The sequence below is a fragment of the Quercus robur genome, chromosome 2, assembly GCF_932294415.1.
Source record: "Quercus robur chromosome 2, dhQueRobu3.1, whole genome shotgun sequence".
In the NCBI taxonomy this organism is placed as follows: domain Eukaryota; kingdom Viridiplantae; phylum Streptophyta; class Magnoliopsida; order Fagales; family Fagaceae; genus Quercus; species Quercus robur.
Genome location: NC_065535.1, coordinates 7,824,006 through 7,896,094, shown reverse-complemented (window position 1 = coordinate 7,896,094; position 72,089 = coordinate 7,824,006). Strand labels below are relative to the sequence as shown.

The following is a 72,089-nucleotide window of genomic DNA, read 5'->3' as shown; positions in this document are numbered from 1 at the left end:
AGTCCCTTAAACCATATTTTCTCTTCAATTTCAACACTTTTTTTTTTTTTGTGTTGTTGTTGTTGTTGTTTTTTGTTTTTTGTCCTTCTTCATCTTCCTAAATGTTGGGATTTGCAATGCGAGATATTAAAGAAGGAGGCCCCGATGGAGGAGGCGCTCCAATGTTGTACGCCAACACAGCCAGAACGACAAGCATGTCGAGGTCGAAGTTCGGAGCCGTCTTGCATTCTGATCCTAATATCTCATCTTCGACAAACAATGTCGACGATGATTTCCCAATGCGTAACAGCAGTGCCTCCCTAAACCTATCTGCTTGTTATGACCCGAGTCGAATGAGCGGTGAGGGTTCTCCTATGACAATGTCACCATGGAACCAAACTTCACCTTTCCCCAAATCAGCTTGGGCTGATTTCGACGAAAACGTTTCTCAAAACGCTCTCATCGGCTCGCTGGTTCGCGAAGAAGGCCATATTTATTCCTTAGCCGCGTCCGGTGATCTCTTATACACTGGCTCAGACAGTAAGAACATTCGGGTCTGGAAAAACCTCAAAGAATTCTCGGGGTTCAAAGGGAATAGCGGTTTGGTTAAAGCTATTATACTTTCCGGGGAAAAGATTTTCACGGGTCACCAAGACGGGAAAATTCGTGTTTGGAAAGTTTCTCCTAAGAACCCGAGCGTTCATAAACGAGCTGGGACTTTACCGAGTTTGATGGATATCTTCAAAAGCTCGATCAAACCTAGTAATTATGTCGAAGTGAGACGACGTCGTACTGCTCTATGGATCAAACACACGGACGCGGTGTCGTGTTTGAGTTTGAGCGAAGACAAACAGTTTCTGTATTCGGCTTCGTGGGATAGGACTATTAAGGTTTGGAAAATCGACAACTCGAAGTGCATCGAATCGATTAACGCTCACGATGACGCCGTTAATTCTGTTGTGGCCAGTGCCGAAGGGTTGGTTTACACAGGCTCAGCTGACGGAACCGTTAAGGTTTGGAAAAGAGAAGTTAATGGCAAGGTTACGAAGCATTCTCTGACTCAGAAACTGTTGGAGCAAGAGTGTGCTGTAACGGCGTTAGCCGTTAACGCCTCCGGTTCGGTCATGTACTGTGGGTCCTCTGACGGAATCGTTAACTTTTGGGAACGGTTTGAGAAGAAACTATCACATGGGGGTGTCCTCAGGGGACACAAATTGGCTGTACTGTGTCTCGCGGCTGCAGGGAGCTTGGTGCTGAGTGGTTCGGCTGATAAGACCATCTGTGTGTGGAGGAAAGACGGCGTTATTCACACGTGTCTTTCCGTTTTGACGGGACATAACGGGCCCGTTAAGTGCTTGGCTATTGAGGAGGATCGTGAGCCGTCCAATAATGGTGATCAACGGTGGATTGTTTATAGTGGGAGTCTTGATAAGTCTGTGAAGGTTTGGTGTATTTCTAGTTTGGCTCCTGATTTGAATCTGATGGTTATGAGGCAACAACAGCAGCAACAACAACAACAGTATCAGTTTCAGTTTCAGCAACAGCAGAGTCTGAATCAGAACCATAATCATAATCAGAATCATAATCATGATCATGATCATAATCATAATCAAGATGCGGATTCAGTGCCATCTGATGGGAGTTTCTCCTCTACTGGCAGAGTTAGCATGACCAAGAAGCACTGATGATCCCAACAACAACAACAACCTTTGTGGGCCCTTGAGATCCCCGGTAAATCATATCCACGTGTCAAGGATATATTTCGTGAAATTTTTATTTTGCGTAAACGATACATATAATATTCTTCTTATATAAAGTGAATCCCAAATAGTATGAGATTCACTTTCATGTGAGAAAGATGTTATATACTTGTTTAGTTAAATTTGTAACCCAAAAAATAAAAAAACAAAAAACCAAAAAAAACTAAAAATTGCAACTTGGTGATACGTGGATTTAAGGCAAGTGGATGTTGGGGTTTGAGGTAGTTATGTTGAGGGTTTGCCTACATGGAAGGGAAGAAAGATTACGAGGGATTGATGTTATTTATAAATGGACTTGGAAGATTGGTGTGGGTGTGGATTGAGATGGATGATATGTATATTTTATGAGTGGGTATGAATTAAAATTAATATATATATATATATATATATATTTTTTTTTTTGCTTTCTATGTGGTTATTGGGATTCCTTATTATTATTTTACTATTTTTTTGATGAATTGATTCCTTATTGTTATTTGCTAGAAGTATTAATTATTTAGGAGGATTTGGTCTTTGAGATAGCTCAAAGCTGTCTTAGGTGCCTCTAAATTAGTTCTTGTTTGATTAATGTCATTATTCTCCTCACTCATTCTCCCCTTTCTTTTGATTTTGTCATGGTAGTGAAAAAAGAAATAATAATAAATTTGAACTTGAACTTTTTACCAACTTTAAGATTGCTTTGCGTGATTGTAACGTTGAGAGGATAAATTTGTTGGAGTGAATCTACATAATCTTTATCCTGAAATCATTCTAACCTGGGTGGTTGGGAAGACTGTGAAATGCTTATGTTCAGATTCTTCAGAACAAGATTGACTGGTTGAACACTTGAACAGGCACTTTACAACAACTTTTTCTGTTTTTAGACTTCAATTACTTCATTGATATATATCCCCTATCCATGTTGTTTGTTCAATCCTATAATTATCAGCTTATTGATTGATTCAAATAAGGTAAGGTCTTGAAGTACATTTGACGCAAAGCACTATTGTGGAACATGGATGACCCTTCTCTTCTAGGTATACCACCGACCCAACACAACTATAAAACTTAAAGCCTTGGCAAAGCGCATTCGACAATGTTGGTCTCATACTTGGCAGAGATTTAAAAGAAAGATCAAACAGTTCTAGAACTGGTAATCAAATTACATTGAGTATTCATTTAATTGAAGTTCAACGCTCAATTCTATTGCCACGGATTTGATCATATTTGCTTTTGGATGTCTTAGTCTAATGCATGAGTTTACTCTGAGGTGCTTAGAGTCTGCAACTATTTAGCAATATCAGTTGCAGATAGAGGCAAAGATCCATAGGCATTCTTCGGTTCGGATAATATAACATTTCCCACAACATTTGCAAGATGAAGATAGCAATTGACAAGGCTATTTATAGACAGCACAAACTCTCTAACTCTAAACTGCAATCTATCACCTCTCTGTGTAAGTTTGTCACACTGCAATAAATCAACTACTATGAGAAACCACACATAGTCTGTTGCATAAGACATCTTGATTGTAAGTTACAATTAAAAGTTTGATGGGCATGCAACATGCTTGTATCAGTGTGTGGAAGATTATTTGAGGCTGAGCAGTCAACATGTGAGTTTCAATCTAGTATGAATATTTGTGCAAGCGAGACATGTTATTAAGGCACTGTGTGGCTCACTGTGAGTGATTAATCTCGTTGGAGTCCTAGCCGCTTATCCAGTAACAAGAATGCTGGCACATTCTTGTGATATTGTTTTTGGTGTATCTGAAAAAAAGTGTTTGATATTAAACAAGTTCACGTTTTAAATGTTCTTTAGTAGAAATGAAGTTGTTTGGGGCTACAAATATATTTGTTCAATGGAGGCAAAGTACAATCGTCAACCCAAGCTGTTGATTGTTGCTCTTTTTGCAAAGGCACATAGCAGATTCAATGCTCTGAACCTAAGGCAAAGGTAACCCTCCTCTCAAGTTACAATTGAATTTATTTAGCCTGCTTATTTAGGTGAACTGATTGAGAAAAATATCTGACATATATGAGGACTTAAATTATAATTCCTATAAAACAGTGAAGATGATACAAAAATGATATGACAGCCGTAACAAAATGTAATCTATATATTTAAGTGGATAATTGCCATATGCTGCCTACTCACCAGTTAAAAAACAATCCATTTCAACTATACATGTAATTAGAAGTCCTCTCATCCAAAAGCCAACCAATTGTTCAATGTGAGAGCCTACGTGAATGCTTTCTCTTCAGTTCAGGTTGTCTAAATGAGCTGATACCACCCAAATGGCCACTTCTACACCCGACTGTGTTCAAGTCTAAACCCAGAGGAACTAAATCTCCTCCTTCTAGCACTCTGAGAACCTATAATAAAGAGAATGGTTTTCAACTTAAACAACTTGTCTATCCAGAAAATGGGGTACAACATTTAATCATGAAAATAAGCACTAAACATTAAGGAATAAGAATTGGAATCAAGAGGGAGAGACAAGAAACCTTTGACATTGGGGGTCTGGATTCAGGATCTCGACGTAGGCACAAGGAAGCAGCTCGACACATTGCCTCTAGTTGATGAGGGAAGTCAAAGGATGGTTCACAGGTCAAGCATGGATCCAGTAAATGATAGTTATTTGCTATAACATGTCCTGGTTCTAATGCGGCTAGTGGGTGGAACCATTCAGACAGGAACTGCTGTCTCTCGATATATTGCAGCTCATCCATTCTTTTACCTGTCATTAGCTCTAATAAAATAACGCCAAATGCATACACATCAACTTTATTTGTAATTTGTCCACCTTCCAAGTATTCTGGTGCCAGGTACCTGGTTCAGACATATTTGGCACCATTAATTTTTTTTGAGGGTAAGTAATTCAGCTTCATAAAAAATCTGATTAATTAAGCATGCTAATAGTTTCTTTACATATCTTGGAATGCATCTAATTTGATTATGTCAATTTTAAGTAACATTTTGGATGCCTAGCAGAAGAATATGTACCCCGAAGTTCCAATAACTTGATCCTCAGTGCTGATATCCCATTCAGAGTGCCACCTAGCAAGCCCAAAACCAGCAATCTAACAATCACAAAAAAAAAAAAAAAAAAAAATTGATCAGAGAAATAACTGCTTATTCTATAATCATTAAGAGTCAATATTGATATAGTACCAGAGGCTCAAATTCGTGGGTTAGGAGGATATTGTTGGGTCGCAGATCTCTGTGCGCTATAGAACCCACTCTGCAGTCCTCGTGAATATATCGTAAGCCCCGTGCCGTCCCTATTGCTATCTTTAACCTTGACTGCCAATCTAAAAGGGTTGTGTTGTTTCCTGTCAGCCACAGACGAATACTAATCTATCATGACCTGAACTTTTATTGAAAGCCATATAACATCAATAAAGAATGTTCAACAAGTCCATGGAAGTGAAAGGAGCCATTTCCTATGTTTTATAAGCCAATGCTCTTTGGAAAAAAAAAAAAAAAAAGAACATAGAAAAGAGAAAATAGATTGTACCATTCAAATGGAAGTCCAAGGATCCATTGCATATGTACTCATAGACCAACACTCTCTCCCTTTCCTCAATGCAAAACCCAATCAACAACACAACATTTCTGTGTTGCGCACAGCTCAATATCCGCACTTCCCTGCAGAAATCAGAATGTGATTGAGAGCCACCAAACTTTAATCGCTTAATTACAACGGCCTGGCCATCTCTCAGCATGCCCCGGTGAACTGTACTGAAACCACCTTCTGCTAAGAAATTTATATCTGAGAACCCGTCTGTAGCTTCCTCTAGCTCTTTGTAAGAGAAATGTCTTGGAGGTTTTCCAAAAACAGGTGCTTTGTGTTGACATTGTGAGCATAAAGGAGGAGGTATTGAGCAATTTCTACCAATTGAAACGGCATCCCTGATGCTTGAGTTTGTAGTATGGTCTCCCTGACTCATTTGATCGATGCTGGCTCTATTACTCCCCTTATCTTGATCAGAGTCAACAAACTTATCAAGTAGACTTTTGGAAGTTGGAGATCTAATTTCTTTAGTTTTTCCATAGTTTTGAGTTGTAGGGGACTTTTCATCAACAAGGTGGTTTTGGGGAATCCAAAGAACTCTCTTTTGATTTCTAGCTAAAGATGGTGTTGGGGGTTTAGACAGAGAGGTAAACCTTTGCCCGTTCAATTCAGGGGTTGACAGTGGGACATTCAGGTCTCTTCGCTTAGCAATCGGCTTGTGAATTCCATTGTGTTGTCCTTCAAAGAGAGGATTTTGTCCATAGACAAGGTGAAGAGAACTCGCTGTGTCATAACTCCATCGTGAACTTTCCCATGTATTTCTTGTGTGGGAAGTACTTGATTCTTCAGGGCTGCTCTGTGGGGTAGAAACCATAGACTGCTTCATTTGATGGCCTTGCAACTTTTCACCATCTATTCCTGGTGTAGAAGTGGCAGAAAAGAAGGGTGTTTGGAGCTCATTTGAGCATCCTAAATTAAGCCTAAGGACTTTTGGTTGACCACCCTTCATTACTACAATGTTGCACTGCAATTCCTCCATGCAACGCTTCCGCTCTTGTTTCAATTTCCTGTTTTCACAAGTCATGTGGTGAACTACTTTTTCAAACCTTTTTCAACCATTTGAGAGAGACATGCCTTCATGGTAAATAGTTAGATGGCATACAACAGTACAAGTCTATGAAATTATATGGTTTGTTTATTCACAAAACAAGTAGTTAGCAGAAGTTGTAAAGACCGCAGTCCAAAACCAAGTAGAACTAGATGTGGAGTGTCTCAATTAGTAACAGTGTATGCATGAAGTTGTTTTAGCTGATTCTCAGTCATTGTGAAATACAGCATAAGATAACACATTTTTATTGGGTTTTTCATTTAGTTGAGTTCACTTAATCTACACCAACTAGTAAAGAGGTCAGAGGCAGTCCCAACTTATGCAGGAATTCACAACAATCATAAATGCTTGAAACTGGAGCTATAAGAGTAAGGTGAGCTCCAGTGATGTCCATTACAGTTTAAACCTACCAACCTTATTGATCACATTGGAATAGTGACGCAGGGAGTGTTGATGTAGGACAAATTAGAACGATTCAACAATAAAATTGATGAACAAGAAAATAAAAGATAGATCCTAGGAGTCAGCATCTAGGTTTGCTTGGTGTCAGCATCAAGTAATTCTAATTCTAATTCTAATTGGCTTGGGAGCTTTACGGTGGGTTTAGAAAATTGAGGCTCCTAGTGGACATGCTTGATTTTTCTTTGATACCAAAACTAACACACAAATCATAATGACTCAACAATAAAAATTAACAAAATAGAAAACAAAAGATAGAATCTAGAAGTCAGCACCTAGAAATGTGAGAGAGACATCATGTTGAGAATACCAAATAATTTTTCACTTGGTGTTTGTTCATTCTCAGAAAAAATAAATAACACTTTTTTTAAATATATATGTTTAATTACTTATCAAGTACGACCCAGTTGACACCATTGCTCTTTGCTTCAGCAGCCACAGCACCACCGGGTGAACTTGACACCACCTTAATCCTCACTTTAACCTGAAATTAAAGTGTCGTACTTAGTTAATTTTTGAGTCATTATTAATTCAATTATTGTATAAGACAGAAAAGCCCGCCGGGGCCTTCCAATTTTGATGTAGGACCCAGATGGCCATATCTATATGCAGGTCAAACAAAGTTTACATTGCACTTTTCTTTAAAGGCATGTACAGACTACAGAGTACTTAACGTTTTTTCTTTTCATTTTATTTGTTTACTTTTTGTCCCCTAATTCAAATAATGGATTTCTACTTTATGTACCACAGATAAATATTATACATTTAAAATAAATAAATAAAAACACAAATAAAGTTTGGGTTTAATGTACTAAACTTATTGCAATGATAACATATGATCAAAATTAAATACATTTTAAAATGTGAAATAGGGTTGTACACAACATAAATAAAATGTAACCGATCAACTTCCCACATTTTTTGTAATGGAATGTACCAAGTATATAAAAATTTCGAATATTTTTTTGTGGGAAGTCAAAATTAGTAATTAATCAATGATAATAAAATCAATAAACTTAATTGTTCATAACGTAAAGCTAAAGATTCTTCTTTTTTTTATGAAAAGCTATAGATTCCTGGGGTCCGCAAATTTTTTTTGACTATCTTTTTTATTTGAACTTGTCCATTATGGATCTTGATTCTTGAGTAACATTGTCAAGGCACATGGGTTCCTCTCTACTCTAGCCTAGCTGGCCCTCAAATCATTAACGTATAATGTTCATGCACTAGAAACAGATGATCCAAAATCTTCTAAAACTCTACTTCTGATTCTAGAATGATCATTTGCCAGAGACACAATATATATGAAAAAATATTAACAAATGCTTTAGTGAACCATTTTAGAAAAATATCTTTTAAAAAAAAACTAATTAATATTTTGCTTTTCAATTTCTTATAAAAACGGTATAAATTTTTTTTAAAAATAATTTATTAACAATTATCTAAAAGATACTGCCATAAATAAAGCAATCATTCTTTTTCTTAAATGCTTAAATAAATAAATAAAGCAAAAAAAAAAAAAAAAATCAAGCAAATTAGACAATGACAGGTCAGAAACTACTGTAGTGTATACGAGGAAACTGTTTGGGCAAGCCTAAACCACGTGTTATTGGTTATCGAAGTAAAACCAACGAAACTACACGTCGTATTTCTAAGGTATTAATAAAGGCGGCAAGTGGTAATTTGGTAATTTTAGGTAAAGTGAAGTCAGACAGTTACCTCAATTTGGTTGCGAAACTGAAGAGCCATCTGAGAACAAGACTCCGAGATCTGATAAATCTTTTCCGGCAACTTCTCTCGTTGGCTGCTCCCACAGTCTCCTCTAAATAGCGTAAAGTTCCAGAACCTTCTACCTGCGACATTCATCAGAAAAACACCGTCAACAAATTTAGCTTCATAACTCAACTAACATTTCCTGATATTTAAAAAAAAAACGCATAGACTCGTCCTCGCAACTATTGAATTATTAAAAAAAAAATAGAGAGAAGAGATTTACTAGTTTTCTCCTTGGGAATTATGGCGAGCAAAGTTATGCAATCGCCAGGATGAACGACGTGCGTTAGAGCCCATGCTAATGCAGCCTTTGAAATCACCTTCTCGGCTTTAACGGCGACTAATACTTTATGCGACGCTCTGTTGTTGGTGGTGGAGCGGCTTTGCCTTTCGCTACCTTCCATCTCTTCTGGCAACATTAATTGAGTCCTCGTTTCTCGGGGGGCCTTCTTGCTTTTTCGATGCCTCAGAAATGCGTAGAGACTAGAGACTTTGTTTAGTTTAGCACTACTTGAACTGGCTTTTGGGGCCCAATTATTTATATCAAACCGAGCAATCATTTTAATCATGATTACTTTAGAATCGTGTCTTAATTTGACCACAGAATAAAAGTTGTAACATGTTGGGACATGGTTGTGGGACCCATTTTTTATTATTATTTTTTATTTTGAATTTTTATTCTAACGGTGTTGCCAATTTAATCGTGAGGACTTTATGCAATTGTATCTTTTACTTTTTTGAACAAATTATATTTTTAAGCATTATATATATACTTTAGGTGTGATTTTATAATTTCAAATATTTAAAATTAAATCTTGAAATTTCAAATTCTACGAATTAACCTTAAAGTTTCATTCAGTTTAAATTGAATACTTAACTTTTAAAAAAGTATCAATTCCAACCCCGATCAAAGTTTGAACCCAAACCCAAAAGGTACAAATAGTTTAAATTGATAAAATTTTAAAAGTTTGGAGTTTCATTTGAAACGAACAAAACTATAAACATGTAAGGACTAAGCAAAAACATTTAATATGAACCTTTTGAAATTATATGATTTAATTTGCCAATTTATATATATTTTTTAGAAGACTATTTTTCTTTTTTAAAAAGCCAAATTTCTTGAGATTCCAACTTCGTTTAGATAGTTTAATTGCGGAATAAGATGCAAAATTAACATTTGAATTTATAGTATTTTCTTGACCATTGTAGAAGAAAAAATTTAGCATTCAAACTAAAATCATTTGTTCTTGGTTTCGTGTTAATTTCAAACATCCACTTTATTACATATAGGGCAAATTATAAATTATTAACCTGTGATTTGGCTGAAATTTAAATTGCTTACTTGTAGTTTAAAAGTTTGCACTTTGCCCACTTGAATTTCGCTCCGCTAAGTTTCTGTAACCCACCTCTGTACTTTTACAGTTAAAAACACAAAAAAATATAATAAAAACATAAATATCAAGATCTGAAAACATATTTTTTAAAATTGTGAAACTTTGGCTTAGGAACAGTACTCTTACCAAATATAACTTTCTTGAAACCAATGTCAACTCACTGCTTACCAATGTTACCATAAAGAATCACTGCAAAACATAGAAGTGCTTACAACATAGAGATTTTTTCACCAGATTGTAAGGAATACAATGGGGAACATTGCTCTTTCTTGTCAATAATCATTTGCTAAGAATTTTGTGTAAACCTGTTTGTAATGCACTTTGAAATTTAAATCTTCAGGTAAGAGAAATTGGATAATTTTTATGGATAACACAATTTAATTGCATATATGATTTTACATTTGTCTATTAACAACATTTTTAAAGTTGAAACTGTACATAGAATATTCTTGTTCCTGCTCCATCAATTCCTCAAGATGCTCCTAACAGTATGAGTATTCCTACTGAAATCATGACGCCAAAAGACTAAAACGAGGCATTTTCTCCAACACTAAGTTATCCTACCCGTGAGAAGAAATATTTGAAGCCATCTTTCAAATAACAAAAAAAGGACTAGCCACCACCATCTCACTAAAATCAAAGCCCACCATCAATGAAACCCAAAAAAAAAAAAAAAAAAAAAAAAAAAAAAAAAAAAACCTCAGCCTCTTCGAGTTAAGGTCAACGGCAGAGAAAGGAAATAGAGAGTTAAGGAGATACATAAAACTTTTTGAGCCAAGCACCATGAAATTTAAGTTACCTATAGGTAACGAAAAAATAGCTAATATTTCATTTGACCGACCCATTGCTCACTAGGCCATGTTGACAAAAATGCCCCTCTAATAACAATAGTCATATATCGAACATTTAGGGATATATTTAAAACAAAGAAAAATGGAATTTACTGTCGGTTAATTTAAAGCCTTTAATTTGTGTTAAATAAGTGATTTAGATATATTACGTTGGTCTCTTGCTATGATAGTAAAAAGTTCTTTGTACTTGCTCATCATTATACAAAACATTTCATAAAATTAAAAATGCTATCCTATCTTTATAAAAACAGACAAGTTTACAAATAAGATGTTGCCGGCCCTCTTCGGTTCTATGATGGCCTGATAGACCGATAGCTACTAGGAGGAATTTATAGGCACTCAATATTTAATTTTGACTGCACTGCCCAACCTCTGAGTAATCATAAGATGGGTTGAAACCCATTTAGCTTATGTGCATGCTTTATGCTGGTCGATTTTCCAATCATACACATTTGGGTTGTTGAGAGAAGTTTATGAATAGAGTGAAAATGGAAAAAAAAAAAAAAAAAAAAAAAAATATATATATATATATATATATATAGTAAAAAAGAAAAGGTCCAGATTGGATGTTGCTTCTATGTCATCCAATCAAATTGCTCCCGAGACCCTCTCTTGGTCTACCTGGTTAAACCAACTCTCTTGTCTATGTATCCCATGCCTAGTGCTGTTGGTCTGTCTGATGGGAGAGATCAACCGATTCTACATTTAGATATTTGAATTAATAGATTTTAAATGTCTTGATTCTAAATTTATATATTTTAAAATTTCTTGTTTGAATGCATTTTATACTTATGATAATTTGAAATTATAAAATTATAAAATTTATTAAAGAATGTATTAAGAAGTTCTAAAGTTTTATGGGGCTAGAAGTTATTTCAAATCCAAAAATTTCAAGGTTTAAAATCCTTGGTGATATTGTCAAATCCAAATCCTTAACTTTTCTTAAACTATCTAAACAAGGTATTTGGATTTTAATAATCCAAATCCAAATCCGCATACTCAAATCTTGTCATTCAAACACACCATTGGTGTATTATTATTTGTTAAGAGAAATATTTTTTTAATAAATACGATGTAAATTTTACTTACTACACTCCATGATGATTTCACTTTGTCGTGAGATATAGAGACATCAATTGATTTAATTTTTTTTTTGAGGAAGATCAATTGATTTAATGATAACAAATTTTACTAATAGAACTAATTGAAACTCACTAAAAATAGTAAAAAGAATGATGTTAGGTGCGATTTTATTTTTACCTATTTTGATAGGTAACTGGTTAGTGGTTCAGTGAAGCAAGCTGGGATGGACCGATTTGAAAAATCTGTTGAGTTATACACATCACTCATTAAGTGAGGAAAGTGGAATGACAAGGAGTGACATTGATGTATGATCATTAATGGATGGTTGGGATATCTTGAGAAAGATGAAGATGACTAATCAATAAATCACCACATTACCAAAGGGAGCCAAACAACATTTTTTTGGCACAAAAGGTCACATACACACATACACCAGCACCATATTGACATTTCAATCTTGTCCCGCCAGGAATAGGATAGGACAATATTATTGTTGATGACTTTTTGCTAATAAAAACTTCTGGGTTCGCACATGGTGATGGTCCTGCTTAAGATTGATGGACTTGTACTTCGTACTCAAGCTGCCTTTTATAGTTTTATGTCATATAACTCATAACATGGCCAAAACTTGGCCCGTTACATTTAAGCTTGAATCATTGAATGCCTGATGCGTCAGCGTTACCTAGGTCAGGCATCATAGAGGTTTTTTTTTTTTTTTTTTTTTTTTTTTTTTTTTTTTTTTTTTTTAAATTAATGATTAGTATTAGTTTTATAAAATAAAAAATATTAATTCATAAATTTATTATATTGTTGAATGAAGTGACATCAATCATAATAAATTTTTTTTTTGGTAATCCAATCATAAGAATTATCATCTTAATTTATTAGCATTTCATAGTAATAATTTGTGTGTGTGTGTTGAGAATCCAAACTCAAAGGCCTTGTGTTATTGAAAAAGAAACAAAGAAAACTAAAAAGAGTCACGTGACAAGGAAAACTATATCATCAAAGATGGTATTTTACTAAACTTGTAGCTCACTACCAGACTTAGAGCTAAAAAATGGGCAACAGGACAATATTATTGTTGATGATTTTTTGTTAATAAAAACTTCTGGGTTCGCACATGGTGATGGTCTTGCTTAAGATTGATGGACTCGTACTTCGTACTCAAAGGAAAACTATATCATCAAAGATGGTATTTTACTAAACTTGTAGCTCACTACCAGACTTAGAGCTAAAAAATGGGCAACAGGACAATATTATTGTTGATGATTTTTTTTTAATAAAAACTTCTGGGTTCGCACATGGTGATGGTCTTGCTTAAGATTGATGGACTCGTACTTCGTACTCAAGCTGCCTTTTATGTTATATAAGTCATAACCAAAACTTGGCCCGTTACATTTAAGGTTGAATCATTGAATGCCTGATGCGTCAGCATTACCTAGGTCAGGCATCATAAAGGTTTTTTTTTTTTTTTTTTTTTTTTTTTTTTTTTTTTTTTTTTTAAATAATGATTAGTATTAGTTTTATAAATTGAATTGTAGTCAATAGAAAATATTAATTCATAAATTTATTATATTGTTGAATGAAGTGACATCAATAAATATATATATTGGGTAATCCAATCATAATAATTATCATCTTAATTTATTAGCATTTCATAGTTTTTTTTTTTTTTTTTGAATCCAAACCCAAAGCCCTATATTATTGAAAAAGAAACGAAGAGAACTATAAAGAGTCACGAGTGACAAGGGGATCTATATCATCGAGGATGGTATTATACCAAACCTGTAGCTCACTACTAGACTTAGAGCTAAAAAAATGGATGTTAGGGATGTTTTGTGACAAGGGCTGAAAATACAAGAATGACTCAAATCTCCCCTTGGGTTCTTTAGAGTTGTTTATTGTGAAAAATCAAGCACAAAAATTCAAATGTATAATGAACAAAAGGCTAATGGTGCTTTGATAAGAGAGAGTCAAAATGCTAATAACAAAAGTGTAGAAAAAGCATAAAAACATAATAGGTTTGAAATTTCGACCCACAGTCACTATAGGGTCCTTGGGCCTAGAAGTGCTTTATTTATTCATATGTTGGGCCTATGGCCCAAGCCGAGGACAAAAATCCACCTAAGGATGAGATGTTTTCGTCGGAGGAAATTACACTGATGAAGGGATAATGGGGTTTAGGTCTTAAAGGCTCTGGAAAGTGTGCCGAGGACGAAAATTTCCTCGGCCGAGCTTGGCCGAGGTCCTGAGAAATGGATTTACAACAAAAGTGGCAGTCCCTAAAATTCGTTTGAGGTGGGCAAGCAATGTGGAGATATGGGATAAGGATGAACCCCAAAATATCTGGGGAGAAAGCTACTGTCTCCGCATTAAATGCACTGCAGCTAATCCCCTAGCCGCATTAATGCAGAAGTGATGCCTGAACAGTGTATTTCAACCTTACAGCTACTACTTGAAGACTGATGAGAAGGATTGATGGGACAAGTATCAACCCTAACCATCTAGCTTATAGGTGGACGGTTGAGGTAAAGGGAGAAGGGTGTATAAAAGAAAAGAGAGAGAACAAGAAAAGGGGAGGGGAGAGGAGATAAAGAAAACACTGTAGCAATCCACAATTAAACTTGTAACACTTTTTAAGAGCATTGTTTTTGAACAATTGTCCTCGAACCAAGCCGAGGACGTTTCTTCTTTATTTGATAAGAGTTCATTTTTATCTTTTTGTCTTAAAGCCTATCCATGTTGTTGTCTAATTAACTGAAGCCCAGTGTTTTGACCCATTTCTCTACAAATTCATTGTTTTGGGCCTCTTGGGCCAAAGTCTATCCATGTTCTGGGCTAGCTTTTCCAAATCGGGTCCTTACAGTCACCAAGAAGAGGAAATTGAGAAATGTTGTGAGGAAGAGAGGGAAGGTTTCCCTGTATCCATATTTCCACCCCTAAGGTTCAGAATTGTGAGAATGTTTCCTAACTTAATGGGTTTTTGCTCTCAAATTTCAGCTTTATGGGGGAAAACGTGGTTTAATAGGTTTGAAATTTCGACCCACAATCACCGAGAAGAGGAAATTGAGAGAGGTTATGAGGAAGAGATGGAAGGTTCCCTTGTACCCATATTTCTACCCCCAAACTTTGAAATTATGAGATTATTAATTGGCTGAATGAGCTTTTGCTCTGAAGTTTCAGGTATATGGGTAGAACGTGGTTAGTTGATTTTGAATCTGATTGGGGCCTTTTGTATTGAACTTAGGGTGCTATAAGTGACTGTTTTTGATCAATAGAAGAGGTTTTGAACCATAAGGTATGAATCAAAGAAGTTATGGTCAGATTTGATTTAATTGGGTAAGAGGGATGCCTTGCTTTTTTGCATAATTTGGGAAATAAAATAGCCTAAATTCATGGGCTGATGTTTCCTAGACATGATAGTCCTTAGAGATTGCATTTGGTTGTTGCAGCAGACAAGGTCAGCTATATGTTTTAGGCAAAAAATGGTATAGTAGAAAAATTGGGTCACAATCACCTAGAGCATAAAACCTGTTTTAGAGTGGAAATTTTGGGTACAAGACCTCCTCCATGAGCCTAAGGTGCTACCAGTGTCCCTTACCCACTTGGTAGCACGTGTGTGTTGGTCTCATGCAAAAGGTTCAAAAGGAACCAATCCATATCCTTTAAACCACACTTCCTCAATTTCCCCCATAAGTCACAAAGGCTTGGGCCATGCTTAAAAGAATAAAATAAAATATAATATATGAATTGAGCCCATAATAAAGTCAGGCTTAGTTGAATTGGGCTTGTATAAAATGTGTCACGAAAATGGATATCAACAATGGGCAACTAAATTACCTATACATTTCACATGGGAAAAACTACAAAATTGAAACTTTCTAGCTAAAAACACATCTTAAACCACATGCCCATACTCTAGGTGAGATGAATCCTCATGCCAAATTACTTGGATAGTCACCTCAGCATCACCCTTCACTAAATCTGTCCAGACTTGACCGGAGCCCAACAACCCAGCCAAATGGCTTGATGTCGACTTGATTCCGACCCAAATCGAAGGTCTAGTTGGTCGGCAGTGGGTTTTCATTCTAAAAAACCAACACTGATAGGTCGAGTGGCGGGTTTGCATCTACAAAACCCGAGCAACTCGAACCAGACTTGAGCTACAAAAAAAAAAATCAGGCCAAATCCTGCAAAAACAAGCTAGATCCAACGAGATCTCGACCAGATCTGGCGAGATCTCAACTAGATCCAGCTAGATTTGGTGGGATTTAGCCAAATCCGGCCAAATTCCAGCAATTTCTAGCAAAAAAAATGCAGATTTCAAAGAAAAAAAAATCTAATTTTCGGCGAGAATTTTCAAGTTTCCGGCGAGACTTCCCAGTTTCCAACAATATTTTCCAGTTTCCGGCGAAAATTCCAGATTTCAGCGACCTTTTTTTTTTTTTTTTTTTTTTTTTTTTTTTTTTTTTTAAATTCCGGCAATTGACTTAACCTGACCGACACTAACCATCACCCAAAATCGAATCGACTGATTTTTTGGGACGAAAACCCAACCCGGCCCGACTCGTGGACAGCCCTATCCTTCATTATGCACTGCACGACCAGATCTGGCGAGATCTTGACCAGATCCAGCTAGATTTGGTGGGATTTAGCCAAATCTGGCCAAATTCCAGCAATTTCTAGCAAAAAAAAATGCAGATTTCAAAGAAAAAAAAATCTAATTTTCGGCGAGAATTTTCAAGTTTCCGGCGAGACTTCCCAGTTTCCAACAATATTTTCCAGTTTCCGGCGAAAATTCCAGATTTCGGCGACCTTTTTTTTTTTTTTTTTTTTTTTAAGATTTCGATGCCTTTTTTTTTTTTTAAATTCCGGCAATTAACTTAACCTGACCGACACTAACCATCACCCAAAATCGAACCGACTGATTTTTCTGGCGGTCGGTTTAGGGTTACTTCACCCTCCACCCGACGCCGATGGGTTGAGTTTGGGTTGGGACGAAAATTGACCCGACCCGTGGACAGCCCTATCCTTCATTATGCACTGCACGACCAGATCTAGCGAGATCTCGACCAGATCTGGCGAGATCTCAACCAGATCCAGCTAGATTTGGTGGGATTTAGCCAAATCCAGCCAAATTCCAGCAATTTCTAACAAAAAAAAAATGCAAATTTCAAAGAAAAAAAAATCTAATTTTCGGCGAGAATTTTCAAGTTTCCGGTGAGACTTCCCAGTTTCCAACAATATTTTCCAGTTTCCGACGAAAATTCCAGATTTCGGCGACCTTTTTTTTTTTTTTTTTTTTTTTTTTTTTTTTTTTTTTTAAATTTCGGCAATTGACTTTACCCGACCGACACTAACCATCACCCAAAATCGAACCGACTGATTTTTCTGGCGGTTGGTTTAGGGTTACTTCACCCTCCACCCGACGCCGATGGGTCGAGTTTGGGTTGGGACAAAAATTGACCCGACCCAGCCCGACCCGTGGACAGCCCTATCCTTCATTATGCACTGCATGACCCCGAGATCCTTTGCAAAGACAACATGCTAGAAGTTCAACTATTGTTGCTGAGGTGGGGAGCTTGATTCGCTGAGACAAAGTACCAATAATAGCCCCTGTGAAGTTTCGAACAACACCACCTATGCCTATATGGTAAAATTGATAGTAATTTTATTTATTAAAAAAAAAAAAATCAAGGATTTTACCCCTTCCCTTTTGGTGTGTGCGTGGGGGATTTAAAGGCAAAATTTTATTGATGATGGGCAACAGTCCAACACCCTCATTGTTGTCATCAACAGTTGACCAAAGATTAGGTGTCTACCTCAACCATCAACCTTTTTTATTTATTTGAGAAACAACCTCAACCATCAACCTAGTTCCCATATTCAATAAATAAAAAATGTGATTTGTTGGTCATAATTGTATAGAAAGTACACCACTATCACCCATAATGGTTATGAACCTTGAGTCTCTAACAACTGTTAAAACTGACGCTCCTACCAAATTCTACTAAGGGAAAATGGGGACATTTACGGGAGTAATAGTTAGTTAGAGCACTTATATAAGGACATCATCATCCCATTTGCCAATGTGTGAGAAAAAACTAAAAACTTTGTCATTCTCAATTCATATTGGGTTTAGTGAATTCCCAACTTAGGCATTAGAGAAGTTTAGGGTCTTTTGGCTAATACAGTGATACTACACTAGTGCCCTCTGATTCATGTTTTCCCATTACAGATCTTTTAAAGCTCTAGATTTAGATGAGTGGCCATTAAGGATTTTTTGCATCATCAATTGATATTGTAAGAAAAAGTGATGCAAAAAGTATAGTAAGGAAGAAAATGCACCCAAAGCCAAATGTATGGATTGGACCATAGGCCTAAACCCATGAGCAATATTGGTCACAATCTGAAACGCAATACTCTCTCTCCTTTTTTTTTTTTTGTTTTTTTTTTTAATTTTTTTAATTTTTTTAATTTTTTTTTAAATTTTTGGGTAATAAAAAGCAGTACACTCATTCGAGGCTAAATACAGCTTGGGTAGCAATTTCGTCCCCATACCATGTACGATCGAGATCTACCTAGCCTTCGACATTTTTCATTTGTTGTTTTGTGGCCTGTGCACGATAAGGATCCCTCTGCTCTTTGGTGACACTAGTTTGACTTGTAAATAATTGGCTAAAATGCAAAATTAATTTTCTAAGTTTTTTTAGATTTCATTTCAATTCTCTAACTTTACTTTCATTTATTTTAGTCTTCTAATTTTCAAATTTATTCAATTAAGGCTTTTCCATCAATTTTTGTTAAATGTTGTGGTTAATTTTTCAAATTTTTAAATATTTCTTAAAATTTTTAAATTAAAAAAATTCAATTAATGATTGAAAAATATTTTCTAGATTTTTTTTTTCAAAAAATGTAATAAAAGTTGACAAAAATACTTTAATTAAATAAATCTGAAATTTAGAAGACTAAAATGAATGAAAACAAAGATAAAAAATTGAAATAAAATCTGAAGAATAATTCTACAATCGTTGAAAATCTTTTAGCGTAAGATATGACAAATAAAAACCATTTCTGAAATTCCAAATGGTCCATGTAATGGTTCCTTACAACTCCAATTCATTTTTTGTCTGGATCTTCCTTAGCCCCAGTGTCCACACGTTTTGGGCTAAGGGGCCACACCGACTCACCCTCTTGCTTGCATATCTGAGCTTCTTGGGTAGCACATTTTTCGAAGCGGGCCATATGAAAATTTTGTTTAGGCCATTGGGTTTGTTTGTTTTACATATTAAAAAAAAAAACCTGTTTATAGTACGGGTAAACCCATCTGACCCGCAGGCTGATCCGACCCGAAATTAAATGGTTTGGGTCGGATATTGTCCTTCGAATTTGGGTCAGATTAATGGGTCCAAGTCTAGATTTGCCAGGAGGCCCAGGACTATATTTGAGTATTGAGTTTTGTGGACCATAGCAGTAGATACTTAAATCAAACAAGAAATGAGTGTATCCATGACTGAAAGAAGGTTCTAAACAAATAATAATGAAACGACGCACATATAAGTCAGCTTGAGTTATATTTGGTGTAGTTTTTTGTGATGTTATAGACTTATAGTACTGAATAACTTTTGTTTTTCGTTTCTTGTTTTAATAAAAATGACTATATGTTAAGAACAATGTAATCTTTAAAAGTATAATTTTTCATATTTTAAATTCTAGAAAATGTATTAGTCCTAGATTGGATAGTAAATATCAAAATGATAATACATTGCTTTGTAGTTTAGATATTTTTTCATTTCTAGAAATTGTTCTAGATCAAGATCCCAATTCCATGCTTAAAACAAGTACAAGAAGCACACAACAGTTCTAATTGAAATGCCCCAGTAGTTCTAAATTGGTTACACTATGCATATACTTGGACATTAAGACGGGGAGTGAGATGGACTTCAAGTGGGGTGGCTTTGAAGTTGGTTTGTCCTGCTGTCTCGGTCATGTCCACAGGTTCATTTGCAGGGGTTGCAATTTCAAAAGCATGCAACAAGGTAGCTAATTATGTGAGTTGCATAACTTGTAGTGCAAACGATATCCCAAGACACATTCTTTTACCGCTACCAAATGGTATGTATTCGAAATTTTGGCCCCCTAACATCAACATCCTTGTGGATTGTAAGGAACTTTTCAGGTCAAAATTCATTTGGATCTGACCACACATGTGGGTCTCGATGGAGCTTTGGAAGATTAAAAATGAGTCCAGTGCCTGCTTGGACATGATAACCAGCCAAATTGTAGTCTTCAATGGACTCCTGTGGCACTAAGAGTGTTGCTGCAGGATATAAACGCATTGTTTCTTTGATAACAACTTGGAAATAGACCAAATGTTTCATGTCTGGTTCCTTTACGAGCCTTTCTCTACCAACTTGGAGGTCTAATTCTTGTTGGACTTTCCTTAGGACTTCTTAGTTATTGAGAAGTAACGAGAGAGCCCATGTCAATGTTACTATTGTTCTGTCTGTACCCACTAAGATTAGGGCCTACAAAAAGTGTACAGAGTTATTTGATTAAAAATGAGTCAAAAAGTGTCTTTAAGCCAAAAAAAAAAAAAAAAAAGTTAATTATTTTATAATATATAAGTTAGGTTTAAACAAATAGGCTAATGTTTTTTAACAATTTAATTATTAAATCAAGTAAAATAAGAGATTTGAATCTTAATTTTAATTTTATTTGTAAAGATTTTGAAACAGTATTAGTGAACTCTTTTAGCTCAAATAAATTAGTTTATACAATGGGTCCATGCACGGGGTTGAGATTTAAGAATCCAAAAGTATGTCATGTCTCACTTATGGCTTCATAAGTTCATATAGGAATAAAATGTTTTAAGTTTGGGAAATTGGTTTTTTAGTATCTTATTTATATTAGTCAATAAGTATAAATCCTTTTTCTTGTTTATCAACTTGTATTGGTATCTTTCTATCAGAAAAAATAAAACTTGTATTGGTATAGCTTATTTATATAAGATCAACATAGAAGAATGATATGAAATGCCAGGTTATATATATTGAGAACAAAATTTGTTCCAATTCTTTTTTTCTTGTTTATCATGAACTTGGTTTGGCATGATCAGATTACCTCTTTGGGTCTTTTCTATAAGATTCAAGTATTGAATATTGACACTAATAGTAGAATTATTTAAAGTCTCTGAAGCATCTCTAACCCCTGGGCTGCACTAACTGATGTTGATTTTGTATTAAAAAAAAAAATCAAGTTTAATTCATAACTAATAACTCCTTTTCATGAGCTACCGTGAGCTAGCATTTTTTTTTTTTTTTTTTTTTTTTATATTAAATATTCAGTATCATATATTTGCTGAATCTTATGTAAGACAATTAATTATCATCAAATTGTTGTTGCCACTCTCGCTTTTCTAAAGTGGTAGACCCTCCCATAAGTTATTTTTATTAGGATTATCTCTAAGTAAGCCATATTAATCAAAACAGAACTCAACAACCCCACTTCCTTAGTGCTAATTTTATTCAAGATAAGCATGCATGACAGTATGAGCTTATGAGGGCATGAAACGCATAAAGTTTAAATTATTGGAGCACCGACATTTGGATAAACTTATCAATCAATCTCACTTGCTTATCAATAATTCATAGAGGCCAATAATTTGTTGAAATTTTTGGAAAGTGAGAAAATTAAAAAGTAAAAAAATTTCAACATTTAATTTGTTTTTGCTGAATAATATGTTAAACATATAATTATTGATCTGGACCACCTCCTATGCTATTTTCAAGGTGTTTGAGCGTATGATACTATCTAATTATGTCAACAAAATTGTTGTCACATCTAAACTGCCATGTATAGGAAGAAAGAAACATATGATATCTTGTGATCTAGGGAAACCTAGCATTAGGTTTAAGGTAGAAATCTTCTCAAAAAAAAAAAAAAAAAGGTTTAAGGTAGAGATTATTTTGTAAGTGATGTTGGAAATATTATAAATTTTACTAAATAATGTTACAAACAGATGTGTCAATAATCATAAAAGAATGATGTTAGAAATACTATAAATTTTACTATATAAACTAAAATGTTATTCAGAACAAAGTGATTTCTTTTTTTTAGTATGAATAAAAAAGTGATTCAAATATTTAATTATTTATAGTAATATTATTTAAACAGTACTAATCATATTTATACTATATCAGTTTCTAGGTTTTTTGTGATAAAATTTATAGTTACTTTAGTATTTTTCATCACACTTTAAGTGGTACTAATAATATTCTCGTCACATCAATTTTTGCTTTTTTGCAATATAATTTGTAAATAACTTTATCATTTCACGTATCTTATATATTTCACTCTATTGAAAAAACAAAAAACAAATTATCTAAATACTGTTCAGTGTAACATAATTACTAATAGAAATGCTAAAGTTTACTATTAAAAATAAAGATAAAAAAATAGGGATAAAGTATACTGCCCAAAATAACTATTTGTTATGAAACTTCCCTATCAATTTGATAGGGTTTCTATTTCTTTTTCTCTCTTTTTTTTTTGGGGGGGGTGGAGCTCGAGTTTCAAAACGCCACTATAGATCTTTAAAACGTCACTATAAGCTCCTTAAAAACGCCTCTATAGGGCTTAACTCGATTTTGAGAAATCGAATTTCAAAAGAGGGGTATTTCCCTAATTAGTTTGGGAAAGGGGGCATAATGCTGCTTTTTTTTGCCCGAAAAGGGCATTTGCCAATTTTGTCCTAAAATTTATATACTAAAGTTTGTAATAAGTGTAGCATCACTCTATGAGATATTCCTAGAATGTCATGGAGGAGCATTTAGATCATCTACCAAACTCAACCATGAACCGAACTCCTATGTCTACTAGAATGCATACTTTTTTTTTTTTTTTTTTTTTTTTAATTTTTTTATTTATTTATATAAGATAGAATTTCTACTATAACTTAATCTAAGTGTAAATGTGTGTGAAACTCCCTCTTAGTCCTAAAGACTTGAACTCCGGCCTTTACCTCCCACATCCCACAATTATTTATATTTGTGGAGTGACCATTGTACCAAGGTACTAGAATGCATACTTGATATTATTGGATGAAGGGCCTGAGCTGGGGCCGCGTTTAAAAAGTGCGGCCATAGGACCATCAGTCCTATAGTCACAGGTTTTAGGCCACATTCTGAACCGCGGCCTAAAAAAACGTGGCCAGAGGATATAGCCACGTTTTTTTATCATATAGCCGCGTTTTTAAAACGCGGCCAGAGGTCCTTTTTTTTGTAGTGATAAGAGGTTTTAATGTTCATTATATTCAATATATGCATTAATTAATTAATAGGATTATGAGTGGCTTACTAGGCAAGTAGATTTGATGATTGTATCCGCATCATACTTGAAGTCTCATCATCATCATCTGCAACATTGGACAACATCACATCCATAAAGTCTTGGTGGTCTTTCACCTCGCCCGAAATTTTTACTTGCTTACGTTTTTCTAGCCCTTGTCCAAGTACTATATGATCCAATTTTTTTTGCTGTATTCTTCATGGCTTTTTTGTACCCTCCCAAGTCAAAGCACCTTAGATATGGTATTGCATCTGACAAAACAAATGCCAATAGGGGCCATAAGGGCTGAATCCAAACATGGCGCCATAGTTGTAACCCAAGAGATCTGCGGTTAAGAATTTTGGACGGCTGGCAAAGCCTTCGTCATTGGTAGTAAAACACTTTTTGGTTATCTCCTAATTGCTTGCTACTAGAGTTCGATGCACACCCATGATAGCAGAGATTGGTCTGTACTTGTCAGCCATAATACCCAAGGTTATATGGGGGTGGTTGTGAGTCTTGTGACCCTCCTGATAGGCAGGGCCAGCCCAAGATTGTTTGAGGCCTAAAGCGAGAATTTTATAGGGGTGTTTTTACATCTAAATATTACTTAAATAATATTTATTTATTTATATTTAATTTCAAATCCATTATTTATTCTTACTTATTAACATGACTTATTCACCCAAAGTGAGCTAATGATAATTACTATATAGGTTTTACAAATTGGCATATCACCAATAAAAGAAAAGTTATTCAAACATTCATTTTATTTTATTATTTAAGTAACACCGATTATATTTTTATCACATCAGTTTGTAAATTTTTTTCCTAAAATTTGTATTAGCTTTAGCATTTTTCATGCACTTAAGGTGACTGTATTGTATTTTTATTAATTCATTTTTTTTTTGGGTGGAGAAAATGCTAAACTTATTACAAATTTTACTACAAAAAGCTTACAAACTGATGTGACAATGAGGTGACACTTCAACAAAATAATAAATGAGTATTGAATTACTTCATTGGTGACATATCAATTTGTAGGACCTATATAATAAAACTTGTAATATACTAGAAAACTCTAATATTTTAGGGCTTCTTAAGATTGGGATAAAATATACATCTAACTCACACTTTTTCTTTAATTAAAAAAATTAAAAAAAAAAAAACTCATGACCCAATATTTGGGGGCCTTTTTATGTCAGGGGGCCTTAGGCCATGGCCTAAATGGCCTAGGCCTAGGGCTGGCCCTGCTAATAGAAGGAGGTGGCCAATCAAAGGCCACGCACCGCCAACTTCAAGTGGAGCAATCTTTTTACTAGCAATTCTTTGAAGTCTTCTTGATATCCGAAGAGAAATAGGAAAAGGGCGAATATGATGGCCATAGAAAGTTGTGAAGAAAGGGTACGAGAAGAGCTTGTGGATTTGTGTTGTGATAAGGTTAACACTATTTAGGTACAGACATCAATCACAATTAGGGGTTTTTTTGGGCTATTTTTAGTACCGCACTTTATGGTACGGTTTAGCCAAAACTATAACCGCACCACATCTTAAAATTTAGCTAAAATCATAACTGCACATCTTATTTTTGTAGTCACATGTGTAATGCGGTGTATAAGATGCGGTTTAAATGATTTGAAGTCGGTATATTTTTCAAATTTTGGGCTTTTCTTACCAGCCAAAATTGATTTTGCCCTTTGTTTTGGGCTAAATTTTAAACTGTTGAGCTAGTTTTTTTCTTTATTTTGGGTTGACTTTCCTAATCAACACTTGCTAGGATTATTAAAATATTAATAATATATTTAATATTAAAAAAAGATTAATATATAAAAAGGGTGCGGTGCGGTGGGGTTTGTGCGGTTTTCTTATTATAAAACTGCAAACTGCATTGCACCATGCAATGCGGTATACTGTTACTTGTGTTGTGGTGCGATTATGCAATTTCACGGGCAGTTTTGGTGTGATTTTTGCAGTTTGTGCAGTTTGGTGAACATCTCTAATCACAATAATGGCTAATTTATTAGCATATAATATCAGGTCAAAGATCAATCTTCACTTCACCAGTTAAATGAACGTGAAAATTAAACAAATTCGTAGGTGAAACACATTTCATTATTTAAATGTAGTAAAATCTATTTCAAATATTTTACTATTAGTCCTAGTCTTGAATCAAAGTTTCAAATTAATTCCTATATATATATATATATATATAAGGTTTCAAATCAATACCAGATCTGCCTGACTTAATACAAATTTTAAGTTTTATTTATAAATGAGATTAGTTAGTAGAAAGTTTAATAAAAAATAATTTTTTTTCTCTCTTTTACTATTTCATATATGGGAGTTATATTATAAATTTTATTAATTTTTAATAAGCAATTTCATTTCATATAATTATAAAATTATGATGTAACAAGATTTTAATAGACAGTTTAAATATAGAATATAGTTTAAAATTATTTAAAAAATATATATGAAAATAATGACGTGTAAAATTATAATGTTTCAAAAGTAAAATATTAGAGAGTGAACAAAAAGTCAAACATCTTTGATTTTATATAAGATTATGGATTATAGATATAAAGTAGTGTCATATGTTTCAAATCCAATTCTATTATTATAATAAAAAAATTATATTTAAATTTTTAATTATATAATAATAATATATTTTTTATGGTTGCGATGATAGCCTATGATGTTTAGTATTTATATATTTAAACCATGGTTTAACCAATAATTTGCAAGAGTCAGACTTCCTTTTAATATCTATGATAGCTTTAGGCCCAGCCACATAAGTCAATAAAACCTCTCAATATTTTGCCAAGATGATTGTGGAACAGCACCAGGCCCATATAATGCGTGTTTAACAATGGACAATACATGATTGTGGACCATATAAGTGTCACACTATCACATCTAGTAAATGAAAACTAGGAATTATGCTTAAAACAAGTACAAAAAGTACACCACTTGCCGGCAGTTACGACGATAACCTTAACAAAATCTCAGTGGTATATATTATTTATTGCTGTCACGTGACGTAGAGTTAATAAGTTCACATAGAAAACATCCTTTTATCATTCAACCAAAATAAAAAATAAAAATACAAAAGTACCCTAACAAATGAAAATGCCTTAGTAGTTTGCATATTTATTATATATAATATCTAGTCAAATTATGTATATACTTGGGCAGGAAGGCGAGGAGTGACATGGACTTCAAGTGGGGTGACTTTCAAGTTGGTTTGTCCTGCTTCCTCACTCATGTCCACAGGTTCATTTAACGGTGTCGAGATTTCAAAAGCATGCAATAAGGTAGCTAATGTGAGTTGTATAACTTGTAGTGCAAATGATATCCCAGGGCACACTCTTCTACCACTACCAAATGGTAAGTATTCGAAATGTTGGCCCCTAACATCAACATCCTTGTGGGTTGTAAGGAATCTTTCAGGTTGAAATTCATTTGGATTTGACCATACATCTGGGTCTCGATGGAGCTTTGAAACATTAACAATGAGTCGAGTGCCGGCTGGGACACGATAGCCTGCCAAAGTACAGTCTTCAGTAGACTCGTGTGGCACTGAGAGTGATGCTGCAGGATATAAACGCATTGTTTCTTTGATAATAGCTTGGAGATAGACCAAATTTTTCATGTCTGATTCCTCTACTTGCCTTTCTCTACCAACCTGGAGGTCTAATTCTTGTTGGGCTTTCCTTAAGGCTTCAAAATTGTTGAGAAGTAAAGAGAGAGCCCATGTTAATGTTATTGTTGTTGCGTCTGTACCTGCTAACATAAGGACCTACAGAAAGTATAGAATAAGAAAAAAATGTATTCGGCCTAGCTTAATTATCTGGTTAAAAAGGAGACAAAAAGCATCTTTAAGCAAATAAGTTAGTTTTGAACCAATTTAATTTGGACTTATCTATATTCCAATGTGCTGAGTGTATTAGACACAAGCCGTATCCTTTATTTCGAAGTTATCCCAATTAAATCAAAACAGAATTACAGAGTCGACAACCCCACTTTGGCACTTCCTACAAATTACTAATAAGACAAGAATAACAAAAAAATATCTGAAAATCTCAAAATGTAGTCCTATCTACATATATTTAGAAAATTAAAAAAAAAAAGGGCTTAAATTTCCTCTTTCTTTCGGCGGTTTGGTCGATTACTAACTTTTATTCAAGATAAAGATGCATGAGTGCATGCATGTACATGCATAAAGTTTGAAATATTGGAGCACCAACATTTGGATGAACTTATCAAACAATTTCACTTGCTTCCCTGACTCTTAATATATATATGTGTGAGAATTAATTAACGGGGTTATGAATAGCTTACCAAGCTTGTAGCTTTGATGATTGTATCAGCATCATAACTGGAAGTCTCAGCATCATCGTCAGTAACATTGGACAACATCACATCCATAAAGTCTTGGTGTCCCTTCACCTCACCTGAAATTTTTGAACGCTTATGTTCTTCTAACCATTCTCCAACCATATAATCCAATTCTTTTCCTGTTTTCTTCATTGCTTTCTTGTACCCTCCCAAGTCCAACCATCTTAGATATGGTATTGCATCTGACAACACAAATGCCCCAGTCAAATCGAAAAAATCTCTCAAAGCCTTTCGACGTTGATCATTCTCCTCATTCTCCATATTGGTCACAGCCCCACTAAATCGCTCTCCTACAACAGTCTTCAATACTACGTTTAGGGTTGTGTAACCAAACCATCTTTTCATCTCCACTGGTACGTTTTCATTCTTGACCCATTGGTAATACATGTCTTTTATAGATGCACTTACCTCGGCTTGCCGAATGTGCTTGAGCAACTCAAGTCGGTGATTTGAGAGGACCTCAAGCACGGTTATTTTTCGTAATTGACGCCAATAGGGACCGTAAGGGCTAGACCCAAACATGGCATAGTTGTAACCCATGATTTCTGCGGCTATAGCTTTTGGGCGGTTGGCAAAGGCTTTGTCATTGGTGGTAAAACACTCTTTAGCTATCTCCCAACTGCTTACTACTAGAGTTCGATGCACACCCAAGTAGATAGTGAAGATTGGGCCATACTTGTCGGCCATTTTACCCAAAGTTATATGAGGCGGTTGTAACTCTCTTAATAGGCGGAGGTGGCCAATCAAAGGCCACGCGCCGCCAGCTCCAGGTGGAACTGTCTTTTTACTGGCAGTTCTTTGAACTCTTCTTGATATCCATAGTAGAAAGAAGATGAACAGGAAAAGGGCAAAAATGCTAGCCATAGAAGTTGTGAAGGATGGGTACGAGAAGAGCATGGTTGCTGTTTCTCGTCTTTTTGCATGGAGGTTTTGTGATGTAAAATATAGCCCAAACAAGTAAAGCTTAGGCAACAGAAAGTATATTGGTACTTGGGTACGTAATTGTCCACGTATTTATAAACATATTATTGGACCAAATATCCATTTTACGTGATCACCACTTAAAGTGAATATGGATAAAATATTCATCAGGTGAAGCACTGAAACACGTCTCGTACTTTCATTCTTCAAATGTAGAAGGTAAAGAAAAGCAAAATGTAGCAGGAAAAATCTGGCTTTGTTGAATTCCACTTTTGACTGAATGTCCCGAATTTGATATTTTTTCACTGTAGAGATCTAATAACTTATTAAATAATTTTTAAATATATAAATAGTACACATATGAATAAAATATTATTGGACCAAATATCCATTTTACGTGAGCACCACTTAAAAGTGAATATGGATAAAATATTCATTAGGTGAAGCACTGAAACACGTCTCGTACTCTCATTCTTAAAATGTAGAAGGTAAATAAAAGCAAAATGTAGCAGGAAAAATCTGACTTTGTTGAATTCCACTTTTGACTGGATGTCACGAATTTGATATTTTTTTTACTGTTTAAATATAATTTATTTTATTAAAAATTAAAAATACTGTAATAAAATAATTTATAAATATGTAAATAGTATCGTTGAACTAATTTTTAATTAAAATTTATTTAAAAAAAAAAGTTTATCGGTCCTATGAACAGTATACGAGACCCACAAAGTGAAATGTTGAATGCAAACACTATCCAAACATTCACTAAGTATCCGTTTGGATACTACGTTTGTTGTGTGCATCTGCCTTTTTTTATTTATTTTTTTTAGAAGCGTGTTAACTGAGTTCTAGTGGATCTTGTGCACTATTCACGTGACTCACAAGCCTCTTTTTTCAACAAAATTTTCATTAAAAATGGGTCCTACATCATTATTTACACATTTAAAAATTATTTTATTACAGTATTTTCAGTTTTCAGTTTCAATTTTTAGTTTTCAACAAAATGGAATCCAAACTGACCTAAGTATTTAAGTTTGGTTTGCTTCTAGTGTAAAAGTGAATTGGACTGGACGCCATACATATTGAAAAATGGGCACATGTCTTGACTATCTATTGAATAAATTTTTTTTGTCCTTCCCTCGGAGGTCCGTCTCTCCATGTGGTCAACTTAAGATATCTATCTGCAAGGGTTGAAATTTCTTGAAAATATCCCTAGCCATCCAGATTGTCAATCATCTTGTGATGCTCCAAACCGACTAATGATATCATGAGTTTGACATGTGACAAGGATTGCAAATCTATAATATTTCACCTTAGATCATTGCCATTGGCTTCTTAAAAAATATATGTAATTGGCATCATCATTATATATTTTATTTATTTTACCTTATCACTTTAATAAAACTTACCTCTTATTCCATTCTTTATTTTTCAATTTATTCCATTAATTAAATGAACATATTTTATAAACAAAAACAAAACACCAGCGTTAAAATATTAGATGCACCACGCTATATGTACTATTTGCTACGGTAATAAATGTGCTGTTTTTAAGAGTTTTGTTCGCTACCTGGTAAATTTTGCATTATCTAATGGAAATGCTCTGGTATGTTTACAAGGTCTCAAAAACCTTCTAATGAAATCATTTTCTAACTAAAAAAAATCCACAAATTTCTTTGAATTCCAAGATTTCCCATGACCCTAAATGTCTAATATGTTATAATACAATACTAAAGTTTATTTACACACCATGCATATAGTGAAGATTGGTCCGTACTTGTCAGCCATATTACCCAAGGTTATATGGGGTGGTTGTGACCCTCTTAAGAGGTGGAGGTGGCCAATCAAAGGCCATGTGCCACCAGCTTCGGGTGGAGCTGTCCTTTTACTAGCAATTCTTTTAAGTCTTCTTGATAACCATGATAGAAAGAAGGGAAACATGAAAAGGGCGAATATGATGGCTATAGAAAGTTGTGAAGAATGGGTACAAGAAGAGCATGTGGGTTTGTGATAAGGTTAGGCAACACTACAACAGAAATTATTTTAGTACCGACATCAATCACAATAATGATTAATTTATTAGCACAATATCGGGTCAAAGATCAATCTTCACCTCACCAGTTAAATGAATATGAAAAACAAATTCGTAGGTAAAACACATCTCATTATATAAATGTAGTAAAATCTATTTCAAATATTTTACTATATATAATATATTAGTCCTTCTCATGAGCTACCATGAGCTAGCATTTTTTTGATTAAATATTTAGTATCATATATTTGCAGAATCTTATATAAGACAATTAATTATCATCAAATTGTTGTTGCCACTCTCGCTTTTCTAAAGTGGTAGACCCTCCCATAAGTTAATTAATTTTATTAGGATTATCTCTAAGTAAGCCATATTAATCAAAACAGAACTCGACAACCCCTCTTCCATAAGTACTAATTGTATTCAAGATAAGCATAAATGACAGTATGAGCCTATGAGGGCATGACACGCATAAAGTTTAAACTTATCGATCATTCTCACTTGCTTAGACTGACCATTTAGGGAATGAAATAATTTTTTAGGCATTTGCTTTGCTCCCATTCATAGAGGCCAATAATTTGTTGAAATTTTTGGAAAGTGAGAAAATTAAGAAGTAAAAAATTTCAACAAATAATTTGTTTTTGCTGAATAATATGTTAACATATAATTATAGATCTGGACCACCCCCTATGCTATTTTCAAGGCGTTTGAGCAACCCAAGGCGGTGATTTGAGAGGACCTTAAGCGTGGCCATTTTGCGTAGGGCAAGGCTTATGTCCAGTGAAAATTTTCACTGGACACGGCAAGATTTGGACACATGTCCAAAAGTGGTGTCAAGGATCCAACGTGTCCAGTTTTGTACATATTTAAAAATGGGCACATATCCTGACTATCTATTGAATGAATTTTTTTTGTCCTTCCCTCGGAGGTCCCTCTCTCCATGTGGTCAACTTAAGAAATCTCTTGGCAAGGGTTGAAATTTCTTGAAAACATCCCTAGCCATCGAGATTGTCAATCATCTTGTGATGCTCCAAACAGACTAATAATATCATGAGTTTGATATGTGACAAGGATTGCACATCTATAATATTTCACCTTAGATCATTCTTATTGGCTTCTTAAAAAATATATGTAATTTGCATCACCATTATACATTTTATTTATTTTACATTATCACTTTAATAAAACTTACCTCTTATCCCATTCTTTATTTTTCAATTTATCCCATTAATTAAATGAACATATTTTAAAAACAAAAACAAAACACCAACGCTACAGTAATAAATGTGCTGTTTTTTAAGGGTTTTGTTTGCTACCTGGTAAATTTTGCATTATCCAATGGAAATGCTGTGGTATGTTTACAAGGTCTCAAAAACCTTCTAATGAAATCATTTTCTAACTAAAAATAAAATCCACAAATTTCTTTGAATTCCAAGAGTTATCATGACCCTAAATGTCTAACATGTAATACAAATAATACAATCCTAAAATATATTTACACACCATTCTGATATGACTTCAATTTCAATTTGCTTGCTATTCCCTAAGATTTGAAATAAAAGAAGGAAATATCTTGACTCAACAACTCAATAAGTAACCCATGATCTTAATGAGTAGGATCATACATATAGAGAAAAAAAAAATTGTTCATAGTATACAAATTTCACGTTTGGTGATAGGATTTTTTGGTATTGGCTAATTCCATGACAAATATGCCTTTAAGTGTTGCAACCTGTGACTGGAAGCTCGATAATCTCTAGAGACAGAATTTTTGCTCCTATTGCAAGTATTTTGAAAGCTAAAATCTTCAAAGGTTGGAACAAAAATCAATAGAGAAATGGGTATATCCATAAGCAATATAAATTAGATTACTCATTATCATTGTCATCGTCACCAATAGGTGGTACATAATCATTTTCATTTACCACAAGTCTAGCTCTATTTGTTTTCCCCATTTGCACAATTGGGTTGAGAAGAATCCCTTAGAGAAGTTGATAAATGCTTCAACCCCAAAACATCGATTCTCTCTTGGTTATGCTTCATTCTAACCAATCTTGTCATCTCATACTTTGCAATATTATGAGTATCTTTGGCCTTTTTGGTAATTTTTTGGAACCATATATTGACATGAGAGATAAGTACAATTGCTACTAACATTATATATCATAATTCACATCTTTATCCATATTAAGATCAAGACAAGGGCAAAACTTTAACACAACAAACATAATCCACACATCATAATTCACATCAATATTCATATCATGTTCAAGATAAGTACAAAACTCTAAGACAATTGCTACTAACTTTACATAATTCAAATCAAGATCAAGATAAGTAAAAAATTTAAGACAATTGCTACTTAGATGACTCCAAATCAATATCTATATCAAGATCAAGACAAGTACAAAACTTTAAGACAATTACTACTTAAATGATGCATCATAATCCACATTATTATCCATTTCAAGATTAAGACCATTAAAAACTTGAAGACAATTGTTATGAACTCAACATATTATAATCTACATTAATAAACAAAGTCATGATCAAGACAAGCACGAAACTTTAAGACAATTGCTACTTAGATGACTCATCATAATCCACATTATTATCCATTTCAAGATCAAGACCATTAAAAACTTTAAGACAATTGTTATAAACTTTACATATCATAATCTACATTAATAAACAAAGTCAAGATCAAGCACAAACTTTAAGACAATTGTTATGAACTCTACATATCATAATCCATATCAAAATCAAGATTAGGTATGTCATGCTCTTCATTTTGATTAGTGTCTCTTGAAGCTCCACCTTCAAGAACAACCTCAACTTCAACATCACCCATACAATATTGAATATTATCTTCAACATTAATAGGGACAACATCAACAATTGCCTCTTGTTGGAATACGTCATTAGCTTTTGTATTGTCATTGGATTCTCTATCCTTGACTTCCAGGACATCAAACATGCCTCTATGTTGGATGTATTGCACATTAATAAAAAAAAGTCATGATCAAGACAAGCGCAAAACTTTAAGACAATTGCTACTTAGATGACCCATCATAATCAACATCATTATCCATTTCAAGATCAAGACCATTAAAAACTTTAAGACAATTATTATGAACTCTACATATTATAATCCACACTAATAAACAAAGTCAAGATCAAGACAAAACAAGCACAAAACTTTAAGACAATTGTTATAAACTCTACATATCACAATCCATATCAAGATCAAGCTCAAGTATGCCATGCTCTTCATTTTAATTAGCATCTCTTAAAGTTTCATCTTCAAGAACAACCTCAAGTTCAACATCACCCATACAATATTAAACATTATCTTCAACATTGATAGGGACAACATCAACAATTGCTTCTTGTTGGATTGCATCATTAGTTTATGTATTGTCATTGGATTCTCCATCCCCGACTTCCAAGACATCAAACATGCCTCTATGTTGGATATATTGCACAACTTGCCAAGGTCCACCCAATTTGGTATCATGAAGGTAGAATACTTGTTTTGCTTGACTAGATAGTATAGAATGGTCATTTTGATACCACCAAGATGTTAATGCTTGTGCAGTGCACGCCGATTCTTTTCATTCTCCTTCGACCATTGGTACCAGTATTGTACCATTCACACGGGAACAAAACAACTTTATGGTGAAACATATATTCTAATAATTGTTTTGTAACTTCTAATGACTCGTTAACTTTCAATATTTATCTATAATGAAATACAACATGTGACATTAATTAGTAATGAGCAATGATCAAACTATACAAATGTTTAATAGTATTTAGTGTGTGATAAAATTCAAAATGTCTTACACGTTCTTTACCACTTGGGAAAATCTTGTTGTTGTATATGGGTTATGTCTTCTCGAGTAGAATTATGAAATGTGTTTTTATGTTCACTGTTCAAAACAAGGTGATTTATATTCAGATAATCATTGCTAATAGTATTGAAGACAACTCAAACATCATATGCATATGACATCACATACTTTAAAAGACAACTTAAACATCGTAAGCATTGTCATGTAAAGCTCTATTTGACAAGGAATTTTTTTCACTTAAATTCTTTACTCAAGTTCCATATCAAAGATAAGGACTAATTAAAATTCAAAAGATAAGAACTCGTTATTTTCTTAGAATCATTGTATCAGGACATTCCTTAAGTGTTATGTCAAAGATAAAAACTAATTAAATTTTTAAAGATAAGGACTCTTTCTGTTCTTGGGTTTATTGTGTTAGGTTTAGACGCCAATTGAGTCATATTTGATCAAATTTTAACCAAATAATTAGTTAGATTAATTATGCTGTAGATCTGATTTAAACAAATATCAAACATTCACAAATCACATGAACACCAAGAATGATGACCTAGGAAAACTTTTGAAACTGTGATTTCAAATTTTAAAAAAATAAAAAAATAAAAACCTGGAAATGATTTAACCTAAAAAATCTTCAACGCAACATTTCACTAATAGAATAGAAGTTTGTACAATATGATTAACCCAGAATCTACTACTACCTCATGTTGCTGAGAAAAAAAGCAAGACCTGAAATTTGGCACGAATCTTGATCAATCGAGATAAGTGATTCTTTTCTGTACTTATCTTTTTATGATTTCTTAAGTCTTCATCTTTGTAGAACTTCTGTTTATTTGTTTAGACCCCTTAAAAAAATTGTTTAACCTAATGACTAACTGTTTACTTAGGTTAAATAGTAATAGATCATATCATGCACAGTAGCGGAAAAGTAAATAACATAACGATATGATCACATAGGAAAACCAATGAAATAAACCGTTTCAAGGTAAAAACCTGTGGAGGATTTAACCTAGCTATCCTTAAGGTAAAACAAATTCACTATAAGAGAATTGAAGTTTTTGTAATAAGATTTAACCTTAAATCTATTGCTACCTTCAGTAGTAACTTACTGACATGACTACGTGCAAGTTTTGAATTCACAGACTCATTTTTTCTTGGATTTGCACCATATCAGCACCCACACTTATGACTTTGAGATCCCACTCAAAGGTTTAGCAATACAAACTTTTTAGTTTGTGACTCTAAGACCACCCATGAAGGTTTAGATCATCAATAGATGTTGATCTTGTTGCAGCAATTTCAGATCTACCGGTTTTAATGGTATGAGAATGCTTTTCGGTAATGACTTTGAAAGAGGAGGGCATAATACCTTTTAAATTTCATAAGAGCACTTCCAAAGTCTCTAAAAAACATTGTTAGGACATATGTGATTCACTTGTTAGGAACATATGTCACTATTTTATGTAATTGGCTAATCCTTTGACAAAACGCACTTTACTTATAATTGGGTAGATCTAGGTATTTTTAATACTTCAAGAAACTGTGTTTCAAGATCAAGTGTTGAAATCATCAAGTCTGTCTAAAAAACAAGCTGAGAAGTGCAAGTTCATTAAAGTTCGATAGTTAGCATGTGTCGAGGTTTAAGAAACTATTTAGCCCGTGTGCTCGACACCTCCTATCTGTCGAGGTTTAAGAAAGAATCAGAAATTCTGATCTGTTTTCTTGGAATCCATGAATGTGTTTTTGGGACTTCTTTTCTTCTAACCCTAGACATATAAAAGAGTTATTTTAAGAGCTGTAAAAGTGTTCACAAGTTGCACAAGTTTTGAGAAAAAGTCTGTTCAAGCAAATTGTGATCGGAGACAAAATTTTGCCCTAGTTCATCTTTTCTGAAGAAGTTGTTGTATTTATGCACCGTAGGGTTTTATGAATAAACATTTTTTTGATCTTCATCACGTGGATGAACTGAAAAACTTTGTAGCCAACAACCTTCTCTAGTTGGTGATTGAAGTCGCGTACTGGGATCCGCGCAATTAGTTAATCACGTACTTGGGAGCCATGCATTAAAAGGAGAAATTGTCACTATAGAACAAGTCCAATTGGGTATTAGGGTAAGGGTTCAACTGTAGGTTGGTATAAGGTACTGAAATTCCTTTACTTGTAACCGCTTATTGTGATAATACTAGAATTTTGGGAGTGGTGACCTAAAAATCAACCGTTGGGATTTTTGCCGTGTAGGTTTTCCCCATTCGTAAACAAATCACCATGTCATTTATTTTCCGTTGCATACTTAGTTTAATTGGTGATTTGTTTGTGTTACCATGCGCTTTGTATGTTAATTTGATTAATTAATAAATTTGGCTAATTAATCAATTAATTTAATCACAAAGGGTCAATACGTTTTTGGCCTATCAAATGTGCCTTAGGGTTTCCTTTATATACTATGTGAAATAGATTTAAAACCCTAATCACTTAATGGGCTTATGGACTCTTGGGCTGAAATTAAAATTCTGTAGATGCGATTCTTGATTGGTCGAACCTGGCATGTTTTGAATTCTTGAACCTACAGCTTCTTTTTTCTTGTATTCTAACTTGCAGCATCTTGAGCATTGTCTAATAAATCCTATAGACTCTAAGATCTATATCTAGACAAGTTTGTACTCACAGTTTGTCAATTGTTTAAAAGTTTTAAAATCTAACAACTTCATTTGTCTTATTTAACTTAATATTTCTAGACTAAACAACTAGACAAACTAAGTTCTAACAGTTACAATTTGTTCACGGTTGCCAAGCTAAAAAGATAGACTTTACACATTGTTTCAAGACTTTCATCTCTCTCACAAAGCACAAAACTTTTCATATATCCACTCACCATTTTCACCTATAGCACTTCTACTACGTTATATATACCTAACGTTAAAAAACTTTGATGCCATATGTTTGGTGCTTTTTTATTATGTTTTAGCCTTCATAATTTCTTGGTTTCTTTGTAATTTTTTTACTACTATTTAGTGTGGTATTGGTATGAGCCTCAACCATAAAAGTAAAAAATGATGATTATTTTGAAGTTTTTTTTTTTTTGGGAATCAAGATTATCTCAGTTTTAGTTGCAACCCCAAGTTTAGTTGCAACTATTCAAGAATAGTGTGCAAATGGTGTACAGACTACAATCATATTGTTAGTTCCCTCCATCAAAGCTACAATTAAGTAGTTCTTCACATAATTTTTATGTTCTTTCTCATGTATCTTTCAAGTGCAATACTTATCCACCTGTATCTTTTTTATTACTTTTGTTAGTGCCGTTAATTATAGTTGTTGCGGTTTGTTAGGATTAGTTTCAAATTATTTAATTTGTTGTTACGGTTTTGATATACAATTGTAAGTTAATTAGTGTGTTCTACTTCTCAATATAGAAACAAAGCTCATGTGTAAAATTAATAATACAAGATCAGTTCTCCCAATTTTGGCTTATACGTTTCTTGAATTTTAGCATTCTCTTTGTTTGTTTTTTTATTTTTTTTTATTTTTATTTTTTTTAAAGTATATAAAGGTCCTATTAGAGGCAGTATTTATCCATTTTTTTCTTTGTTTGATTACATTTTCTTTATGTTGCTACACAAATAATTTTTTTCATTTAGATTATGAACGAAGTGTTTGAGATTGGAGTCTTGGGATTTGGTGGTGAGAATGAAGTGGATTAGGAATTGTTCGATTTTAGAAATAAAGTCTACATTTTATCTAAATGTTATTTTATTATTTTAATTATTAAATTTATAATATGGTATAGATTCCTAGAAATTTCTAATAACTACGCAATTCTAATCTCATATATATATAAAGTAAAGAAAACCCACTCAATAGTTGGAAACTACTTCTAAGATAATGAAAATTTTTAAAAATATGAATTAAGAAAATTAGGTTTTAAAGTATTCAGCAATATTATGGGAAATATTATAAATACTATTTAAAAAAATGAGAATTATATACGGGTCTTAAAAAAATAAAAATTATTTTTAAATGAAATTACGCACGGGACATTATCTAGTTATAATAAAATGACTACACACATAAAGTCAGTTGAAGATTGAAGGATCAAATTCGGTGCAATTTTTTTTTAATGACTTATAGTACTGAGTAAATATATTCATTTTTTTTTAATAATATAATTAAATATGACACTACGTTTTGAACCATGTAATTTTTAAGTCTATAAATTTTTATGTTTTATATACCTTTTATTGGTGCAAACACAATAATAATGGAAATAACACAAATAGAAACCGAATAATACTTTTGAATATTATTAATTTGAAGATAAAAATACACAACACTATTTGGGTGGAGGAACGATACTCGCTCTCTTTAAAGAGATTTAAACCCTTTGGTTCCCTTTACCTCTCCCTTGCGCACGTATTTAGCACAATATCTGATTCAATACATATCAGACCACTAATCACTATAATTAAAAAGAACAAAAGAGTCTCTATCCTCTTCAATGAGAGATTAAATATTTCACTAACTCTTTATCTTTCATGTTAATTTCCATACCATTATAATTATGTTGTCATATTTATTCGTTTTAATTGAATAATATTAAAATGCGCCAACACTTTCAAAATTTTAGATAATGTATAGTTCTCAGATTGGATGGTAAATATCATAATGATAATACACAAATATGTAGTTAAGATATTCTCTTATTTCTACAACTTTAGTATAAGATCCCAATTCCATGCTTAAAAAAGGACATAGTAACAAATTGAAATGGCTTAGTAATTCGCATTTTTATTAGCTTAGTAGTTGGTATTTTAAAGGGGTTGAAATTTCAAAAGCATGCAACAAGGTAGCTAATTAATGTGAGTTGTGTAACTTGTAGTGCAAATGATATCCTAGGGCACACTCTTTTATCACAATCAAATGGTAAGTATTTGAAATTTGGCCCCTAACATCAACATCCTTGTGGGTTGTAAGAAATCTTTCAGGTCGAAATTCATTTGGATCTGACCACACATGTGGATCTCGATAAGGATTTGGAATATTAATAATGAGTCGAGTGCCTGTTGGGACATGATAGCCATCCAAAGTATAGTTTTCAGTGGACTGGTGCGGCATTAAGAGTGATATAAACGCATTGTTTCTTTGATAATAGCTTGGAGATGGACCAAATGTTTCATGTCCGGTTCCTCTACTAGCTTTTCTCTACCAACCTAGAGGTCTAATTCTTGTTAGACTTTCCTTAAAACTTTATCCGTTGTTGAGATGTAAAGATAGAGCCAAAGTTAATGTTACAGTTTTTGTGTCTGTACCAGCTAAGATAAGGACCTACAAAAATAAGAAAAATTGCATTTGGCCTAGCTTAATTATTTGGTTAAAGAGGAGACAAAAAGCGTATGTAAGCAAATAAGTTAGTTTTTGGCCTAGTTAAAAGGCAAACAATCATTCATTCAATTTATATGTGATTAAATTTGTAGATATAATAATATAACATGTATTTGGTTGTAGTTTATTAGATTTTTTTTATGCATTGAAATTGAATGATTGTTTGCTTTTTATTTAGCAATCATTAAATTATTAGTATTTTTTAATCTCATTTATTATACTTAATGGGTGATAATTTTATTTGAAAAAAACCTAGGTTGATGGGCAAGTTTAGGACTATTGACTTATTATATATATATATATACACACATTACTATTTTAGATTTTATACTTTATATATATATAGAGAGAGAAACTAATTTTATGTTTGGAGCATTTCAAAGATAAATTTTTGGCTGTGCCTCTGCTGTGGACGAAAATTTTTAAGCCGGATCACGTAAACTTTCATGTGAACTCTTTTTTATGCTTCTATTTTTCATTCAGTTATCACACATAATCATAAAAACGACTTTAACAATAGCGAGAACGAATAGTAATGATGAAAATATTCAACTTGGGTAGCAATTTCGTCCCCATGCCATGTACGATCGAGATCCACCTAGCCTGCGACATTTTCGTTTGTTGTTGTGTGGCATGTGCTCGATAAGGATCCCTCTGCTATTTGGCAACACTGGTTTGACTTGTAAATAATTCTACAATCGTTGAAAATTTTTTATCGTACGATATGATAAATAAAAACCATTTCTGGAATTCCAAATGGCCCATGAAATTTTTTTTTTTAAGGAAAAATTGGCCCATGAAATTGTTCCTTACAACTAGAATTCATCTTTCATCAGGCTCACTGTCATATATTGGATCTTCCTTAATCCGAGTGTCCACACGTTTTGGGCTAAGGGGCCAGACAGTGTACGTTGAGCTTCTTGGGTATATATATATAGCACATTTTTTGAAGCGGGCCATATGAAAATTTTGTTTAGGCCATTTGGTTTGTTTGTTTTTTAGAGATATATATATATATATATATATATATGTATATGTATATATTTTAAATTGTTTCTAGTACGGGTAAACCCATCGGACCCGCAGGTTGATCTGTCCCAAAAATTAAATGCTTTGGGTCGGGTATTGTCCTTTGGATTTGGGTCAGATTAATGGGTCCAAGTCTAGATTTGCCAGGACTGTATTTGAGTATTGAGCTTTGTGGACTATAGCAGTAGATACCTCTGGTCCATAAGGACCATAACTGAAAGAAAAATCAAACAAGAAATGAGTGTATCCATAACTGAAAGAAAGTTCTGAACAAATTATAATGAAACGACACACATATAAGTCAGCTCATGTTATTTTCGGCGTTGTCTTTTGTAATGTTGTTAACCCAAACCCACTGGGTCTGGTACTTTTGATTATTTTTTATGTTGGACATGGCTTTGAGGTCAATGATGTTTTGGTTTAAGTTTTTATATTAGATATTATTAGTCGCTAACCCGTGCGATGCACGGGATGGTTAAACTTGAAACACACTTGTAGTTTTTGATACTATCTCAATCCCTCAACAATCTTTACCCTTCTAGCAATATATATATATATATATATATATATATATTTATTTATTTATTTCTTATCCTCAAACCAAACTTATTTAGCGCATCTTTTTATTTGCTTCAAAATAAAGCATAACATTAATCTACCATGTGCTTTTACCAGTTTTATAGTAATAATTCCCCATGTATAATCATTCCCATCCAAAATATTAACACACAAAACAAAACTCCCCAATCAAAGCATTAAAACGTAAGAACATATGGAAAATGCTAAAGGTACTACCAATTTTACAACAAAAAGCTTACGCAACTTACATCAATAAAAAATAAAATAAAAAAAATTTAAAGTGGGCGCATTTCATGAATTAGCCCATCCATTACAGTGATGACTCCAATTTTTCTAAAGCACGTCATCCGATATGTTGGATTTATGAATGCAATATTATGCAAACTATGAACATTTCCAATTAACAGGAAACCAAACAAGTTCAAGAGATACACCTAAAAAGGGAAACATTAAAAAGAAAAAATTGTCAGCTCAAATTTTAATTGCTTTAGTCAAATGAGTTCCATAGCAGCAAATTGCTAGCATCATAACTCATTTAGTTCATAAATACAATAATAGAATACAAACAGAATAAATTGCTGGCATCATAACTCAACTAAATGGTATAATCACATAATACATCAATTTATGAACTTAAAATAAAATATGAGGCAAGAAAATCCATTGAGAAAAAAAAGTACTCACATTTTATATAAGCCTATGCACCATAGAACTATGTTAACCTCAATATCAAATTACAATGGCTACAATACAACTTAAGAAATGAATGCAACATAAAGAAAAGAAACTAAATAAGAATTGAATAGGTAGACTCAAGATACCTCCATATGCACTGAAACTTTTTTCAAGAGAAAGCAAAAACAATCACCTTTAAATCAATATCTACAAACATTATTTCATGATACTATTATACGAAGGACATAAGTAGTAAGCCAGAACCCAAAATATTCTTATATGCCTTAATCTATATTCCCATAATATAGTAATTCAGAATAAAGCTTATTTCAGCATCAAACTTAGCACAATAAAATCAAGTTTATGGCATAATTTTAACAATTATAGGAATATCAGCTATAAATCAAAATGGCAGTCAAGAATATATATGTACATTTCAAAGTGGCAAGGATCAAAACATGTGCATATCTCTAATTTTAACATGATTATATAGATTAAACAAACACAATAAGGATAAAATATATACACACACTCACATTGAATCATTAAAATCACTATTATTTTCATGGACTTATGGTTATCTACAGGAATTGGTAACCATCACCGAGGAAAAAAAAATCTAGAGTCTTCCAAACTTAAAGATTGTCACCATTCCCATCTCTTAAGAAAAAGGAAAAGAAAGGCATGATCGTGTTTCTTTTTCTCTATTTTAAAAACATCATTTAAAAATACTCAAAACCAAATTAACCCAAATACTCTAAACAAAAAAGCAAACCAAATGTGACACAAATATCCTAAAGATAGCAAATTCTAACCAAATACCTTTATCAAAACAAAATCTAACCTAGAAACAAAAAATCAAAGATTTAAAATCAATCCGACCAGAATACCCAAAACTAATCATATTCAATTCCATTTTTGAAAGACCATAAGTTCAAAATCAATCCAACCAATATACCTTATCAGAATATGGAGAAGAAGGATGAAGAGCATGAGGAGCAAGGAATGAATCATGCCTTGACAGAAGCAAGACCAAGTGAATCTGCAGAATTGAAAAACAGAGTAAACGGCTAGTAGCTTAGGAACTAAAACTACATGTAGCTTCGGATTTAATTAGTAATGAGTTAGTTACTACACGTGAGAAGCTTGGTTATTTTACTGTTTACACGTGTCAAGTGTAGTTAGTTAGAGATAGACTTTTTACTCTGTTTCGTATATAAGTTGTATAGCTGATTCTTCTAATGATGATTGAGAAGTATTTTCCCAAATTCCTTTTGATATACCTGTTTTAGATGGTGTTTTGGGGAGCAAAAAATTATGTTGGTTTGGAATTTTGTTGCAGTGGAAGGCCAGACAGAGTCTTTTATAGATCATATGTAAATCGTGTTTGAAATAGTACTGAAACCTAAATCACTTGAATTAACTACATTTGAAATTACCTGAATTCTTTCTATCTTTCTCACGATGTCAAAAATCTTCTTAAGTACCTCTTTGTTAGATTTTTGATGCACTTACAAAGACAAAATGACATTGAGGAGTATTTAGTAATTTACCCAGTGAACGATTTTTAAAATTCAGATTTTTTAAAAAAAAAAGTTGAAATCTTACAAACATGAGAATGTACTTGGTGAATCTAGTGGACTTGCACAACATGACTAACCCTCCAAGATAGCAAGATATTATCACAAATTAAGATGCATTAAAATTTAAAACAACAATTCCATAACAAAAGAATCAAGGGTAGTTCAAATAGTTCATATTGTTAATCTCATGCCATAAAGGAAACAACAATTTCTGAAAAATTTATTGACTAAGTTCTGTTAACAAACAGGCAGAGCACATTGTTAAACAAAAAATTGAAATAAATAGACATTGAGACTTGAAGCTCAAATATTTGACATACTATAGTAGAAGTGGAAATCCAATTCAGATGCAAAGTTTGCATTATTAGCCTTGTTGATCAAATATGACAAAACTCATCTCTAACATTACAGAGTGTGTATACTAACGAAATACAATTTAATAATAAAATTGACCTAATCATTGTGATATGTGAACAACATGGCCTTTATATCATAACCCAGGATAAACTTTAATTTTAGAAAAATATATACTGAAAAAACTTGACAACAATGGAAGAAAAGAAACATGGGAAATGAAAATATAAAGAGGGGAATATATTTCAACAAAAAAAATTAAAAACGGCATAAATGAAATGGCAAACAAAGCTTTATTTTTTGGTAACATGAATCTATATTCTTCAGAACTAAATCAATCCATGAAGATCTCCAGAGATTTCTCTTTGGAGCGAAGACATACTCAAAACAAATTTAACCCAAATATCCAAAAGAAATACCAAATCTAATACATATAACTGATATTAAAAACAATTCTAACCCAAATTTCTTACTCAAACCGAATCTAAGCCAAAACCTGAATGCAATCCAATCCAATCCAATCCAATCAAAATACCCAGACCTAAATCATAGCTAAACCCAAATTTAAAGAACCTAAACCAAAACACAATACAATTCCACAATAGAACACCCACCAAAGAGCACCGTTTCTGGTAGGGATAGAACCCAAAACTATGTCATATTTCATTCCCAAACCTAAGAAATAAGGAAAAAAAGAAAGAAAGAAAGAAAAATTACCGATGGTAGTTCTGACGGTCTGATGGTAACGGTGCACCTTACAAATTGTATATTTGTGTGCAGCGGTTCCTATGGTCGAAGTATTGGGAGGGAACAGGCAGGGGCAGGAATGGCCAGCCATGGTTATTTCTCCCTTGGGTTTGTTCTTGAAGAGGAGAAGCCATTTTTCTGAGTTTTTCAACCAAATAGAGAGAAATTGTTTCAAAATTGTGCATAGGAAATACATTTCAGAAGAGAGTGAGACAGAGATAGAGAAAGGGAGAAGGGAGCGTATAGGGAGAGGGAAAAAGTGAAGTGTTTGATTTTTTTTTTTTTTTTTTTTTTTTTTATATAGTTTTTTATGGGTAGGAATATGAAATGAATTTGTAAATTGCTACCCAAGAGTCAAAACGTTGTATTTTTTTTTTCTCTGAGAAGAACTTAATTTTTTTTGAGAAACTTTTAAGATGAAAAACGTTGTAGCTAATGAATCAGAAAATTGTTTCGCATAGACCATTGAACCAAGAGTCACCTCTTTTAAGGTTTTTAAAATGTAAACATGGTAGTGATTTATGTAGTCACGTGGCGCAATGAGAAGCAGTCAACAAAAGTCAAATGTTTCGGCTATTAGTTATTATATAGATATTGGCCTTTTGTAATATATGGATATAACGTTAGTTTGCCTTCCTTTTTCTTTTTTTTAGAAATAATTACAACATGCTTCTAACCTTATAGCTTGAACATTTTCTCCCTTAAACTCCTAAGCACTTTATACATGGAGAGGTACTAATTCAGTTATAAGGCCTTTGGCTAGTTTTCCTTCCTTGGTTTGGTTGCATATATAATTATTTTTTTCTTTCATTGTTTATGATTAGATGGATTCTATTTATAGGTAGGGCTGACAATTTTTATCCAAACCCATGAACCCACACATTACTCACTTAATTTGGATAAGTCTTGAGCTAACCCAATTAAATATTTGGGTTAAATGGATAAGACCCAAATGGGTAATTCAATTAAATGGGTTTTGATGGGTAAACCATTAGTTACTCAACTACCCATTTAAAATTTAAAGTTTAATACTTAAAAAAACAAAAAGTCAAAAACCCTAACAAACAAGAGAACATCACTACAACTAGGGGTGTTCACCAAACCGGATAAACAACATAAACCGCACCAAAACCGCCCGCAAAATGGCATAACCACACCGCACCGCAAGTAACAATTCACCGCACCGCACCGCACCACATCGCATGGTGTAGTGCGGTTTGCGGTTTTATAATAAAAAAAATTGCACAAATTGCACTGCATCACACTGCACCCTCTCTATATATTAATATATTTATTTATTTTTAATATTAAATATATTATTAATAGTTTAATATCCCTAGTTTTCCCAAAAAAAATAAAAAGTTTGATAACCTTAGCAAGTGTTGACTAGGAAAGTCAGCCCAAAATAAAGGAAAACTAACCCAATAGTTTAAAACTTGGTCCAAAACAAAGGAAAAAAATTAGTTTTGGGCTAGGTAGGAAAATCCCAAAATTAAAAAATATACTGATTTCAAACCGTTCAAATTGCATCTTATATATAGCACCGCAAAAATGAGGTGCGGTACGGTTCTAGTTTTGGCTAAACTTTAAACCGCACCACATAGCACCACACATGTGACCGCAAAAATAAGGTGCGGTGCAGTTATGATTTTAGCTAAACTGCACCGCAAAATGTAGTGCTAAAAATTGCCCAAAATTGCACTACACTACACCACGAACACCCCTAACTGCAGCTATAGCTAGCAGCCTCTTCTTCTATCTAATGTAAATATTTTCTCCTCCATTTTCTAGGCGTTTTCTTAGCTACTAAACTAGACAAAATCTAAATACCTTTCCCTTTTCGACTTTGCTTTGTAAAACACTTGCAAAACCTCACTCACTCATGCAGAAAGAAGAAGAGCACATAACAAAAATTGGGGGAATCATCGTTGGGCTATGATTTGGATTCATGGTGTCAAAAGCGACATTGGAGGGACCCAAGACAATGTGCTATGATTTGAACTTCATGGCATCAAAACCATGGATATCATTCACTTGAATACGTCTTACCAATCTGTAATTACTCTATATTTTCCTTAATTTTTTTACTAATCCTATGTTTGTTTGCCGAGAAAAGTTCGAAGAAAGGGAAAAATAGCCATCTTAGGTTCAGTTTGGCGTTTGTGTATTTGCTATTTTGCTCTGTTTTAGGGCATAATTTGTTTTGAGGGAAAATATTTTCTAGAGAAAATTTGAATTAGTTTTGGATTGAAAAATCTATGTGATTTGCAGTTTTGCACATTTTAGATCAAGGTGGATAGAGACTTAAGAATGATTCCTCAATTCTTATGATTTAATTAATATATATATATATATATTAATATTACTTATCTTCTGCTTGGTTGCCAAGAAAAGTTAGGAGAAAAGAAAATCTGCAGGTTAGTTTCAGTTTCAGCGTTCTTATGTTTGAGGGAAAGGTGAATTAGTTTGGCTGAAAAAAAAAAAAAAATTCACAAGTAAGAGAATTTCTTGTTGAATTGCTGAATATGAATTTTATAATGGGTTCAATGGGTGGGTTGGAGATTAAATGGGTTTGGTAGATAATGGGTATTTATTATTATTATTTTTAAATGGGTCATAAATGGATAAATGGGTAATTATATACCGGACTCATTCATGATCCAACCCAAATCATACCCAACCCGCTCGATTGTCACCCTTACCTATTGGTAATCCAATTCAATGTTGGGCCACACCATCTTGTTTTGTTAGGAAAATTATATTTGGTTCTGGGTAGGGGTGAAGATCTATGTTTAGTGGTTTGATCAGTACTGTGTATTCTTTTACCTGGATGGAAGTTTTAAAGGTTGGTTGTATGTTAATGCATATTCGTATTTTTAATAATCATGTGAATTGATGGAGGTTGACTAAATTGCACTAGTTGCATATCTACATGATGCGTGAAAATAAATAATTATATTGTATTGTAATATAATGTATAATTTTTTCTCTAAATTTATTGAAGAAAATTTGTTATCCCTAAAAATTAAATAGTTTCTATTCGGTCTAATTAGGTCTACTTCGGTTCAATTTAGTCCAATCGGTCAATTTCAATCCCCTTCGATCCAAATAATTGGGTCTTAAATTGATTCTTTTTGTATATTGCCTTTTCAAGTTTAGCTCAAAAATTCTTTTTTTTTTCTTCTTAATTTTTGAGTTGAAAAGTATGAAAATTTATTATATTTGGGCTAAATTCTTTAGTTTTGAGTTAAAAAATACAAAAAAAAGATGTTAGAAATTAGAAATATGAGCTCTAAAAATGCAGTAAAAATGATACATATTCAAAAGTCTTATTTGGTCCACATTGGTTCTATTTGGTCCATTCTGTCATCTTCAGTCCAATTTGGTCTTATTCGGTCCATACCATCCTATTTGGTCAATTTAGTCCTATTTAGTCCAGTCTATCCACTAAAGTTTTATATGGTCCACTTCAGTCCTATTTGGTCCATTCGGTCGACATTAGTCCTATTCTATCCATTTCGGTCCAATTCGGTCTATATTGGTTTTATTCAGTCCATTTTGTCCACTTTGGTCCTATTCAATCGAATTTGGTCATATTCGGTGCATTCTATCCACTTTGGTTCTATTTGGTCCATTCTATCCACTTTGGTCCACTTAAGTCCTATTCAAGCCATTCGGTCCATAATGGTTCTATCAGTCCATTTTATCTACTTCTGTACTATTCAATCAACATTGGTCCTATTCAGTCCAATTTACCCACTTCAATCCTATTTGGTCCAATTTGATCCCGCTTGATCTATTCTGTCCACTTTGGTCCTAATTTGTCCATTCGTTCTTATTCGGTCCACTTTGCTCCTATTCGGTCCCCTTCGGTTCTATTTTGCCCATTCGGTCCACCTTGTTCCTATTTGATTCTATTTTGTCCATTCAGTCCACTTTGTTCCATTTGGTCCAATTCGGTTCATTTTGTTTCACTTCGATTTATTTTTGTGCACTTACATAATGGGAAAAAAACATGTTTAGTTTGAAAGCACCTATTTTAAATCCAAATTTATTAAAATTATATATAAACCTTAAACTCATAATATGTAAAATCTTAAGTATAATATTTATTGTTGCTATGTTTTTATTGAAAATAATATTAGAAGAAAAAAAGTAAAAAAAAAAAAAAAAATATATATATATATATATATTGTGGGTACACGATTATTTAACGGCCCAATAATGACGTTGGGCTCGTACATAAAAGATCCCTCACAATATGATTTGTAGAGAGTGGGCTTAAAAGGCTTGCTTTTGATCACGGGGTGATGGTCCGGCCCTGATTTTGGGGGGGCTCATGCAAAAAAGGAGTTCAGTTTGAACATTCAAGCCCTACAGCGTCATAGCCTGAGGGGTTGGACTCCTTGGACTTAGTCCGAGGAGCATCAAGTTCTTCCCCATCCCCCCTCTTCTTCTCTTAGCTTTCGTTTCCTTTTATACTCGCATTCCTTCCTCTCTTTAGGGTCCACGTGTAAGCTTTACCTTCGGGGAAGAGGACTTGTCTTATCAGCCCATACCTCTAATGGTTGGGAGTAGACGTAAAAGTTGAATAGCATGGTCAAGAATAGGGGCCTGTCAGGTACAGAGTTCTCTACCACAGTATTGGCAGTCTTTTCACTTATCCTATCCGTGCATTAAACCCATCCTTGACAATAGGTCTCCTCAGTTCAGGCCTTGGGCCTTGATATAGAGCGGGCCTGGGCCACGAATTTTCTGGCCCACAATAGCCCCTCAAAATCCTGCTGCCCGACTTTTAGTTGGGGAGGAGGGTTTTGGTGACTTTGGGCCCACCTCACGGCTCGTTCAGATTCTGCACTCCACTCATACTTGTGTTTTTACATTCACATGGGAGACGTGCCCAGTCAAAAGTCATCCCTTCGTTCGCGAGTACTCTGAAGTTTCAACAATCGAAGCGCGCCTTCCCGAGGATCTTGAGATTCTACGGTTGTGGATGGTGTGGGAAATTGAGCCAGAGCTGCCTAGTCTGCAGCGCGTCTTGGGAATCTGCTCAAATGAAATTGAATGACCCCTCCTTACCCTTTATATAAGTAGGACAAGTGGTTGTTCTCCTGGCATATAAACCCTTCCGCTCTCTTCAGAATCATAACCCTTTGTCCATACCCAGTTCCCTCCTCCGGTGTCATCTCCCCTTTGTGCCGTATGTTTGAGGCTTGGGTGGAGATGGAGGAACTTCACCCGCCACAGAGGCACAAGACCCTTCCGAGACGCAAAGTGATGTGGCCTGGGTAGGGGAGGCACAAATTTAAGGTGTCTTCCCGCTTAGACATGGTGGGGACGGCGTTCTCCCCTCTTTTAGTCAAAATCCGAAGCAGGTTCTGGTCACGCCAGATTTTTGGTGTGTCAGAAGAAAGATTTTCCGCCATCAGCGCCGTCTGCCTTGTCGCAAGCAAATTTTGGTGTAGGCTCCTCAACTTCCGGTTCCCGGCACCTTCTCTTCAACGGTGTGGGCCTCAAGTTGGGCTCCCTGCACCTTTTCTTCAGCTGCGCTAGCCTGAAGCTGGGCTCTCTCTGCACCTTTTCTTCAACGGTGCAGGTCCCATGCTGGGTTCTTTTGCTGCCTGAGTTATGGGCATGTAAAAGTGTTGAGGAATGTAAGGTTGAATTTATTCAACCATCTAATTGGCTTTATTCCGTGCCAAATTTGCTTGTAATTCAGCATTTAGTAACCCTGTATTTAGGTGGGATTGTTGTAAGGGTAGTGAGTGAGATAGTGTGAAGATTGCTCAAGAGTGTGCAAGAAAACAGAGTGTCGCGGCTGGGACTCGTGGCTGGACTCGCGGCTTCAACCCGCCAGAAGATGCACACGTGCCAAGCATGCTGGAAGATGAACAGTCATGCTAGCTGGAGCACTACAGGACAAAACAGGACAACTGGCCATACGGTTAACTCGCGACTGGAACTCGCGACTTAGTCAAGCCGCGAGGTCAAGCCGCGAGCCACCCCTGTTTTGGAAAAACCTGACGTTTCGCATTCCTCTTCACTGCAGTATAAATACCCTTTTAACCCACGATTGAAAGAGAGCTTCCAGAGAGAATTTTGAGAGAGAAACCCTAAAGAAAAACCAGATTGTTTCACCCACAATCTCTACCTTAGAGTCTCATCAAATTCCCTCACTCTCTTCCTCTCCATTGTCAAATCCTTGAGAGGCTTTATACCAAACCTGGTTCTTACCATTATCATCTCTGTGAGACAGACGTTTGGAGTTCTGGGAAGCAGTTAGGAAGGAGCCAATATTCATTGGTTGATGCTACGGTGTAGTAGCGGAATCCGGAAAGCTAGAAAAGAAAAAGGTTCGGCGCAACCTCGTTGGAGCAAGAAGCTTGGAGGGCTTAGGTGCATTGGGTAGATTAGGCTTGAAGGGTCTATTGCTGTCCTTGTATCCCAACTGTATTTTCTAGTGGATTGATTACCGCTTGGAGGGCGGCGGAGAGGTTTTTCGCCGAGGTCTTCGGTTTCCTCTTCGATAACATATCTGGTGTTATCTCTGTGTTTGCATCTTCCTTCCTCTCTATCTCTGCCTTTACATTATCTGCTGTGGTTTATTTTGTTGTGGCTTAGATAGTTGTTTAATCAATTCTATATTATAGCATATGTTAAGTTTCCGCACACTAGTTGTTTGACATATTGCTTGGGTTGGTTAAGTTGGTTTTTGGGAGTCTAAACGTTCAAAAGTGTTTTTGTACACGTTTTTGAACTTTCAATTGGTATCAGAGCCAGGTTCACATCTGTTTGGTTTCATTACCATTGTGTGATCCTTGACTCCCTTTTTGAGATGGATAGGTCTCAATCCCTTAATGCACCTCCATATTTTGATGGAAGTAATTATGCATTTTGGAAGGTTCGTATGAGAGCCTTTTTATGCTCTATTGATGAATCCGTGTGGGATGCTGTTGAGATTGGTTGGGCCAAACCTGAGGCAGCCAAATCCACATGGGATAAGGCAGCACTTGCTGCATCTAATGCTAACAGTAAAGCACTAAATGCTATTTTCTGTGGTGTGTCTCCAGATGAATTTCACAGGATTTCTCACATTACTATTGCCAAAGATGCATGGGAGATTCTGGAAACAACTTATGAAGGCACGAAGAAGGTGAAAGATACCAAGTTACAAATGCTGACCACTCGGTTTGAGGAGCTCAAGATGAGTGAGGATGAGTCTTTCGACTCGTTCTATGGGAAGTTAAATGAAGTGGTCGTCAGTAAGTTTAACTTGGGGGAGAAGATGGAGGACTCTAAGATTGTAAGGAAGATCCTTCGATCATTGCCGGAAAGCTTCCGTGCTAAAGTGACAGCCATTGAAGAGAGCAAGGATCTTGACGACATCAAGGTACAGGAGCTGGTTGGATCTCTACAGACCTATGAGATGTCGCTGCCAAATCAACGGAAGGGAAAATCCCTTGCTCTAAAGACCACTAATGAGAAGGTGGAAGATCAAGGCTCGTCAGGAGAAGATATGGTTGACAAGGATGTAGCCTATCTTGTTAAAAATTTCAGAAAGTTTTTGAAATTTAAAAACAGTGGAAAATTTGATGATAAGAGAAAATTCCAAAATTCTGGAAGGGAGAAGAGGGATTTCAACAGGAAAGATGGAAAAGAATCCCCATCCACACAAGGTGTCACTTGTTTTGAATGCAACGGGCATGGACACTTTAAGAGGGAATGTCCGAATTACTTGAAGTCGAAAGGCAAGGTGTATGCCACGACCCTGAGTGACTCAGATTCGTCTGACTCAGAATCTGAAGAAAGCTGTGATGGAGAAGGGAACTACTCAGCTTTCATGACTATTGCTCATGATGAGTCTTCGGATGAATTGAATTTGCTTGTTCAAAACCTTGGAGAACATAGTGAGGATGACTCACTAGGAATTGTTGAAGAATCAGAAGCTGAAGGAGAAGAAAGCACAGTTACTCTTCAAGAAAATTACAACTCACTTTTGGAGAAATCTGGTGAATACACAAGGGTGGCCAAGGCTGCTGTGAGAAAGATGAAGAAGGCTGAGGAGGACTACAAAAGTCTCCTAATCCGGTATAGGGAGGCCAAATGCGAGATTGAAACTTTGAATGGTGAGCTCTCCGAAGCTTACACTAAAGTGAGATTTCTTGAAAGTGAGGTTGTTCAAGCAAATGCAAAAATAGAGAGGGTCACCACCAAGAAGCTTGACGATGTTATATCTTCTCAAAAGAGCTTCTCAGACAAATCCGGACTGGGATATAGCGGAGGAAGTAGTTCAACTGGAAATGTCACCAAAGAAGTGAAGTTTGTCAAAGCCAAAGATCCAGTTGCAGCTGACCCTATTGGTGTGAAGCTCGAGGTGGAGGAGAAGAAGAATGTGGTGGACCAACGGATGCTGAATCATCGTAATCAGTATGTGGGCAGGTCTGAGTCTCGTGCCAAGTCACGTCCTCGACCACAAAGAGGTCCTAGAGGAATGTATGTGTGCCATTACTGTGGACTTCAAGGGCACACTCGACCAAATTGCCAAAAGCTGAGAGCAAAGAACAGTGCTACTCCTCAAAGGTCAGGAGGACCAAGAATTGATAGGAGAACTTGGGCAGGGGATCAACCTAGAGAGCAAAATGGAGATACCGGAATGATGGACGTGATGAAGATGATTGGTGCATTCACCAACTGCTTGGAAAGCTTCTCACGAAGGTTTGAAAGCCCTAACTCCCGTACCCAATCCTTTAAGGAAATCACCCCAAACGCAAGTGACGTGTGGGTGAAAAGGGGTACTCATGCATAAGCATTACAACATGTCCATGCATTAATACTTCCTATGCTTTGTGACTATGTTTGTTTGGTATGCTTGTTGTTTTTGTTTGATTATTCTTCTTGTGAATATTTCTTAATTGTGTTTTATCAGTCTTTTTGTTTCTTGAGTCAAAAATCCAAAAATTACATAAAAATTTGAAAATCAAAAAGCTTGATTGACTTTGTTGAGTTTTGTCTTAAAACTCGTTTTGCCGTGTACCTTTGTACTAATGGCTTTGTGCATTTTCGAGCATTGCTTGTCTTCATGCACTCATATCACTATGGGAAAAATCTTGAAATCTATGTGATTGTTGTAAATAGATCTTCAAACTTGTCATGAATGATTAGTGAATGGTTATGTTGATCTTGAAACATGCATAGACTTGTGTCTATATCTCTTCCCACTTTTTATTTTTTTGTTAAAAAGAGCTCACTAAATGTAAATCTCCAAATGAAAAGAGATATTGAGCTGCAAAAGCCTGTCGCACATTCTAGTATTTGACTAGGAAAAAGGGTAAGCGACTTTATATTAAAAGTGAAATTTCTTTCAAAAAAGGCCAAAGGCCTGTTCTTCAAAGAAAAGTGTTGTCTATCCCTCTCACAATGAGAGATGATTGCCTCAAAAGATCAAATGTTATGGCTGAAAGTGGAGTCAAATGAAAGGCTCCAAGTTATGTTATCAAGTTGTGTGGGAAGTCATATATTCATATTTCTATAATTGAGATTGGTCACATGATCTAGTGCTAATTGTGTATGCCTTGGTTGAATTGATCATTGAAGCTTCACATTAGACAAAGGACTATCTCAGTGTTGATATCCACACACAACACACAAGTTTATGTTCAATAAATGCCATATTCATTTGTGTGATTGTACTTGATAAAATGTGTTTTCACATGCTCAATCTTTGTTAATTCAAGCACAAAAAGATTTTTGAGTTTTTTAGGTGTTTTTGGAAAGTGTTTTGTTGGAAAAATCTGAAAATTTCAAAAATACAGTTTTGCCCTGTTTTGGCGGCTCAGTCGCGGGTATGTCAAGTCGCGAGCCTCAGTCGCATCTTCGCTGGTCAGTTTTGGCGACTTGTTCGTGAGTGGAAGGTCCAGTCGCGAGATTCACTCAGAGATTTTCGCGGCTTAGCTCGCGACTCACTCGCGAGTAGACCTTCCAGTCGCGAAAAACACTTAGAAAATTTTTTTTCAAAATTTTGTTCTTGAGTGCTTTGGCGGCTTGAGCTGGCGACTGTGTGGCGACTTGAACCAGTCGCGAAAATCGCGTGTTTTGCAGAAACAGGAGCAGTTTTTAAACCTCTTTCAGTTTTCCCTCGAACTTTTGTAACTGTTCATCTTCATTTAAAACTGCTGTTTTCTCCCAAAACTCTTCGTGAATCCATTTTTCAAACCCCTTTGGTACTTCGTTTCTTCTCCAAATCATCAAGAAAAGGTATGGGTTTTTGCTTTCTCAAGCTCAGTTTTTTTTTTTCTGCATATTTCTGTTACTGTTTGGACTGGTATTGTGTTCGTTATTCTTATCTCTATGTGTAATGGGTATGGAGTGTCCTGTTTTGATATTGTTCTCACCAGTTTTCATGCTGAGCAGTCACAATGTGTTTTTCATTGTTCTGATTTTTGCTTATTATTGAATTTGAGAATCTTTTCTGAAATGGGTTTGGTGTTTATTTGTCTTACTCTTACACTTGCCTGAATATTGATGTTTGGTTTCTTCATGATTGAATTTTTCTCCCTATGTTCATTCCTCTGATGGAGTGATTTATGCTATCTGCTCAAAATGTTCAAATGCAGTTTCTAATTGCATATCATGGTCATGTTAACCTGTCTAAATGACAGTTGTGATGTCTTTCTTTGTCTTGGTGCACTTTTACCAAGTTTGTGGCACGTATTAGTTTGTGCTTCTGTCTATTGTTGAAAGGTTTGGTTGGGTTTGCATTTTTTTTTTAATCTGGGTTTATATATTGAAATATTGGTTTTACTGAATCTTGTTGACAATCTTTTGTGGGGTATTGTTGCTTGGTTCTTTTCTGTTGGTCTGTTCTCTTGCAGATGTCTCGTCGATCTTCCAGGGGTAAAGACATTGTTGCTGACGAATCAGCATCCCCAGTTGCTAAAAGGACTCGTCTATCATCTCAAGCATCTCAAGATCCCAATGAGGATAGATTCAGAGTTCCCCTTAACTCACACGCCTACTCAAATGTGTTTGACAAGTCAACAACTATAGTGGAGCGGGTAGTAGAGTTCAACACCTTGGGGACTACTTTCATCCCTCGAATCTTTGAGAAACGAGACTGGGCAAACTTGTTCGGAAACTTTGATGATCCAATGGATGAGCTGGTCAAAGAATGCTTCTCCAATGCATCTGATCTTGGACCTGTCCTCGTTTTCTGGGTCAGAGGAACAGAGTTTAGTGTTACCCCAGACTCCATCGCAGATCTTCTCGGCATCACCAGACCTCAGAATGTGAATTTAACTCCCTATGATGAACGAAATCCAGAGGTTGGGGAAATTCTACAAATCCTAGGACACGATCATGAGGTGTCTAGTGCAGGAACTTCTATCAGCACCGCAAAGTTTGCACCTGAGTTGACCACACTGAAGTTGATCATGTTCACCAATCTCTACCCACTGTCCAACACTACATTCATCAATCTTGGGAGAGCTATATTTCTGTGTGATCTCATTACCGGAGCCCCCATTGATATATGTGCTCACATCTACTACAACTTGAGGAAGACCGCTTGTCGATCTACAGCTCGAGGAATCATTCCATTTTGCAGTCTCGTCATGAAACTCATCCTTAGTGCTGGCATTACTCCTCCTGCAGATGGTAAAATGTTGACTCGTCAACGTCCCATTTCTTTGTTCACTCTTCAAGCGAGCAGAAGTCACTCCTCCAAATCACCAAGAAGTGCTCACATCTCTCCGGTTCCTTCATTTGCTCCTGACTCAGAGACACCTGCACATACCACATCTGCATCTCGTGATGTTCCTGAAGCTTCACCGGCTGGTATTCCGCAAGCACAAACTGCTTCTCATACTGACAGAGTTGGCAGTGTTCTTGAGCATATTCAGAAACGCGTTGATGAGCTTGTGGCACTTCTCTACTCCACAAACAACCATGTCCAAATGCGCCTCGAGACTATGGAGAATCAGCTAGATGAGATTCAACGAAAGTTGGACAAGAGTCTTTAGCTATTCGTCACAAAAAGGGGGAGAGCATTCAGTAAGGGGGAGAAAAGTTCAAAGGGAAGTGTGCATAGTGATAGGGGGAGTACACACACACACACATATTTTTGTTTTGTTTTTCGTCTTATCTTCTAAACTTATGGTTCTTTTGGTTTTGATACACTGTGTTTTGGTGTATAACTGTTTCTAACTCTTTTCATATACTTTTGGTTTAAACTTTTATATATGTTTGATGATGTTATTCAGATATTTGTTGGTTTGTACCCATATGCTTCTGTAAGCTTTCAGGGTTTATGTTTTATGCATAGTTTGTAGGCCTTGTGGTATGTACCATGCTTAAGTGCAGCCTTTATGCTATGTTGAAATCAGTACTTTAATCTAAATGTTCTGCATTGTGATTGTTGTACTGTCACTCTTGTGCCCTTGTAGGATTGTTCCTAGATGCATATGCCATGTGTGCTATGCATTGGTTGAGTGTTGTGCATACAAGTGTCTTGCCTTGTGCTTGTTAACTTGTATGTCCTTGTGTTCATTCCAAGTGTGAATGAACACTGTGATCACTACCTTGTGGTGTTCACTTGGTTGATCAAGCCATGGTTTGTTCATTAACTCCATCGTATGCTTGATCTCATATTGCCTGTTTCATATGCATTTATAATTTTCTGCTTACAATGATCATGGTGTATTGTTGTGTTTCAGGAGTTTATGTTCATATGATTCAAGTGCTTCACAGCTTCTAGAGTTAGGTGTGAGTGAGTTTTGATCAACTGTTCCCAACTCACATGTTAAGTCTAGAGTCTGTTTTAGGGTTTTGTCACGGAATAGCCAAAGGGGGAGATTGTAAGGTTGAATTTATTCAACCATCTAATTGGCTTTATTCCGTGCCAAATTTGCTTGTAATTCAGCATTTAGTAACCCTGTATTTAGGTGGGATTGTTGTAAGGGTAGTGAGTGAGATAGTGTGAAGATTGCTCAAGAGTGTGCAAGAAAACAGAGTGTCGCGGCTGGGACTCGCGGCTGGACTCGCGGCTTCAACCCGCCAGAAGATGCACACGTGCCAAGCATGCTGGAAGATGAACAGTCATGCTAGCTGGAGCACTACAGGACAAAACAGGACAACTGGCCATACGGTTAACTCGCGACTGGAACTCGCGACTTAGTCAAGCCGCGAGGTCAAGCCGCGAGCCACCCCTGTTTTGGAAAAACCTGACGTTTCGCATTCCTCTTCACTGCAGTATAAATACCCTTTTAACCCACGATTGAAAGAGAGCTTCCAGAGAGAATTTTGAGAGAGAAACCCTAAAGAAAAACCAGATTGTTTCACCCACAATCTCTACCTTAGAGTCTCATCAAATTCCCTCACTCTCTTCCTCTCCATTGTCAAATCCTTGAGAGGCTTTATACCAAACCTGGTTCTCACCATTATCATCTCTGTGAGACAGACGTTTGGAGTTCTGGGAAGCAGTTAGGAAGGAGCCAATATTCATTGGTTGATGCTACGGTGTAGTAGCGGAATCCGGAAAGCTAGAAAAGAAAAAGGTTCGGCGCAACCTCGTTGGAGCAAGAAGCTTGGAGGGCTTAGGTGCATTGGGTAGATTAGGCTTGGAGGGTCTATTGCTGTCCTTGTATCCCAACTGTATTTTCTAGTGGATTGATTACCGCTTGGAGGGCGGCGGAGAGGTTTTTCGCCGAGGTCTTCGGTTTCCTCTTCGATAACATATCTGGTGTTATCTCTGTGTTTGCATCTTCCTTCCTCTCTATCTCTGCCTTTACATTATCTGCTGTGGTTTATTTTGTTGTGGCTTAGATAGTTGTTTAATCAATTCTATATTATAGCATATGTTAAGTTTCCGCACACTAGTTGTTTGACATATTGCTTGGGTTGGTTAAGTTGGTTTTTGGGAGTCTAAACGTTCAAAAGTGTTTTTGTACACGTTTTTGAACTTTCAAGGAAGAACAAAGTCTTGAAGCAGCAGCCAACCTCTCATCTGTACTACCTCCTCGGCTTTATCTTATTCTCTTGTACTACCTCCTCGGCTTTATCTTATTCTCTTGTATCTTTCTTTTCGATTATGTACTTAGCTTTAATATAAGCTGATTCCAGCTTTTCATTGTACGCGGTACTATTTCTTTGTTTTAATAAAAGGGAAATTTATTTATTTGTTTTGAATATTTTTCTTTTTTGCAACACTACTTTGTGAATGGGTGTGCTCCATGTGTGTTTTTCTTCAATGATACTTAGAGCAGGAAACCTTAAAACAGAGTCCAACTAATTTCAATTTACTGACATTACCAGGCATAATAACGATAATTCACAGTAAATTAAACTTAGGAAACTAACCGAGATAACAGCTGAATATTCTGTAATGAGTGCGAGGAGACCATCCGAGAACGATAAACTCTAAATAATTCATCCGAGGGGGTAACCGAGTAGTAAGGGACTCCAGTTGTGTTTTTGGTAACATATTGCTCTATATTGCATCAGTTCCTTTGGTACTGAGGATCCGAGAGCAGACTTGAGAATTCATGCGGTTTAGGAATTAACCCAATTGTTAATGGAGAGTTCTCCTCGGATAGATTCTAAGGTCCATGCAATGTAGTTTTTCTTTGAAGTAGTTGGTTTCCCCATAGATTTGAGTCCGAAGACCATGCAAGGCCTTGGTTCTGTCCAAAACTTGTGCTTTTTCTTTTGAGTACTTGGTTTCCCCATAGGTTTGAGTCCGAGGACCATGCAAGGCCTTGGTTCTGTCCAAAACTTGTGCTTTTTCTTTTGAGTACTTGGTTTCCCCATAGGCTTGAGTCCGAGGACCATGCAAGGCCTTGGTTTTGTCTAAAACTTGTGTTTTTTCTTTTGAGTACTTGGTTTCCCCATAGGCTTGAGTTCGAGGACCATGCAAGGCCTTGGTTCTGTCCAAAACTTGTTCTTTTTCTTTTGAGTACTTGGTTTCCCCATAAGCTTGAGTCCGAGGACCATGCAAGGCCTTGGTTCTGTCCAAAACTTGTGCTTTTTCTTTTGAGTACTTGGTTTCCCCATAGGCTTGAGTCCGAGGACCATGCAAGGCCTTGGTTCTGTCCAAAACTTGTGTTTTTTCTTTTGAGTACTTGGTTTCCCCATAGGCTTGAGTCCGAGGACCATGCAAGGCCTTGGTTCTGTCCAAAACTTGTGTTTTTTCTTTTGAGTACTTTTTTGTACTTATTTGCTTTTTCGAAAGTCAGCCCCTTGACCATGGTGGGGAGAGTTGGCTTGAGGCCGGAAGCCCCTAGAGCTGCCCGCGCTGTTGGCACTGCAGGGCGTAGCCCCTGGCAGAAGTTTATGTCGGAACAACAACTGCATGTCACCGGAGATGGGGGAAAATCCGCGAATCTCTGCTTGCTAGAGAGTTGACTCAAACGCCACCTGCGCCAACGCGCAAGCCTCCTCACAGACGGCGCCAATTGTGGGTACACGATTATTTAACGGCCCAAGAATGACGTTGGGCTCGTACATAAAAGATCCCTCACAATATGATTTGTAAAGAGTGGGCTTAAAAGGCTTGCTTTTAATCACGGGGCGATGGTCCGGCCCTGATTTTGGGGGGGCTCATGTAAAAAAGGAGTTCGGTTTGAACATTCAAGCCCTACAGCGTCATAGCCTGAGGGGTTGGACTCCTCGGACTTAGTCCGAGGAGCATCAAGTTCTTCCCCATCCCCCCTCTTCTTCTCTTGGCTTTCGTTTCCTTTTATACTCGCATTCCTTCCTCTCTTTAGGGTCCACGTGTAAGCTTTACCTTCGGGGAAGAGGACTTGTCTTATCAGCCCATACCTCCAGTGGTTGGGAGTAGACGTAAATGTTGAATAGCATGGTCAAGAATAGGGGCCTGTCCGGTACAAAGTTCTCTACCACAGTATTGGCAGTCTTTTCACTTATCCTATTCGTGCATTAAACTCATCCTTGACAATAGGTCTCCTTAGATCAGGCCCTGGGCCTTGATATAGAGCGGGCCTGGGCCATGAATTTTCTGGCCCACATATATATATATATATATAGTAATAAACACTAAATTATCATGTTATGTAGTAAAATAATATTATATTTTTATATATTATCTTTATAATACAATATGATAACATCTATGAAATTAAAGAGAATAAAAAATATAACAACTTAATCACACTAACCCAAAGTAGAGTTCCAAATAATACAAAAATACATCAAACTAAAGTAGAGATGCAAAAAATAAAAATAAAAAAACCACCAAAAATGGAAAAAAAAAATATTGAGAGAGAGAGAGAGAGAAATAACATTTTGTGTGTGTGGAAAACTATGTATGGGATATGAAAGAGAATTGTAAATTTATAGTAAGAGGTGGGAATAAGAAAAGCCAAAAATAAAAGAAGACAAATGGATAGATGAAAAGTGATATTAAGGTAGATAGAAGTAGGGAGATGAAAAGATAAAAATGAGGGGAAAAGTTAGAGAAAGTATAATAATAAGTTAAGAAATTAAGAAAAAAAAAGTTTAAAAAAAGAGAAAAAATGTTGAAAATAAGTAAATGATGTGACTCAACAGGAGCGTAGCAATAATAAATACTACGCTTTAACTTTAAGATAAATATAGATATAGATGACTATGTGTTAAGAACCATGTAATTTTTTAACATATAATTTTTTATATTTTAAATATTTTGAATTCTAGAAAATGTATTAGTCTTAGATTGGATAGTAAATATCGTAATGATAATACATAACTCTGTAGTCTAGATATTTTCTCATTTCTAGAAATTGTTGTAGAACAAGATCCCAATTCCATGCTTAAAACAAGTACAAGAAGCACACAACAGTTCTAATTGAAATGCCCCCGTAGTTCTAAATTATTTACACTACGCATATGCTTGGACATTAAGACGAGGAGTGAGATGGACTTCAAGTGGGGTGGCTTTCAAGTTGGTTTGTCCTGCTTTCTCAGTCATGTCCACAGGTTCATTTGCAGGTGTTGAAATTTCAAAAGCATGCAACAAGGTAGCCAATGTGAGTTGCATAACTTGTAGCGCGAATGATATCCCAGGGCACACTCTTCTACCGCTCCCAAATGGTATGTATTCGAAATTCTGGCCCCTAACATCAACATCCTTGTGGGATCTAAGAAACCTTTCAGGTTGAAATTCATTTGGGTCTGACCACACATGTGGGTCTCGATGGAGCTTTGGAAGATTAACAATGAGTCGAGTGCCTACTGGGACATGATAACCAGCCAAAGTGCAATCTTCAATGGACTCATGTGGCACTGAGAGTGGTGCGGCAGGATATAAACGCATTGTTTCTTTGATAACAGCATGGAAATAGACCAAATGTTTCATGTCTGATTCCTCTACGAGCCTTTCTCTACCAACTTGGAGGTCTAATTCTTGTTGGACTTTCCTTAGGACTTCATGGTTATTGAGAAGTAACGAGAGAGCCCATGTTAATGTTGCTGTTGTTGTGTCTGTACCCCCTAAGATAAGGGCCTACAAAAATTTTACATAATAAGAAAAAAAAAATGCATTTAGCTTTAGCTTATTTGTTTAAAGACAAGTCAAAAAGTGTATTTTAAACAAATAGGCTTTTTTTTTTAATAATTTAATTAGGTCAAAACTTTGATATAGTATTTAGGTACTATTTCTTAGATTTCTGTCTTAAAATTCAGTTATGTAGTTATATTTAACAAAAAATAAACTTCCATCTCATGAAAAAAAAAAAAAAAAATCAAATGGCTGAATCTTTAAGAGAAAGGCCTAAGAAATAACACATAAGTACTGTGCCTAAATTTTGTCCATTTAATTATTACATCAAATAAAACAAGGGATTTCTATCTTAATTCTCTTCATGAAGATTTCGAAATAATATTAGTGAACTCTTAACACTTTTAGCTCAAAAAAATTAGTTCATACTATATAGGTCTATGCGCAGGAGGTTGAGATTTAAGAATCCAAAAGTATTATGTTTCACTTCTTCTTTTTTTCTTTTTTTTTTTTGATAAGAAGTATTATGTCTCACTTATATGGCTTCATATCGGAAATAAAAAAGTTTTAAGTTCAAGAAATTGGTCTTTTAGTATCTTATTTATATAAGTCGACAAGTATATATCCCTTTTTTTTTTTTTTTTTTTGTTTATCAACTTTTATTGGTATCTTTCTATATAAATAATAAAATAAATAAAACTTGTATTGGTATCTTATTTATATAAGATCAACATAGAAGATTGATATGAAATGCCAGGTGCTAGGAAGTCTACCTTGGCCTGGGGAAACAACTGAAAATAGCATAGGAGGGGTCCAAAAAAATATATATCTTTTTCTTGTTTATCATAAACTTAATTGGTTTGGCATGAATAGATTACCTTTTTGGGTCTTTTCTATAAGATTCAAGTATTGAATATTGACACTAATAGTAGAATTATTTAAAGTCTGAAGCATCTTTCACCTGGTCTGCACTAACTGATGTCGATTTTGTATCAAAAATCAAGTTTCATAACTAATAACTCCTTTTCATGAGCTACCGTGAGCATTTTTATATATTAAATCTTCAGTATCATATATATGCAGAACGAAGATAAGCATGCATGACAGTACGAGAGCATGACACGCATAAAGTTTAAAATATTGGACCACCGACATTTAACTTATCAAATAATTTCACTTGCTTGCCTGACTATTAGTATTTAGGGAATGAAATAATTTTTTAGGCATTTGCTCCCTATTGTCCGTGCTTCCCTTTCATAGAGGCCAATAATTTTTTGAAAATTTTGGAAGATGAGAGAAAAAAAAAGTAAAAAAATTCAAGATATAATTATTGATCCGGACCACTTCCTATGCTATTTTCAAGGTGTTTGAGCGTATGATACCATCTAACAGAGCAAATATGACAAAATTATTGTCACATCTAAACTGCTATATATAGGAAGAAAGAAACACACGTTATCTTGTGACCTAGAGAAACGTACTATTAGGTTTAGTGTGGGTTTGGATAGAATTAATCTGGCATCTGCGTTGTTTTTTTTTTTTTTTTTTTTTCCGCATTTGTTGACTTTGAGAGACAACATTTACGGTTCCTGAATAGCGTATGTACTATTTACGCACTGTGCATATACTGTTCATGCATTAAAAAATATTAAAATGGGTCCCATAGGACTATTTATACATTTAAAAATTATTTTGCTACAATGTTTTCGTTTTCAGTTTCAGTTTTCAGTTTCAGCAAAAATAAGCTCAATTCAAACATGTAGAAATCTTCTCCCAAAAAAAAAAAAAAAGTTTAAGGTAGAAATTATTTTATAAGTGATGTTGGAAATATTATAAATTTTACTAAATAATATTATAAACTAATGTTACAACAATGGCACAAGAGTGATGTTAGAAATGGTATAAATTTTACACATAAACTTCACAACCTGAAATGTCATATAGAAAATAAATAAATAAATAAAAAAGTGATTTCTTTTTAATTTTTTGTATGAATAAAAAAAGTAATTCAAACATTCATTTATTTATAGTAGTAGTATTTAAGTGGTACCAATAATATTCATGTTACATCAATTTCTAAGTTTTTCGTAATAAAATTTATAATAGCTTTAGTATTTAAGTGATACCAATAATATTTTTCATCACACTTTAAAGGGTATAAAATTATTAATAATATTCTCGTCTCATCAATTTGTACGTTTTTTGTAAAAAAGTTTGTAAATAACTTTATCATTTTCCATATTTTATATATTTCACTCTATTGAAAAAAAAAAAATGTAAGTACTGTTCAACGTAAAATAATTACTAAAAGAAATGAAAAAGTTTACTATTAAAAAAAATGATAAAGTTTACTGCCCAAAAAAGCTATTTGTTATAGAATTTTCCTATTAATTTGATAAAGTTTCTTTTTCTTTTTCTTTTCTTTGTGAGTTAACAATTAACAAGTTTGATATATACCTTCAAGCCTTAAGACTTCTCTGCTTCTCGCCTCTTATCTCCAAATTTTATTATCAAGGTTTGTTGAACAAATGCTTTGAAATAAGTGAAGGTTTATATATATATATATATATATATATGTGTGTGTGTGTGAAATAAGAAGACTCAAAAAGTCCTTTTCTATACCATTATAAACTAATCTAACAATCAATGTGATCAGTAAAATATTATCAACATAATATATAATTTTTTATTCTTGTTTAAAAGTTCGTACTCCAATTTATAAAATTTATATACTAAAATTTGTAATAAGTGTAGCATAATTCTATGAGATATTCCTAGAATGTCATGGAGGAGAATTCAAATCATCTACCAAACTCAACCATGAACTGACTCCTAAGTCTACTAGAATGCATACTTGATATTATTGGATGAATGTTAAGAAGTTTTAATGTTCATTATATTCAATATATGCATTAATTTAGGGACGGACCTAGAATTTCAAGTGAAAAGGGGCCGCCGGGGGGGGGGGGGGGGGGGTGGCAGAGTATAAAAAAAAAGAAAAAAGACAAGTCCAAATTTTATAAGTCAGCAATGTGGGCAAGTCCAATTTTTTATTTTATTTTATTTTATAAATTTGTGTGACAATATAATTTTAAGGGTAATTACAGTAAGCCTATGGTTTTAAAAATCGGTACAGTCAAAGAATCGCAAAAGGGACTAGTTATTGGTTTTATGGTCCAACCAGAATCGAACCAATGATATCATAAATAATTTAATTAATAATTTTTAAATTATATAAATAAATAATAAGCTTTTTTCATGTACTAATAAATTAATAGTAATAAATATGTATGTTTGAAAAATATATAACATCTTTTTAAAGAATTTATGTAAGTTTTTAGCATTTTACATCTTATATTTGCAAAAAAAAAAAAGAAAAAAGAAAAAAAAATGTAACAAAGAGGATCTTATATCTAGAAAAGTAAAATAACAAATCCACATTTTACATATAGTAAGTTTATAACTAAAATTAACAATAATGTAATAATAAATTTGTACTAAAATGAATTATTATTTAATATTTTAGAACTATATATTAAATATTATTGTACATTTCTTATATATTGTAAGGACTTAATTTGTAACGATCCCAAATTGGTATATTGGGTTCGAACGTTAAAGGTCCAAACAATAAATTTGTAGAGAGTGGGTTAAAAGGTTAGGCCTTGGTCACCGGACAGTGGTTAATCATGGTATTCATGGCGATCACACAGAGGTGAACCTAGCGTATCTAAGAAAACTTTCTCCTCGGCATGGCCTGAGTGGCTCCGGCTCTTGGATCTCGTCCGAGGAGCTTAATGTTCTTATTATTCTTTTTACTTCAGGGTTCAATGGCCCTGGAGACGATTTGCCCCGCTTCTTTTGGATGCTTCCTTCTCCTTTTATACTAGCTTTTCCCCTCTCTCATGCGTCCACGTGTAGGTTCCACTTTTTAGGGTTGATATTTGTCTTTTCAGCCCATACCCAAAGTGGTTAGGGGTGGTTGTAAAAGCTGAAGAGTATGGCCCTGTCAGGTGCAGAGTACTTAATTGCAGTATTGGCAGCCTTTCACTTGAACCGCTTCTACATTGTACTCACCTTTTCTTCTGGGAGCGCTTTGGGGGCCGCCTTTGACGGCGTGCCATTCTTTCCTTCTAAGTTTTGGGATGCCAAGGACAGGATCATCCTTGGCTACACCTCTAGGCCATTTGGACTTTCGTTGCACGTCCTCGGCAACGTTTCTCCTCAGCTCGGGCCTTGGGCCCTAATGTAAAGTGGGCTGGGATCACAAATTCTCTAGCCCTACAATAGCCCCTCAAAATCCTGCTATCCAGCCCCTCGGACGGAGAGGAGGGTTTTGGTGACATCGGGCCTATGTCATGGCTTGCCAAGTTTTATCCTTCATCAATGTCGAAGCCTTTTCGTTTGCCTGGGACACGCTCCTGGTTATGAGACATTCCTTTAGTTTTACCCACGCAGCGTTCCTGCCGTTTCGATGCATGAGGCGCGTCTTTAATAAGGTCTCTTTACGAGGTGATGGAAATCCAACGACTGAAGACGGCTTTGGAAATTAAGCGGGAATTATCTCGTTTGTAGTTTTTCTTGGAGATTTGTACAGATTAAATGTCGCCAGGCTTACCCTCTATATAAGAAACATGGTGGGAGGTCATTTCCTTTACGTACAGACCCCTCAAGCTTTTCAAATCCCTAACCTTCCAGCTGTGCTCAAAGTCCTCATTACCAGTGTGACTAAGCCCTAAGGAGTGATATAGTCACGTTCCAAATGAGGACAAAGGGACCACACCCTCTCTAGAAGCATTGGGTTTCCCCGAGATTCAAGATGGCCCAGTCAGGGTAAGGGAGACAAAGACTCAAGACACTTCTTCCCCTTGATAAGGCAAGAAAGGAGCCTCTTCTTCCTTCAGCCAAAATCCGAAGCAGGTGGAGGTCGCATCAGACTTTTGGTGTGACAGCACTGAGGTTTTTCATCGTCGGTACCATCCGCTCTCTCTCGAGTGCTGCTAATATAATACTTGCTTGATTGCAATTAGAGTTGATACGGGGATTTGACATCCCCGCTTCTTCCTCTCTTCCGTCACTGGTGCCATCCAGGGGCCTCTGCTTCCTCTTTTCTTCCATCATTGGTGTCACTTAGATGACTCTGCTTCTTCTTCTCTTCCATCACTGGTGCCATCTGGACGTGCTTAATGGCTGCTAGAGCAAAATTGAAGGATTTATCGTTCCTATGTTTTTTTTTATATATTTTTCTTTTTGCTTCTGAAGTTAGCTTCTAGTGTAGGCTTGTTTAAGCCCCTTATTGTATGTTGTATTCCTTCTTTGTCTAATAAAATATGACTTTATCCTATTTTGTGTGTTTTTTCTTTTCTGCAATAATTATTTTGTGAATGGGTGTGTTGGTGCCCCTTTTCTTTCGAACAGTACTTAGGGCCGATGCCGTTGTTAACAAAGTATTATCACTTTGAACTTATTAAAACTGACAGGCACAATAATGCCAAATTCAAATGGGTTAACTATATGAGATTAATCGGGATAATAGCCGAATGTTCTGCATCGTATATGGGATGATCACCCGAGGATGTGTAACCTAAAATGAACTGTTCGAGGGGGTCACCAGGCATTGGGGTACTTTGCCATGTTTCAGACGATATTCATAGTCTTAAGTTGTTTTGGGCATCTGGTTCGAGGACCGAGATATGACTATACCAGATCTAAACATTTGGTTGCGTTAGTTTCCTTAGAATTGGGGGTCCGAGGACCACGCAGGATTTCCATTTTGTCTAGGATTTAAGCCATTTTCTAGTGGCTAGTTTTTCCATAGGTTTGAGTCCGAGGACCATACAAGACCTTGGTTCTGCCAAAAACTTATATATTTTTGAAGTAGTTAGTTTTCTCATAGGTTTGAGTTCGAGGACCATACAAGACCTTGCTTCTGCCCAAAACTTATATTTTTTGAAATAGTTGGTTTCCCCATAGGTTTGAGTCCGAGGACCATGCAAGACATTAGTTCTGTCCAAAACTTGTATTTTTTTGAAGTAGTTGGTTTTCCCATAGGTTTGAGTCCGAGGACCATGCAAGACCTTGGTTCTGTCCAAAACTTGTATTTTTTGAAGTAGTTGGTTTCCCCATGGGTTTGAGTTCGAGGACCATGCAAGATCTTGATTCTGTCCAAAACTTGTATTTTTTGAAGTAGTTGGTTTCCCCATAGGTTTGAGTCCGAGGACCATACAAGACCTTGATTCTGTCCAAAACTTGTATTTTTTGAAGTAGTTGGTTTCCCCATAGGTTTGAGTCCAAGGACCATGCAAAACCTTAGTTCTGTCCAAAACTTGTATTTTTTGAAGTAGTTGGCTTCCCCATAGGTTTGAGTCCGAGGACCATGCAAGACCTTGGTTCTGTCCAAAACTTATATGAATTCGGTGAATCGGGCTACTGGACCTGTGAGGATTAGCCCCTTGGCAAAGGTGTGTGGGACATAAACTTGATGTTGGAAGCCCCTAGAATTGCCCGCGCCACTGGCACTTTGAAGTGCCGCCTTGAGTGGGAGCTGAGTTAGGACGACAACTGCATGCTGTTGGACAAGATGGGGGGCTTTCGTAGACCCTTGTTTGACAGGAGCTTGATCCCACCATAACTAACCACCACCTGTGCCAACGCATAAGCCTTCCCACAGACAGCGCCAATTGTAAGGACTCAATTTTTAACGATCCCAAATTGGTATATTGGGTTCGAATGTTAAAGGCCCAAATAATAAACTTGTAGAGAGTGAGTTAAAAGGTTAGGCCTTGGTCACCGGACAATGGTTAATCATGGTATTTGTGGCGATCACATAGAGGTGAATTTAGCATATCTAAGAAGACTTTCTCCTTGGCACGGCCTGAATGGTTTCGGCTCTTGGATCTCATCCGAGGAGCTTAATGTTCTTATTATTCTTTTTACTTCAGGGTTCAATGGCCCTGGAGATGATCTGCCCCGCTTCTTTTGGTTGCTTCCTCCTCCTTTTATACTAGCTTTTCCCCTCTCTCATGCGTGCACGTGTAGGTTCCGCTTTTTAGGGTTGATACTTGTCTTTTCAGCCCATACCCACAGTGGTTGGGGGTGGTTGTAAAAACTGAAGAGCATAGCCCTGTCAGGAGCAGAGTACTTAATTGCAGTATTGGCAGCCTTTCATTTGAATCGCTCCTACACTGTACTCGCCCTTTCTTCTGGGAGCGCTCTAGGGGCCACCTTTGAGTGCCATTCTTTCCTTCTAAGTTTTGGGATGCTGAGGACAGGATCGTCCTCGGCTACACCTCTAGGCCATTTGGACTTTTGTTGCACGTCCTCGGCGACGTCTCTCCTCAACTCGGGCCTTGGGCCCTAATGTAAAGTGGGCTGGGATCACAAATTCTCTGACCCCACATATATAATATAAAATATTATATATATTACTATATATTTTGTTTAATTATCAGTACTATGTAAGTCCTTTAAAAAAAAGTTCCTCACGTAAGATTACAACATGGGTCTCTACAACTACATAATGAATAATTAAATATATATATATATATATATATAAATAAATAAATAAAGAAACTCTATTAACTACCCATTTACCCCATTGTGAACCTACCCACTTGACTACCTCTTTATCTTGTTGTTTTCATCAGATATGTAGCTCTTTAAAGTTTTATTTTCTTTCTCCTCTAGCTACTCTTCTATACTATTATTTAAGGGGCTTCTCCTATCTAGAATCCTCATTTATTTATTCAAAAATACTCTTACACATCTATGTATAAATAAAGACAAAACTAAATGACAATTCGGTAAAAGTACAACTTAACTCCTATTAAAATATTGTCTAAAAAATACGGTTACTTTTCTATTGATTTTCAAATTACTTTATCTAATTATCAATATATATATATATATATATATAACCGAAACCGCTGAAACTCCCACAATTTTCCACGTTATCACTATTTTTTTTTCTTTTTATTTTAGATTCTTTTTCAACATCAGCATTATTTTGTTTTTTAAAAATCTGATTTTATATGATAGATATTAGAAGATCATATACAGATACGTATAGTAAGATTAATGCCACTTAGCCGGCTGCCATGTATTAAGAGTCCCATTAGGAATTTGATTTTATTGGAGTGGCGTGGAAGTGTCTAAATCATGTTTGTATGCAATGCAAACTCCTCCACAGTGAAGGAGGTGCCGACTTACTCTCCTATATATGTATAAACCTACGTGTGTTGCCGCAAACTATTCTTATGTTACAAACACTTCTTCCTCAAGATATGAAAATTTATCTTCATAGCTTTCTCTCTTTAGTTTTTGTATTCTTTATTTAATAGTAGGTTGTGTATGTTTTTCCTTTAATGGTCTGTGTTTGTGTTTGTTTTTCCTTTAATAGTCTGTGTGAATATATTTCTTGGTACTTATGCAAAATCTTTAAAGATGCCTTCATATTCTATGTTTCCTTTTTGTTTGCTATTTCTTGGCTTATATTATAAATTGTAATGTATATATTCATCATACAATTTAGTTAATTGGTTTTTACATCCTTAAACATCACCCGTTCATGAATGGAGATTCTATGCAATATACCACTAGGTTATTGTAGAGTGAAATTCTCTCACAACAATTTTGAAATTTTGGCTTTTTTTTTTTCAATTTTTTTTTTTTATTCAAGTGTTTAGATTCAAAGTTACAAAAGCAACTTTCAATCCAAACCTTTCAAAAAATTTTCTATTGATGATTAAAAAGTTGGTGACTTTATTTCATAAAGTTGTTTTTTTATATTCTTAAGTAGAAAGGATAAGATTAAAAAAATGCAAAAACTATTTTATAAGCATGCTAATTACATGGAAACCTAATTCAATTAGGAGAGAAGTTTAATTAGAATTAGGAGAAGAAGCTACCGGTCAAATGGAAACCTAATTCAATTAGAATTAGGAGACATAAGTTACCACATAGAATAGAAACCTAATTCAACTAAAATAGAAACCTAAATTCAATTAAAATTAGTAGAGATAGAAGTTCCCAAATAGAATAGAAATCTAATTCAATTGGAATTAGCAGAGATAGCTAAGAATCTTGTATAATATAAAATCTATAATAGTGTTCCATATTATATGTTAATATATTTATACTTGGTTTTGAAATTTGCTATTATTGTTTTAAAGTGTTCCAGATTCAAAAGATACGCTTTAACCCTCTATTCCAAATGTTAGTTTTATTACTTTTATAGTTTTACTTAAACTAAGTGATATTTGAATGTTGATGGAAATTTTAATAGTGAGGTTGTGTTTGAAATTGTAACTTTTAAATCAGTATGCTAGATTATGATACTTTTTCAATTACTAATATTGTTTGGTTCCTTAACATAATAGTTAGAACTTAGAAGCTATATAGGCGTGGTTATAAGAATATGTTTCCTGTACAACACTTCAATATATAATATTGGTTACACATTTTTGGATTTAAAATTCACTTTAGGATTTTGATTATAATGAGAAGAATTTTCCTTAACAATTGTAGTTGCTCTTGCTTGTGCTAAAATTTCTAACTTTTTAAATCAAATTGTTTTCTTCTAAAAGCCTGTGTTATTATCCTATCCATTGAATATCATTATCTTTGTTTTTATACTAAAAGTTTGTATTCTGGTAAATTTATATCTTTGTGGTGGAAAGTTTAATGAAAAGTTTTTAAAATCTCATATTCAATAGTTTCCCGTGCATCGCACGGATTAGCAATTAATAAATTCTAAATATGTAATATTAATGATAAAACATGTATAACACTAAAAATTAAAAAAATTTAATAAAAAAAAGA

The 72,089-nt window shown here is 34.9% G+C and overlaps 4 protein-coding genes, 1 long non-coding RNA gene and 1 pseudogene across 5 annotated transcripts in view; 1 reads left to right on the top strand and 5 right to left on the bottom strand.

Moving 5' to 3' along the window:
* Positions 1–61: 61 nt before the first annotated feature.
* Positions 62–2,109, top strand: LOC126712152 (protein JINGUBANG). Its single transcript, XM_050411363.1, has one exon. It carries the CDS (start codon positions 102–104, stop codon positions 1,662–1,664), a length of 1,563 nt encoding a protein of 520 aa, XP_050267320.1. The 5' UTR covers positions 62–101; the 3' UTR covers positions 1,665–2,109.
* Positions 2,110–3,733: 1,624 nt separating this feature from the next.
* Positions 3,734–9,085, bottom strand: LOC126712151 (inactive protein kinase SELMODRAFT_444075-like). The gene is made up of 8 exons (XM_050411362.1): positions 8,799–9,085; positions 8,522–8,655; positions 7,192–7,286; positions 5,239–6,302; positions 4,893–5,053; positions 4,725–4,801; positions 4,226–4,550; positions 3,734–4,093 (listed from the first exon to the last, which is right to left on the bottom strand). The coding sequence occupies exons 1-8, from the start codon at positions 8,992–8,994 to the stop codon at positions 3,947–3,949; spliced, it is 2,199 nt and encodes a 732-aa protein (XP_050267319.1). The 5' UTR covers positions 8,995–9,085; the 3' UTR covers positions 3,734–3,946.
* A 10,590-nt stretch (positions 9,086–19,675) lies between these two features.
* LOC126694256 (cytochrome P450 82A3-like) lies at positions 19,676–23,719 on the bottom strand (annotated as a pseudogene).
* A 2,509-nt stretch (positions 23,720–26,228) lies between these two features.
* Positions 26,229–28,628, bottom strand: LOC126712150 (cytochrome P450 CYP82D47-like). The gene is made up of 2 exons (XM_050411360.1): positions 27,576–28,628; positions 26,229–27,033 (listed from the first exon to the last, which is right to left on the bottom strand). Exons 1-2 carry the CDS (start codon positions 28,527–28,529, stop codon positions 26,410–26,412), a joined length of 1,578 nt encoding a protein of 525 aa, XP_050267317.1. The 5' UTR covers positions 28,530–28,628; the 3' UTR covers positions 26,229–26,409.
* Positions 28,629–41,439: 12,811 nt separating this feature from the next.
* LOC126712149 (uncharacterized) lies at positions 41,440–45,060 on the bottom strand. The gene is made up of 3 exons (XR_007651060.1): positions 44,753–45,060; positions 43,057–43,140; positions 41,440–41,857 (listed from the first exon to the last, which is right to left on the bottom strand). It is a non-coding gene; the product is annotated as an uncharacterized LOC126712149 (long non-coding RNA).
* A 16,463-nt stretch (positions 45,061–61,523) lies between these two features.
* The window catches only part of LOC126712148 (cytochrome P450 CYP82D47-like), an 11,672-nt gene continuing 1,106 nt past the window's right edge, over positions 61,524–72,089 (bottom strand). Inside the window, exon 2 of the mRNA XM_050411359.1 lies at positions 61,524–62,276. Coding sequence (XP_050267316.1) covers positions 61,653–62,276 — 624 coding nt within the window. The 3' untranslated portion in view covers positions 61,524–61,652. The remainder of the gene's footprint in view (positions 62,277–72,089) is intronic.

Coding starts and splice junctions, on each gene's coding strand:
- LOC126712152 (XM_050411363.1), top strand. CDS start 102: ATGTTGGGATTTGCAATGCGAGATATTAAAGAAGGAGGCCCCGATGGA.
- LOC126712151 (XM_050411362.1), bottom strand. CDS start 8,994: ATGTTGCCAGAAGAGATGGAAGGTAGCGAAAGGCAAAGCCGCTCCACC. Junction 7,287..8,521: donor AGTTTCGCAACCAAATTGAG/GTAACTGTCTGA, acceptor CTTTAATTTCAG/GTTAAAGTGAGGATTAAGGT. Junction 6,303..7,191: donor AACTGGGTCGTACTTGATAA/GTAATTAAACAT, acceptor TTGTGAAAACAG/GAAATTGAAACAAGAGCGGA.
- LOC126712150 (XM_050411360.1), bottom strand. CDS start 28,529: ATGCTCTTCTCGTACCCATCCTTCACAACTTCTATGGCTAGCATTTTT. Junction 27,034..27,575: donor TCATCAAAGCTACAAGCTTG/GTAAGCTATTCA, acceptor TACTTTCTGTAG/GTCCTTATGTTAGCAGGTAC.